Source organism: Styela clava, chromosome 7, assembly GCF_964204865.1.
Source record: "Styela clava chromosome 7, kaStyClav1.hap1.2, whole genome shotgun sequence".
NCBI lineage: Eukaryota > Metazoa > Chordata > Ascidiacea > Stolidobranchia > Styelidae > Styela > Styela clava.
Window position 1 is genome coordinate 23082958 of NC_135256.1, and position 52559 is coordinate 23135516.

Genomic DNA, 52559 nt, shown 5'->3' on the forward strand with positions numbered 1-52559 from the left:
AGAATTTTCAATTCAGGCACGTACAAGGTATTTTAATCTTTCCTTAGTTGTACGATAAATTGTGCCCTACGCTTACCTACCTTTAATTGTAAATTCTTAATGAAACGATTACTTTGATTATCAAATAAACGATACACAAACTAAAGCCAAATATCTCATCAAAGGGACTATTGTAAAAGATGTACCGTAATAAGACTAACTTTAAGATTATATGAATTGATCTTAGCCACCTTTCATTTACAAAAGACTCCCTGTCTGAGTTTTTAGGAACATTGATGTGAGATGTTAACGTTTTTCAATAAATGATTAAATTCTTTTGTGGATTTAATATCGATAGATACATGCAAATATTGTATTTTAAGATTTGAACCAACTTGATATTCTATGTCAGGTTCGTATTTTAAGATATGAAATTGCTCATGTTGTCAGAATTTAAACAGTTTAATAGTTTATGTAGCAAATATTATGAAAAAATCTCCTATATTCTAAAGTTAGATGTTTTTGGGTTAATATTACGTGCTAAAACCGATATGCTGGAGACCTGAGTCATTGTGTATTATTATACAGCCTTACAGATATCGATGTAATTTTAAATACTTCAATAAAAAGCTTCACTTGAATGAATATTAGACTAGAAAGTAGTAAAATACAACTATATATTTTAACTTTATTGACACAGACTTGTGTAAAGTTGCACTGATATGTAGGATCAGAAGTTGACTTTATCATAATGCAAACTACAAAATTTACACAGAACACACTCCAACAGTTTTATACTAAATTCTCAATGAACACAAAGCCAATTTAAATATGACCCATTGTTATTAAATACAATACTCAGTATTCATAACATGTTTTGTATCGACCAAACTACGTATATCTCCACACTTTTCAATCAAACATGAATATTCGGTTAATCACATGTTTCTTTTGCAGATGTTTTTCACAAACAAATTGCAGCTTCAGATGCAAATGCGTCGCCGCAAACAAGAATGTGATGCTTAAGTTGTACGCAGATGCCAGCAGCATGACATAGTATATATATTATACATGCCCCTGATTTTATGTGTGTTACGGTAACTATAAATAGCTTTGCTTGTGTTATAAACAAATGATAGTATGAAACTTCTTACTTCCAGTGTCATTAGTTGAATCTTGTCACAACCAGTTTTGTTCGAATGACCTTCAGATTTTTATGTGTGTAAATAAATTACCTAAAGATATTTCAAATAATTGGGAGTGGCTCTGATTTTGTAACTTTAAAATAGAAGTTTTGCGCTTGATTTCATATATGTACTCACTGTGGTCACATTCATTCAAGTACAATAATTCATATGAGCTTCTTTCATTACATTTTCTGTTTAAATCTTCATTCCTAGTGACAAAATTGATAGGGCTAATCCATGATATGGTGATCCCAATTGCTATCCAGATTTCAAAATATATTGAAAATTTTGTTTCATGTGACTGTTGATTTGTTTTTGCTTGGTTATTATTCAGCCATTTTGCTTTTGATAAAACATGATTGTGAGATGTATATTGCTCTCATTTTATTGCATATTATATTTTGGTACTAATGATATAGAAAAATGTGAAATGTTTGTGGTGTTATATGTACTGTTGTACCAAGGGTTTATTGTCCTACTACGCCAGTGCTTCTTTACCTGGGTTCGATGGAGCTGTTCCACGAGTTTGACAAAGGTTCTCTGAAAGAGTTGTATATATATCATGGAACCTTCCTATTACCCAGCAAAAATAACTACAGTTCATCGCAGATATTTACACATTGAAACAACTCACAATACTGTGTGTAGCTATCGAAGATGTAAGTTTTAGTGGACCTGTAAATCACTGTTACATCTTAGACTCCAGTTAAACTTCATCGAAAACTCATATCGATGCGCTTTGGTGCATTTTCTATTATACTGTATCTCTTCAAATATCTTGGGTTGTTATAATGTGGGGTTTTAAGCTAAATATTTGCGTTGCTGGTCCCCTATTCATAGTCTACTAATAAAATTGTAACTCAAGTTTACAGACAAGTCGAAGATAGGAAGTAAGTGTACATAAATATGAAAGTAATAAATTTGTGGCAAAGAATATTTTATTGCACAGCTTTGCTCAAAATTATAAACATTCGTTCTGGACAACCTCAATATGGGGTTGAGTCATCTCATTCCAAAGTAGCCATATCAGTTTTTCACCGTCAACATTGTGTAGAATAGCGCAGGGGTTCGGCAGGCTCACAAAGGTTAAGAACCAATGTACTACTCAAATAAATCAAGGCTAAAAATATATAAAACTCAAGTACAGTATCCAGCGCAAGAACTGGTGAACAATCTATCATACATTGTGTTGTATTCACTCACCTATTGGATATTGCCTAACACAAGTCCACAACCACTATTTTATTGATTTTTGTCAGTATTATATCATCCAATACCTGGACATGGAAGCTATGTCTTGGAATCAAAACACATAAGCGGTTTTAATGTGAGAGTATGATCAGTGTGAATCACAACCTTCATAGAATACCGTATATTAAAGTTGCAGTTTCACATAATCATCGATAGAGAAACAAATCTATACTGTAACCTCATTCACAAGCCTAATCGACATAGCACAATTTGTTTTGTTAGAATATTTATTATGGGAGAATTAAAAAAGTAAAAGATATTGTGGTTATAAATTGCCTACTGACCTAGCATTATAACATTGTAAATTAAACAATAGAGCTATCTGGAGCATTTTTGGAATCCCAAAGTATGATAATCAATTTAAAAATCTAATCAGGTGAATAATAATAGCAAACACCTCATTTCTTCAATATGAAGTTATTCTCTAAAGAATAATCATATATATGTAATAAAAATCATTGGTAGAAGGAAACATCCAATTTTTTGTTTTGCTAACTTTCAACCTTACAAACTGGACAATTTTCGATCGAAGAGATACGAGTAAACAAGTGCAGAATTTTGATCTGTAGCTTCTGGGTATGTTTGGTTCACAAATCATCCAGTTATATTCCAGGAGTATGGCCATTTGCAAAGATTCAAGTTTAATTACGTTCATGTACAATTTAAAATACATTTCGCCAGGCCATCAACTTCTAATTAACAAGTGCAACTAAAATTCTAACATTGTGTGATTTTGGTTTTCTTCTGGAAGAGGCTTTATTAACAAACACATTGGACATTGTGTGCCAGAAATGAATAGCAAATTTGAACCTCATTTGGATACATCATCAGAGAAGAATCACAGTTTTGAAAGACAAAATTATATGACGCAAAATTGATGCCAATAATTACTTATAACCAACTATTGATAATACAAATATTTGATGAAATGCTAAAATTACTGGAGTAAATTTTCTAAAATTCTGAATAGTTAGTGCTGATTAGCATCGCTCAAAAAGGCATGTATGCTGGTGGAAATTTCACTGGAACCCAGTTGATCAAATGCTGAGATATGTGACTCCAGTTCAATTCTTTGCAAATCTGAAAATACATATTCGGTGTTGTGAATTTCGATGAATATAGGAAAAATTATATATTTCCAAATTGTTTTATTGATTTTCACTATTCAATAATATATCACCTTGCATTCTATCAGCCAATATTTCAGCTCATTATTAGGTTTTATTTATGCGATTCTTAGAAAAAATGAGGTTGCAACTTGCATGTTTTACATCACAATAGCATTTAAAGGAGACTATTATGTGGATGACAAGTATTTCCAAACATCCAACATGAGTTATTGATGGTCGTTACTGTTGAGGATATGTTAGTGGTAAAAATAGTTGGAAAGAATTTGCAGCATTGAGAAGTGGATAGAGCACAGTTTCATAAAATTATATCAGGAACAAACCTCGCTGCAAGAAATCTCATTTTCTTTTGTTGGTTTTTCATCTTGAACTCTCAATGCAGCTTTCAAAGCAATACCATAACATTCTGTAGAAAGCCCGAGCTTGATCATGAAATTCAACATCTAAATTCGGAATAAACAACTCTAAGATTAATGAAATACACACATAAACAACACTTTGAGGCATAGAAATTTTTACTGACCTGCAAAGGAATCCCAACTTTGGTATCCCATGTGTCGACAAACATTTGTAGTTGTTGATAAGTTCCTTGCAAATTACTGATATCTGTCTTCATTGCGAAATCACTAAGTGGAGGAGATGGAACAGCAAGGGAATTAGCTGAATTGGTTTGATCTGAATAAAGAAGATCAGGCATAAGTGAAATTTAAATATTCTTGCATTGGCAACAATGATCCTGGTATTGCTCTTGCGCAACATTCAAATTTTGCGAATATCAATGTTAACTAACATATCAAACTCAAATTAGATTGTGCGGAAAAATCAATAAGTAAATGCAATCTTACTTGGTTGAACTTGCAAGTCGCCGCCTTCAGACTGGGGCCATGGTACCACATGTCTAGTAGTAGAATCAGTGGATTGCTCGGTGACAGCAGCAGTTGGGTTGGGACTAGGTTCACCACTAGGTGGTGGCAAAGATACATGACAATCCGATGAAGGAGGAGTGGTCTGTTGTTGCTGCTGTCGTTGTTGTTCTTCACGTTGTTGCTCCTGTCGGTGAAATAATTCTTTCTTCCTTTCTAATATTTTATCAGCAATTGCACTACCTTTTCTCAGTAATGCAGTGACCAACCATGACTTCTGTTTTTCTGTCTCCCTGTCAATTAAGTATTCAATGATATAAAAATGAGACAATTTTCAGAAAATATTCAAGTGCGTCAAGAAAGAACCATGATCTATTAACTTTGAAGCATGAAATAATCAGAGAATGACAAAGGCAATCTGTCACGTGTAAACAATGAGTGGAAGATACACTAATCCAACTTTATGGTTAATCTCTTTTGTAAAACCACATGAGGAATGAGCCTAATAGAAATGGCAATATCTCATTCAATAGCAATAGCAAGGTTTGAGTTCATCCAGGTTTGCACATATTGCTTGGCAGGTGGAAGGGAAATCTCCATTCCTGATACATTGCACTAATTGTCAAGAAAAGGCCAGATTTATATAAACTCACGCTTGTATTGTTGCTGCTTCTGGTCTAGGATCAAACTTCAAACCAAGGTTAGCCGTTAAAGATTTGACATTAATTTTTGATATCACATCGTCACATGCTGATATTATTTCATCCAGTTTGGTCAATCGATCCTGAAAAAATGAAAAAAGAATTGTTTTCGTTTTTTCGCGGAATGAAATCAGACTATATTTTAATTAATCATTAATTTAAACTTAATGAAAAAAATATTTATTTTACCTTTGCACAATCTAATGTTTGGAGTTTAGCAATATACAAAGGAACATGATCACTCCATTGTTCGACTAATTCATCAAAAATTTGCAGGTGTTCATGCCTGGAAAAAAGAATCGTGTTTCAATATAAAAAAAAATAAAAACCTATAAGCTGTAATATCATAAGTAAGCAATTCATGAAACTGAGGTGATTGGCATTGCCAGTGAAATACGAAAAATATTCATCAAATGCCTGTTGATTCTTAACCAAACATTAATAAAGGGATTAAACAACGATAAAGTCTACAATACAATGATCTGTTTTGGTTATTATCAGTCATAAACAATGTGCAATAGGGGCTCAAAACAATCCCATGCCAATTAGTGAGCCACAAATATCGAACAATGAAACGGGAAGTCGTATAGCAGCCAAATACTGTAATGCAGCGGTTTCCATAAGGTTGACTTATTTTTTTCAGCATTTCAAAGCAAAATCAGGCAGAGGAAGAATGAGTTGACATTGCCTTTATTCTTTGGGCCTACATGTTTTTAAACTTTAAAAGTCATAAAGTACACATTAACGATCACAAAATTGAGTTTTATTCGAAGACAGCAATTCTTTTTTTGTGAGCAAGTGCGCCTGATAATTCGGCGGCACACTAACAAAAAGTTTGGGAACCCTAGCTATATTGCCTAGTTTTATCACTAACTTTGTTATCCATAATATCTTCATGTCCCGTTCTTCTTCTTTTATTTTTTCTTCCTTTGTCTTTTCTTGAGTGCCATTTGCACCCACAACAGCTTTTTTAACAGCCTTTTGCTTATTGGGTGAATCTCCCAGGATATATTTCACTTTGAAACTTTCCTGTAAAATAAAATATAACAAAATGAATCCTGATACAGTCAGATTATGCTTGATGAATCACGGCAAAAAAAGAACACCTCACCCCTTTCTTTGCAAGATCGGATTTTGCAAAATTCATAGTGCCAACTAGGAAATGTCCTGGTCCAAGATGTTTTGGTAATCTAAAAAATAAATAAATTATCTGACCAAAAGTTCTTTAATCATCAAATATCTACAGACAATAGATCAAATGTATTGCTAAAAACCAAAAAATCGCCGCATAACAAAACTTTGGTTTATTGAAATCATAATTGACATTCATTGAAAACTCGTACAAATGTCAACTTTTCGCAATCTCCAAAATGGAGAGAATTTCAAGTGAAGTACACTGATGGAAATCAAACATAAAATATCAATTAATAGAAGAAAAAAAATTGTTCTTTATGTTATACATTTTGTAAATTTATTAAAGAATTTACTTGTCATCTAAAATAGGGGCAAGATAATAAGCTCTTGTTTCTTCTGGGTAAAATAAACTGCAAGCTGTTTTTGCTCCTCCAATGAGAGCCTCCTTGTGTCTGGTATGAACATCTACACTGATAGGTGATGCCAGTTTTTGTTTAAAACAGAACGGAACATCCTTCAATTTTTCAAGAACTTCTTTTGATTCGTGAGATATTTGAAATCGCAAAACATATGAACCTTTTTCTAGTTTGGTCGTGTACTGAAAAAGAGATCAAAAATCCTTTTCATTAGACTTCCAAATAAATTCACCTCAAAGAAACCACCCAATTTGTGAATATATAAAATAAATTTTTCCCAAAGCAAAATTATGACTCATATCAAATATCTAGGTAAAATTTGCCACCTGAGCAAATATTAATCTGTCTTTTGAGGCAAGTTTGTATATGATTCAATATTGTCAAATTTTTAGCTGTATAAACTCTTAGTGAATTAATTCACTGATAGCACATTATCCCGTTCAATCAAAATATTTTCAAACCTTGTTTTTCTGCATTGTGTGAACATTTATAACGACAATTTAGTGAAAGGTTTATTATAAAGAATCATCACTTACCTGATTGGGATAAGCATCACCAGATCCCATATATTGTTTAGTACTGCTGAACAACATCCACAGCTGGCCACAGTACTCACTCTCATATAACACATCAGACAGAAGTGGACAATATGGAGTCACATCAGCAGCCTTGTACTGTAAAAATGTATGGTTGAAGAAAAACCTATAGATCTCATCAGAATATTATGAATTGGACACAGTATAACGATCACTTTCAAATTAAAGTACTACCCCATTGATACCTTTGTTATAAATGAAAATGCTTCGAAACGAGGCTTACCACAACGTAATTGTATGTGTTAATCATCTCATACATAGGTCGATCTCCGGGAAACACATCACGACTACCGAGTGGCCTGATTTGGTGGTTACTCGGTCGAACAGACTGGACAGAGTGTTTTAAAGACACAGACGGAAGAATTTCAACCCTTTTCATAGTACGGGCTTCTATTCTTTGAATACCATCGAATGCTTGCTGAAAACAGAAAAAATACAATAAAACTCACACAATCTAAAAATATAATCAGAAACGTTCCAAGAACCTTCAAAAGCAAATATTTACCCCAATTTAGGATGTGGGACAAAGTTGTGTGCATTGAAAAAGTTATACTACTTTGGAAAAGATTGAAATTGATATTTTACAAGTATGTTAAAAATGGAATGATACAACTTTAAGAAAACAAGAATTGGAAGTGAGAAATAAAACAAATGCAGATATATTTACCATAGAAATTTCATTTGAAGGTGATAGCTGTATTCCATGAAACTCAATTTCATACGACACATTTACTTTTCCTAAACTTGACCACCATCTAGCAAGGCATAACTCAGCAGTTGTTCCTGGCTGGAAAAGAAAATTGGAAGTCAATTATCAATTAAATATACAATGCAGGTAATGCGTTGTGTGAAATTCAAAAAATAGTATTACTGGTCGAATCTGGATCTGCAATTGAATTTTGTGAAGATAGAATGTTCCAGATGTTCAGTAGTTGTTGGAGAATTCAAAATAATTTTACCCAAGTAGAATGAATATGCATAAATTATACCTTTGTTGTTTGTAATAGAGAAATTAAAAAAGCACTTACGTGAACTGGAAAAGACAACTGTGTGCTGCCACATTCGTAAATTGTAAAGAACTTCTCAAACTCGTAGGCACGAAAAGATAACTGAGGTAAGAATTGCACGCAGTGGAAAATGAACCTGCAGTTTTGATCCGATGTGTGACTCCGAATAGTTATTTCTGATAACAAACAATTCAGTATTGCCAATTAGGCTATGGAAGTAATATAGTTGGGAGAGTGAGTAACATTCTCTCGGGTGAGATTTTTGACAACATGAGGCATTACTCAAGATAAAAATATATGTTTCATATGAAAAGAAAAACTTCAGGTTAACCACTTATTTTGAAAATAAATATTAATTTTATCTGACCCTTGGCAATATGTACAATATTCATAAAAGTTCACAACAATGGTAACTTGAGATATGAAGTGGGAGGAGTTTTGTAAAAATATAACTCCCAGCCAGACATATTCGGTGTGCCAACGGTCCTCAACTTAGATATCGATATATTTATAAGGGTTCATCATACATCCAAAATTACTAGATATAACTAAATCAAATTATGATTTTTGTAGCAAACAGCGAATTCTGATATAACTTATATTTTCAAGCCACACCTGCTCTGTTTGCATTCTCTGGAACATGAACAAATCTTCTGTAAATTTGACCAGGACTGAATTCACATGGTGACACTATGACTTTATAGTCATTTTCTTTCGGAATCCTGGTTCCGCAATATAAACAAAGAAAAAATTATGGCCAATGTTAAATTGGTACAGTAAAAAGAATCTCTGTCAATGCCTCAAGTCTATTTTCTATAAATATAAACCAGGGGTCGGCAACCTACGGCCCGTGGAGTACTATAATCTGGCCCGTGACGCTTCACTGAATTATAGTAACAAAACAGCTGTTTTGACGATTATATTCTTTAGGTAACAGAATTTATTGTGAGATGCGTGTAGACTAAATTATATTATATTCTAACAAGTAGAAAATTCACAAGTACTCATTTATTGAGCCTATAATTTCATTATAATTAGACCAATGGCAACAAAACGCAGAAATGTTGATGCTAAGTGCAAAGGGTTCAATGACGCCGAAAATATTCAAATGGAACTTTTTGAGATGCAAGCAATGAGGAAATAAATCTATATTCTATTCGAGAGATGTATCACTGCTTGATTTTTATTATAAAACGTATCATCCGTTCGGTTTTCAACTTTCTAATAATATGTACGGCCCGTCAATGACTTGCAACCTTTATTTTAGCCTACAAGCGACAAAAGGTTGCCGACCCCTGATATAAACCAATTGAATTTAGAAAACAAACTGTAAAATATGTTAACAATTTCCTTTTTGACGATGCATAGCATAACAACTCTGAATCTAATTATTTAAGTGCTAGCAATGATCTGGAGTCTCAAGTAATCAATGCCTAATGCTCATATATATACAAATTACAAAGTAATGAAATGGCAGAATAACTCACATTTCAGGTACCATGACAGTCACAGGAAATCTAAATAAAGGACCTCGTTGTGGTGATTTGATATCAAAACCCTGAATCTCTGCATAGTGGACACCAGGAGGCAAACCCCTAGGATCGACCTGTGAATATCAATAAATAAGTTGATTGGTGTAAGTCATTGAGACATCTAGTTTAATTATTAACATTCAGACCTATCAAATATGATTGTCTGAATTTGTCGGGAAGTTAATTTTTCCTATATAGAGGTAGTACATGAAAGGAAGATATGGATATAAAAGTTTCCAAAACAACTTTATGCCTTCAAAACTCAATATCACAAAAGCCAACGATTGCACTTCTTTTATTTTCCCAGTGAATATGACATGATTAAAACAGAAAAACATTTACCTTTACAGTGAAAGATCTTGCCATATTCATACATTCAAAATGAGATGGAGCTGAAACCCATGACATTGTGCTACATACAGCCATATGACAGCTGTAGTTAATTTTTTCATCAGTGTCTGTTAATTGAAATCATTTTTATTTGAAAAAATCAGTTTAGGAAATAATAGAAAAAAGTTAGCAAGACAGGAAATCATAATATAAATTTCAATATTCAAATCGATAAAATGATAATTTTATTCTGATTTTCCTCATTTTAGTTCTATTACAAGTTCGGATACTGTTTGTGTCAGCCAAGTGAATATATCCCTCTGCCCACAGGTTTCAGTCCTTTTACACAACTTGATGTAAAGTAGGCGAACAAAATAGTTACCTCCATATTGGCACACACTTCTGGAGCACCAAACATATTATATTAAGCACAGCTTAATGAGTTGCTGAGAAAATGAATGGATTTCCTTAACCGAGCAAGTACAGAAGTCATAATTTGAAATAAACATAGCTAAATTGTGTTGAAAATTAAAGAACTTTTATAAAACAAAAATCACCTGCACTTTGGTCAAACTTTGGTTCAACAGTGACAGTGAATGAATGAGGATGAGATACTTGTTTCATACCTCGAATGTAATAACCTGAATGAAAAGAATCTTAAACCTTTTAGAAATTGGTATTAAGCATGACCCTGTGATAAATATAGCTCAGAGATACTGGTTTATATATTGACAACGTAAAAAAATATCAAAGATGAATTTGAGATGAGTAATACACAAATAAAATGACAACGAGAACAAACGATATAACCTGTGGCCTATAATCATGCTAAAACCAAAATTATACCTTTTTTTGCGTTGAATGATGAAACAGTAAAATTGATTTTATTGTCTGAATAATCGGTGTGTGTTGTTAGATGATGGAATGCTTCATTAGCCTGAATAATACCACATAAAAGATAATTATGATCATTATGATAGCAACATATCAAACCTGCTACTGGTTAGCAATAAAGAATACATTGCTATAGAATAATTTATACATTGCTATAGTATATACTTTATACATCATTTTGAAAAGTTACCAAACAATTTAAATCTCTGTACTTGTATTAATCCATGTCCTTGAGCAAATATTTCAATGTTATCTTGTTTCAGTGCTGTATTTTCAAGTGCTCGCCTAATACTCCAAGGAGTATATTTGATTTCTTGTGCTTTCAAACCTGCGTAAACAGATTAAATTGGATTCATTAAAGCTTCACAATTGGACAATTTGAAAAGTTCTGTTGAAGTCAACAGACTATAGTTACAATGTAAGTGTATGAAGCTTAAAATACACTGCACTATATCATTATACGGTTATTTATTGAGGAACGAATCTGAGATAAATGAACCAACATCAATAATACCAGGTGATGTTGGTGATGTTCCAAGTTCACAGTCATGCAATCAGTTTGACTGATATTAAAAATGGATTCTCCTTTGCTTCATCTGTGCTAGTGGTTTTCAACTGGCAGCCCATGGAGGTATACAAAAATAATTTGGGTTCCACGGAGCTTTACATGCATAAGGCAAAGACAAATAACAACTAATGTTACCTGCCATTGTAATATAGCTTGCAAAAACTAGGGGTCAATCAGGCTGAAGGTAACACAAAATCTTATTCATATGAACAATTAATAAACTTTTATTAAAGAATTATTTACTCAATTTCAAAAGTACTTTTGACAATATATGTCTTGGATAGCCCAACCACAGAAGAAATTTTATAGTATCTTCCGCAAGCAAGGTGGTTTCTGTATGCAGTTTCGATCGTTTTTGGTATAGATAACACTTACTAGAGCTCATTTTTATACAAAGGGATCCACAAGTTATGGGGAATCATGAAAAAGGACCATAGCATCAGAAAGTTTGGGAACCACTGATTGGTATATTAAATTGGAAATACCTGATAACAGCAATGCGATTGTTCCACATGAATTAGGTGAAGACATAGATGTACCATTCATATGTTGAGTACCATGTAATGTCCAGTTTGGAACAGCAGTGATTGCCCCACCAGGTGCTGATATGCAGACTCCGAGTGACCCATTAACACTATGGAGAGAAATAGAAAAATGCTTGATAGACGAAACCTAGATTACATACAATAAATCTATAGTGAAAAAAGTACTACTAAAGCAAATTTTCCATCAACTTATCTCACCATTCCAAATGATATGTTAGCTCAATTCCTAAGAAGTTTTTGTGAAAATCTAGTCCCATATTTATCAGTGAAATCGATGCATCAGAAACTAATAATAATTCAATTCCAATGAAAATAAATAACTGGCTGGTGTAAATAAATCACCACTTATATATTTATAGGATGAAGAAAAAGATTCAAAATGTTTTTCAAACCTACGTTTATTATGTTAAAACAGGCCGAGCTTAAAATGATGAGATTTTATGAATCATGTTAAATTAATTATAAGAATCACGAAACAACTGCAGTATAATTCTGAAACAAGAATATTCAATTGTGAGATGTAAAGAATTTCAGACCATAATAGTATTTTTACATGGGCATCTAAATGCATTTGGCATATTTTAAAATAAAAACGGCTTGGTCCTACCATGGTCCTCTTGATGACCAGGTATATTGATTGGCAGGCAATTTCTCTGACATAGAATATTCAGCAACCATCATTTCAGGAGATACCCAGGCACCAACACCTGCAAAAATGATTTATTAGAACAAACTTTTATTTAAACAAAATTAACATAAATACTATTTCACAATATTGAATATATAAATTTATTCAAACGAAACTCTTAGGATATGCCATATTGATTGATTGATTGCTCCAGTTCAGCTATTATATTCTAGTTATTTTTCTTTTTTTGAAATTGTGAGAAAGGCATAGGAAAAGATGAATTGGCATACATCAGACTCGAGTCATCAGACTCGAAAAAACTCAAACTCAGGAAGAGACATGCGTGAAAACACAATTTATAAAGTTTCAATTTTAACACTATCTCTTCAATTTCATTTCTCTCACAAAATATGAATTTTACATCTCACCAATAACACTCTCCGTTGTTCCGCCTGGACTTCCGACAGTCGATATACAAGGACCATTGTTACCAGCACTCGATACAAATATTAAACCATGCTTATTAACAGCTTCATCAATTGCAGAAACTATTTTCCTAAAAATGAAATTCAGTAAGTGGAAAAAGATTGGGCGATAATTTAAGTTTGTCAGAGTAGTAAAATCATGAATAAATTTCAATGTAATTCGCTTTCTGAGGTTTGTACTTTACCAGCATATCAAATATGAATCAAAAAATGATGTATGCAACAGCCATTTTCTATACACTGTTCATTTTTTCTTGAACATATGGCACACTGAAACTCACATTTGCACAAGAAAATGAAAAAAAAAAAAAACTGTAAGCTTGCCACAATTTTAACTGAATTGTAATAATTCCATCATTACTGATGAATAAACCCTCACCTGGGTAAACCAGGTATAAAATATTGAGGTAAGGAATAAAGAAAACTCACCCTGAGTTAGGCCAATGGCTTGCTTCCCCATAACTCAAATTGGCCAAATCACATTTGTGCTTAATAACCTCTGACATCTAAGATTATACAATAACCCATTATTAAATTTTAAAGATAAACACTGGCTTTTTCTTAGTTCAAGGATCACTTATTTAATAGCTGTATTGAAAATTAAAACAAAGGCTCAAGGACTGGATTAGCCACTTTATAAATTTATGTATCAAACAACAAAATTTATAACAGGACACATGATACTAATACTAATTTTTTTATTTTCATTATAGTTATTCTGAATATGTTAGTGCCTAATTTATCAAGAGATACCTACTGCTCTTATAAGACCTGTCCCTGTTTCCATTGTTGCAAGTCTGGAATCACCTATTTTAATTGCTACAATTTGTGCACCGGGGGCAACACCATTTCTTTCGGGTTCTTCGGGAAAATATCCTGCTGCAATTGCTGCAACATGAGTGCCATGTGAACCTGCGTGAACAAGTACAATGATTATAAATTCTTCATATTATTTATACAAAATAAGAGCCATTAGTTGTTAAAAGAAAGGTAATATGTGTGTAAATTAAATACTATTGGCATTCATAAACTTGTAAAATTGTAACCAGTGTATATTACAATACTCACACTCAAACAAAGGTTACCGGTAGCAATGAACATACCAGCGTTTGCAACAATACTGAGCATCGTTCCGTTCTCATAAATATTGATGGAATAGTTGAACATAGCGCTTCGACTGACTGTAGCATATTTCTGATTTTCTCTGTAACTCGTAAGCAGTGTACACGATTCAAGATTCCCACACAAACTTGTGTCCACACAGGCTCTGGATAAAACAAATCGAAGAATCAGAATCATGATATAATTTGCCTATCGCTCAGACAAAAACAAAATGCAATAAATTTTACCTCCAGGTAGCTCCATCATGGAATACAACACAATCAACAGTCGGTCCTGCATCAGACCAATTTTTATCAAACTTATTCAGTAATTCAACTTGAGTAGTTAAATCATCACGCTCCAATCTTTCAGTCTGAAAAAACGAATTACAAGCATTAAATATAATACTAAACATTGAAAATTACTATATTATTTATTAGATAAAACATATTGGTCCTTCACATATATCTATTATTAACAAATTTTGTAATTTCTAAAATGTCTAATAACCTACTAGAATAAATTAAATAAAGATTCAGTCCATCACATCTCTCAGCAATATTATTCCAGTGCATGAAACAACACTATGAAAATTGTAGTTTTGAAACTTTATAGGCCGAGAATCATCAATGACGAAAGTCACAAAAACACACTGGGATGGCACTGCATGAACTATCATATCTTTACTGGATAGAATTTACATAGCCTATTTATGCAGGGGGAGAGGAAAGCCAATATAACAACTGAATCATATGACAAACCACGGCCCCCCGTCCGTTTACCATGTCAGGTATGGGATTAGTTAGCCAGTTGTTTGTTTTCGGAAGCATGGACTTGATGATGGAGGAAGTCGTAACCGACCAGCGGATACGTGATCCACCCTACGACGAGAAGTCCAGCAATCCTTTCGCACATAACTATCCCCACATGGGATTCAAACCTGCGAACCCATGCAGAGTAATCAGAGGTGCGGTGGCGAGCGTATTCCTAACGATGAGCCACACAGCCGCGCCAAATATAGCTTAAGATTTTATTAATACAAATGATAGCTGAATATATGGTATTACAATGTGATGAATAGTTTTTCCTGAGCAAGAGACACAAAAGAGTTGAATGAGGAAATTGCAATTGCAAACTGCATCAGTCAGAAAAACATATATTTATAAATAGACATACAGATGATAAAGTACTTGAAGAATGAGAACTGTTGAACGCCTCTAATTTTCCTACAGCTAGAGCAGTTTTAATTTTATGATGACAATCCCATGTTGCCTCCTTTGTTTCTTTCTAAAACAAAAATAACAATCATATCAGTGGTTCCAAATCATAAAAATCATCCATACACACTCTTCCAATAAAAAAATTTAATTTTCTCTGCAGAAAATAGTATACACAATAGTTGGCAATAGAACTGCAGAGTTTCCCAGAAAAATACCTCAGTTTGTAATTTGTAATATGCAACATATATATTTTAAATATAATCATATAAAACTTACTGCAAGACGGTCTCTTAGTGCTTTAGGGAAAAGAATGTTGAAATTCTTCATACCAATCTGAAACTTTCCTGTTGGATTTTTCCAAGCTGAAGGAATCTGTAAAAATACAATCTTCAGTTTTGACAATCGTCAGGTTTGATCTAAAAATTTGATTCAAGCTGATGGATGAGTTGACAAACAAATGACTGTGACTTGAGCACAATCCAGTATTTTAGTCAGTTGTAGATCAGTAGATAGTAATAAAGCACCTTCAATTTTCTCCCAGTTAATCCAGTAATAAAGCCATTTGCATCGGGTACAGCAACATGACTTGTTTCAACATCCCCACTACCAGTTGTGTCAATGATGTCGATTATTTTAGGGAGACCATGAGACGTTTTCTATAAAACAAAAATGTAAGCAAATTTTGAAATAAAAAAAAGTTCTTCCAGAAAAACCTTTTGATAGTGAGAGAAATGACAGACTGTGAGTGATGAATGAGAAGGTCGTGTATATTTTCTCAATGCTAAAATTGGTGCTCCCAAAGTATGTGAACCAAGATGGCGGACACCGGAACGTAGTATGTGTAGGTTAGGCAATAATTTCAGGTACAAATACTACGGGAGTCACTATACTACCGGCTAGTCCCCGAAATCGTAATAGAACTATAACATGGAAAAATGAAATAAAATTATGGCCTAACCAGGTACACTAACTACATTCCAGTGTCCGCCATCTTGGTTCACATACTTCGGGAGTACCCTAAAATTTGAGACACAACATTGAGCTAACGATATTCTGCATGTATATGCAAATTGTTCATAGGACTAAATTTTATTATTTCATAGCAAGGCGAAGAAGATATTCAAATAAATCGTTTATTGAATTGAAAGACTGGACAATGAGAGCAAGAGGTCGCACTGCTAAAGAATATTATAAACCAAAAATAAACCTGTAATCCAGGAGCGCCTGGATCAACACCAGAATCCAGAATAGCAATTGTCACTCCTCTTCCATCATAGCAAGGGTGTTTATTCAAGAAGGACAAAGCTCCTGTCTCCCTCTTAGGCACAAGTCCATGTATAGGAAATTCTAGATCCATTGATTCCATTTTATGATCTTACATTAATTCTCTGGTGCCAATGGTATATAATCTATTAGTAAAAAGTTCAAATATGTAGCGTAATTTAAAAGTTTAATATAATTCAATTAAATTATTCAGTATATATTTTCACACATTAGGGAGGAGAAAGATTTACATATTCATCCGGGAGAGAGGAAAACCAATACCGGTAATGCGGGTCAATCATGTGGCGGACCACGGCGGGATAAATTAGAATAGGATTTACATATTCATCCCGTACCGGTACGGTACGTTACCGGGTAATGTCCGATTCCGTTTAAATGAGTGTGGCAGGTATTTAAGCTACTTCCTTAATTTACCGTTAAGCGGCCAGCTTTATTTTCTTTTGCGATTCATTTTAAAACTCAAAATAACGTACCGATACCGGTAGGCAATAATTCACTCAAAGGAGAAGGCATTAAAGAAGCGAGTTTTTAACCAGACGAACAAACTGACAACGTTTTATCTCACAGTTTTTAGCAACGAAGTGGCTTGCCGTGCGGTGCAGGACGTACTCCCTCTACCCACAAATCTACTATCGGTACCGGTATCGGACTACCGGTACCGTATCGTGGGGCGAATTGAAAGTAGTTAGCACTTTTTAGGGACTTCGGAAAACAGGGAAATGAGTGTAATAATTTTTAAAAAGATTTCAGATACAGTAGTTACAGATTTTATTTTGATCCATTCGCGAAAAATAGCACAATACACAAAAAATAGAAATGAAAAAAATCTGGAAAGTGAGCAATACCTAAAAATACGTTTATAACGTATTATAAGTATAAGTATAAGTTTATTTCGACTCCATAATCAGCAAAACAATAAAATGAATGGTAAAAATAAATAAATAAAAACTGATTATGAAATCAGGAGAGCGAACAAAACCTTAGATAAGGTTTAAAACGTACAGAATGTATATAAGATGGAAGGTTTTGCCAAGAAGATGTGGTACGTGTTCACTCACCTAAAATAATTGAAATATTTCACACACGCTCACACGCACCCACACACACAACCATATAGAGGTTATTAAGTAAAGGGAACATGAAAAATTACATACTGGTAGTTAATAAAAAATAAATAAATAAAAATTACTTGCCACACCATATTAATAAATTTATCATGATTGCCACTGCCAAATTGATCAATGTTATAAATGGGAGTGAACAGTAAAGATAAACTTTTATAAAAAAATATATTGTCAAGCTGATTATAGATGGAGTCAAATGCCAAAATGCCCAACCAATGTTGCCAGAATTGGGTGCATGAAGAGGTGGGCTAGACCATAGGTTCTCAAAGTGCTCCGTACGGAGCCCCAGGGCTCCGCGAGAGAAACCCAGGGGCTCCGCGAGCTATTCGATTACTTTTCAAAATACTGACTTGGCTAATTTAAAACTGTTCCTAGAAGCAATAACAGCTTTGATAAAGTTTGACAACAATATAGCCTCGAAATATGGCAAAGTGGCGGAATTAAAAAAAGACATTATTTATAAGCAGGAGCGCAGCCAGGATACTTAAGAGGGAGGAGGTTCAAAATTGGAATCGGAAATTTACGCGCAACATTCTTGGCGATTCAAAAAAACGGATAACGAGATTTCTGTTGCGTAAAATATTCAATTCATGACCGATGCAAACATTTAAAGTGTCTTGTCGTAATAATTTATTTGTGCTCATCGGTACTCACGTTCGATTCGAGAATAATTTTAGTATTACTAAAAATGAAAAAATACCACTCTAAAATAACATAAACTGCCAACTATAAATAAATTGGAGTCGTATTTTTGCGATATTGGGATTTGTTGAACTTGATTAGTTCTTTCGCACTCGAGATTATTTTTAAGCAAGATATCACCGTTTGAAAAATCACAAGGTCTTGGCAAAATACGAACGATTGAAATTTATTTTAAGTGCATGCGGCACTGTCGGTAGTTTCAGAATGGAAAAATGGTACATCGCGCGCATAATTAATTGACCGTGTTTCAATTTTGCAGTTACTGCGATGAATAACCGAAGAAAACCTAACATAACACCAAATTTTGTGATTTACAATGTCTCTAAAAGTGTTTTTATTCTGACGTGAGTCTGCTGAAACAAAACTTATAGTGTTATCTCCCATTTTAAGTTTTAGTTCTAATATTTTAGAATGCCGCTTTTTAATCAAGAGATTTGAATTGGGAATTTACCTCTTTATTAACTATTATTTTGAGCATTTCGTCGCCGATGATTATAATATGGTAACATGTTTTTCACATTGAACTCATAATTCCCCACGAGAACGAAAAAGCTATTATTGTCGTCATTGTGGAACAATACATGTATATGCCGAAAGAAATTTTTGATGTAGGGAGAATAAACACCGGTGTAAAGATGTTTTAGGTTTGAAAACACACTATGCTGACGAAAACAATCGGCGATTGTAACAAAATGCAATCGCGCACGTTATTAGCGGCCTTTTTCTCCCAAAAATGTCAAGAGGGGAAAAGATTCGACCCCTAATTTATTAATATGTTTGTCATCTGTCAAGTTTACAGCTTTAGTATATACAATTTATCTTTGAAATTTAAATTTATTTATGACTTGTATTAACCCTATTAAAAAGGTTTGGTATTTAAATTGAGTAAAGTAAGTTTAACTTACTCAGGAATATTAATCGGAAAGTAACAATTTTAACTTTTATTTTGGGGCTCCGTGAATAATAATCAACCTTTTCAAGGGCTCCGCAACACCAAAAGTTTGAGAACCCCTGGGCTAGACCACTTCATTGCCCAAACTAGAGCCTATTATTGCCAAATGATAGTCCAGATTGCAATAAGTATTTGAATCTATCAGTAACTTTATAAGTATGAGTAATTATAATTAATTATGGTAGAAAGACAGGGTATAGGAATATGTTGGTTGCTAAGGTTATAAGGGTTTTTTTTCATTCTTAGATAGTGACTTCTGCAAGGATAAAGGAATTAGGAATAAAGGAATTAGTATTGTTATTTCACAGGATCATATCTTCATTTAATTATTGTGGCGTAATAGATGTCAATTCAAGTTTATCGTGGATGAGACATCAGCCTGCGAATTTTGTTGTTGTAGACACCATTTATATTCAATAAACTAGCCATTGTATTAATCATCACAGAACGACCTGAAAAACAGAAAATAAATCTGCGAGTAGGATATTCAAGGGTTACATATTTGGAAACAGCACTACCCTACACTTTTGTTTAGAATTAATTATTATTTCGAGTAGATATTGATTATTAGTTATCTATCTATAAAACGCTAGTTCAAAGACCAGAGTTGAAATATGGTTGGGACACAGGGTGAATTCCTCGCAAACCATGCAGAAACTCTCAAACCACACTGACCATTCGTATGTTGGCCTTCACATTAACTTCACAGCAGAACCTCAACCTAGGATAAAATTTTGTATACACACAAAACAAATCATAGAATACCACAACAAATTAAAATGAAGGGGAGAATCCAATATATCTCCACTGGTCGCCTAATTACAATAATAGGTACAGGAGCTAAACTATACGGTCTACAACCCTCATAAGGTATCACACCACCCATATAGAAACAAAGACCATGCATGTGTAATGTCAAAAATCCAACGTTAAGCAAAAAGGGAACATGCACATGCAGATGTCAGAGTGTAAACAGCCATTTGAAAAAATAAATAAATAAAATAATTTGCTGTGCATGCTACAGAACCCGACACACCAACATTAGATGTAGAACAGGTGGAGAGAGATTAACTGCCGGCTCAACAACAATCAGCAGCTGCAGGGGCAATAGCAATATTGTAGCTGTTTAATATTTTCATGAAAATAAGTATGTGCAAGTGAAGAGTGTCCCAACTTTCTATCATGGTCATTCATGAAGGTTCAATATTTTTTGTGTCCGAGCTATCAAAACGTTGTAGCTAATTACATACGAAAGAGTATATATATCAGTGTGGTTATGGAAAAATACCTTTTAATATTTGGATACCAAGTACGACTTAACTTGTTTCTGGAATGATTATTTGGATTTTAATGACTTCAAATTCAAGGGGAGAGAGTTCCATAGCTTAGGTCCATTATAGCATAGGGCATGCTGGCTCACAGATTTACTCATAAACGGTATAAATAAATTGGAATTACTTCTTCGATTGGAGGTGGTTTTGGTTAGAATGTCGTCAAAGCAGTTTGACAATGAGTTGTCATGAAAATCATAAACTAATGATAATACTTCAAATTTCATTATGTCTTCAACCTTGAGTATATTTAGCGATTTATAGAAATGATTTACGCTTTCACGTTTACTTTTCCTAAAGACAATTCTTAAAAAATTATTACAAATGCTTTGCAATTTCGAGACAAGTGTTTTATTACCATGGAGCCAGACTGAGCTACAATATCGGATATGACTTAGTAGTAGAGATTGAAACATTGCTAGTAAAGCTGATTGATTAACGCACTGGGATACTTTGGCAGCAACTGCCAAGTTCCTTTTTGTTTTACCAATAACATGCGACATTTGTGATTTCCATGACAGATTTTCATCAAAGATAACTCCTAGAAATTTTATTTCTTTCACTCTTTCAATTTCATTGTCATTGAGCAGTAGTGGTTTTGAACAACTCACACTTTTATGCTTGCTTGGGTGGAATAATACAAATTTAGTTTTGTTAGCATTAAGAGATAATTTGTTAAACAACATCCAGCTATGAATGTTGGTTAGTTCTTGGTTTGCAACTGTGAGTAGATCTTCAAGGTTTTTCCCATGAAGAATCAAGTCAGTGTCATCAGCAAACATGATCGACTCAGAGGATTTCAGACACCTGGACATGTCATTAATGTAAGCTAGAAAAAATAATGGGCCAAGTAAAGATCCTTGTGGAACTCCGTGCTTCATGACACAAATATTTGTAGAGAATGAGTTGTCATATTGCACAATTTGTTTCCTGTCTTGCAGGTAGCTCCTGATCCAATTGAATGGAACGCCTCTAATTCCATAGTGATAGAGCTTACTTAAAAGGATGGAATGGTCAATGGTGTCGAAAGCTTTTGAAATATCAAGAAATATTCCAATTGCATGTTGTTTGCTTTCAAAGGCCTTGGTCAGTTTGTGTACCAAAACATTAGCAGCCATAGCAGTGGAGTGATGCTTGCGGAAACCAAATTGATGAGAGTGGAAAACATTGTTAGTTTCAAAGAAGTTTGACATTCTACTATACATTATTTTCTCAAGAATCTTAGAAAATGATGGTAAAAGACTAATAGGTCTATAATTTCCAAGATCTGAAACACTACCCTTTTTAAATAGAGGAAGAACTTTAGATGTCTTGAAGCTTTCAATGAATAATCCACTAGATAGTGAAAGATTAAATATACATGTCAGGATGTCAATGATATGTTCTGGAACGTGTTTCAATACTTTGAATGGAATACCATCAATACCAAAACTTGACTTGGGCTTCATTTCGCGTATAATATTTTTTATTTCTAATGATGTAGTTGGCCTTAAAAACATGGATGAGGATTCTTGCTTCCCAAGATATGAAATGTAATTTTTGTCACAGCCAGCTGGTTGTGGCATACAGTCGAGCAGGGTTTGTGCCACTTGGGAAAAGTGTTCATTAAATTTATTTGCAATTTGTGTATTACTGCAATCGAGTCCAATCAAAGGACAAGAACCTGTTTTATTTTTACCAATAAGTTCATTAATTGTTTTCCACACTGCCTTGATGTTACCTTTGTGAGAGGCAAATTTAGATTTGTAATAATTTGATTTCTTTTTGTAGAGCAATCGAGTATAAAGGTTCCTGCATTCATTGAACTGTAATTTGTGCTTGTCATTTATGTTTTTATTGTTTATTAATTTCTTATAAAGTTTTTGTTTGACTTTGTTTAGTTTACGTAACTCAGTATCATACCAAGGTTTGTTTGAACTGTTTGTTTGTTTTTTGTAAGGAAAAGATTGAGAGTAAGCAGTAGAGAATTTTTCAAAAAAATTTTCAAAGCAAGTGTTGGGATCCTGGATGCTGCTGAAGTCATCAATATCAATAGAATTCAGTTCGTTCATAAAAGTATTCAAGTTGGACGAAGTAAACTGGCGGTAAAGCGTTTCAATTCTGTTCTGAATTTGCTTTTCTAGAAGAGAGCATTGTACAATTGGCAGATGATCAGAAACACATTCTGCTAAAACAGCACTATTAACTTTTTTATCATATACGTTTGTCCAAATGTGGTCTATACAGGTAGCAGAACTTGAAGTTATCCTGGTGGGGCAGTTTATCAGAGAATAATAGGCCATGTTGTGCATAATATCAACAAATAGGCTGGTATTCATACTGGACTCATCAATAAGATTATAGTTGAAGTCACCCATTACATAATTATAATTCAACTTGTTCATCTTTGAGAGAACTTGGGACAAGAGATTCCGAAAGTTAGCATTGTTCAATTCATCAGTTAGTGGTGATCTATAAATAGTACCGCAGGTTATTGTTTTATTTTCCAATAATATGTCAATAAATATAGATTCGAAAACCTTTTCACACATTATAGTAATATCCTTGCGGACAATGTATTTCAAATCATTTCGAATGTAGAGACCAACACCACCACCTCGGTGATGAGATCTACTGTTAGTGATAAGAACATAGCCATCCAATATATTGAAATGGCCATTTGTACCAGATACAATCCATGTTTCATTTACAGCAATTACATGAGGCTTACAATTCAGTGAATTCACTAGTGCTTCGAATTTTGTGTAGTTTTTGAAAGAGGCTAAAGATCTGATATTGAGTGAAAGAGTCATGAAACCACTTAGTTTAAAACTATCATTGAATTTGAGGTCATTGACATCACTAGAGCAAATATACTGATTTGAGCTGTTGTACATGAAAACACTGTTTATGTTGTTGAATTCATCATTGTCAGTATTGGCTGACTCCAGAAACATTTGGTTTAGGTATTCAGGATCAAGTATTTTAGTAAGTGCCTGGGCTTCAGCTTTTTCTGAATGAAGGGAAGTACATGATTCTAATAATTCAGAATCAGAGAGAGAAGAGAATGGTATGCAATCTTTTTCACAAAAGAAACAGCACCAAGGCATATCATCAGCTTCAGATTGCAGGTTTTCATACTGCTGGTTAGAGATATTGGTGCATTTTAAATGTATCCAATGTGAGCAAATGTTGCAAAAAATAGCTTTCTGATTAGTTCGGACTGATTTGTGGCAATTTCTATAGGGATATTTTAAATTATGTTTCATGGTGGTGGCAAAGTAATGAAATAAAAAAGTATAGTGAAGTAAGACAAAATCTAAAATACAAAGCTTGAATACAAAGTTTCCAGGTGCAGAACTTATGGTTAAATAAGTACTAGCCTAATTAGCATAAGGAAAATAAGGGTGAAAATAAATTGAGTTAAATTATATTATCAACCCTGTGCTAAAGGCCACCACTATACCAATGAGACCAAGTTGCAAACAGTGTGCCTATTTGCTAGGTCCCATTGGGCGAGCAGCAGCCCTGGAGTACAGGGGACGAGAGAGAGCGTTCACCCACCGAAGGAGTAATTAGTTAAATATAGTCAAATTTAATGTTGAACATGCAATGAGTGAACCCAAGGCAATAATGTAGTGAGGTTTGAAACGTGGTACAGTATTAAATGGAGTCGCACGTGCTTCATCACCACATATGCTTGACACTTCGAAAAAAGAAGAAATGAGAATTATCACCAATAAAATGTGATAAAAAATATACAGGTACTAATTACCCTAAGACCAGGTGAATATCCAATGATTTCACTTCAGTCTAATAGTTTTATTTGAGAATAACAAATTGGTACTGGTAGTCACTCTGGGAAATATGGAAAGCATAGACATGCATATATATCACATATTTTGGTTTCTATAACAAAAATATGTTAATTAAAACTAAAGGAAGAAATATAGAATCAAATTCATACACTTTTTCCGACACCATTTTGCTCTTTTTTTGAACACTCTACTGAAAAACCGGGTGTGTCCTGGTTTGCTGTCAATAATCCGTTCGAACCAAGGCGATAGATGAAAATGCGCGCTTATATGCCTTGGATAACTTCGACAGCGAAGTAGTCTACGTTTGTAAAGCGATTCCTTAAGATATTGTCAGATATCAGTGGCTACTTTTATATGGCCTTATTTGGAGCAAAAGGCACAAGTGAGCGTCGTATTATGTCATTATACAAAAAAAATTGCCCCGCCGGCAATTTTGGACTGACTACGCTTTTGGGCAATTGCGAAATGCAAGGCATTGATTGTCTGCCCATTCACTTTGTGAGTTTTAACCTGTTGATGCATAAACCAAACTTGGTTAGGGGTCGTACGCCCATTTAAGCCCTGAACGGCCCTCACGACGACGAACATCATAACGGAAGAGTTCGAGAGCCCGTATTAGGCTACTTACCTTCTTAAATTTTGAATTGATTGAAAAGCTCGCACGTTCCGTAAGTTGACAGTATAATTTATCTATCGTCGTTATCTCTCATCAAGACCAAACAGAGAAATCGTGTGGAAGTCAACGATCTACCTCGCCTTGCAGAAACTTCATTAAGACCGCCTTTAAAACATGTCAATAGATATCAAAACACAGCGGCAAATTTCTCAATAATTTGTCAAAGTTGCATGAATTACATGTCTTCTTTTGAATTGGATACACTTGTCGGAATTACCTTTGTTCAAGTATGTTTTGTGTTTTTTTTTACTTTCTGGGTTGATTTTGAAGGTTCGTCGGTCCGCAAAATTAGTTTTGAAATCTTAACCGTCCGCAAACTAAAAAGATGGAAAACCACTTCAACTGCATTGTTAGTTGAATTTAAAAAAGTGTTGTCCCGAACTACAAGATGAAATATAGTAAAACGTTAAAGAAAAACTGATGATGGTTAACAATGTTAAATCCGTAATGAACATACATAAACTGAAATTGTGCTAATGTCCATTCGAAGGTATCTCAACAGAGGGTGTAAAAAGGGCGCGGCTTTCCTCTCCCCCGGGATAAATATGTATATCCTATCCTAATGTAAGGGCTTTCCTGCGAATAACACCCCTCGTTGTCCGTCCGTCGTTTGGATGATTAATATATTTTTTAAATGGAATAATGGCCATTGATTGGTCTTTGCATGTAACATTGGTGATTTTTGCGATATCATCCAGGATCTTCATGGCGAACGTACCTTCATGGTCATGTAAGGAGTTAGTTTCAAATAAACCGAACTAAACTAGGCCACTGTACGAGTATGGCCTAATTCTCGGCGTGTGATCATTTCTAATTTTCTTGCAACAACCTCGTAAATTCACATCTAAGTATGAATATTTGCTCTCATTGATGCTTGAATATCAGCGTACAGTTTTAATGCATCGAGGCTCTCACTTAAACTAACGTTCGCATCCACACCAAAGCCGCATGGGCAAACATTGATATCGTAGTTCAAGTTTATGAGGATATACCTGGTTGTCACCCTACACACACATACTTGTAAATACAATCAACTCAGAAATCCAAAGTGCGAATTGACCGTTGCTGCGGGTGAAGTCTTTATCAAGCATTGTGGCCAGACCCCGTGCTATATTTAACCTTCACACTGATCTAGGACAATTATTGCCATTATCACTTTTGGTGTATAATATTCAAATGTCTGAATAACAGTAAGAGGTAAAGCTACGGAGTCCAATTTGATTGTTAGAAAATTTTTTTTTCTAAATTCTTTTTTTAAGACACTTCTCTATATTCATTTGATATCAATCAATGCTTCCAGCATCCAATACTATTAGTGTAGTTTTCTTCAGGTTATCTTGATTTTCATATTTTACACAGCCATTGATGTAATAATGGATTTAATGGAACCACAAAAAGACATAACAAATTCGTAAGTTTTTTCTAAAAAAAGGAAAAGCAGGCAGTGACAATAATAAAATGGTTGTGAAGCAAATGCAAAAATATTACAATCTCTGAGGCACTTGGAAATAGTAAATATACTGACATGCAGAACAGCAACAGACACTTATTTTAATAACTACTCATACTATTTTATAATCAAGGAATAATTCCATCCTAAGCGGATCAAAAGGCACAAATATACTAAAAATAAAAGATAGACTATTGGGATTTATATTGCACAGCATCATTAATGCTTTGCAGCTCAGAAATAAAATATAAATTTGCGAGTGATGATTTTTATCATAAAAATTGATAGTTTATACACATCATGGGTTTTCAACTGCATTTAATTCAAAAAACATATTTGTACCGTATGTTTTGTGAGAAAGAAAAAGGCTGTGATGCATGAAAAATGATTAGTAAATAGTACGCAGCATTTACAAATTTGTGAAGCAACTTACCTGGAACAAGCTGGGAAAGACAGAAAACAACCCATGTATGGAAAATAATTTGAACAATACTTCGGATATGAACTAACTCAGCGGTTCCCAACCTTTCTACCCTGTCGGACCGGTAAAATTAGATTAAATGTACTCGCGGACCGGAAAAAATTGAAATGGCCGGGACAGAAAAAAATAACATATATTTGCGTAATATAATGCAATGTCGGGCACTCAATATGCTACTGGACAAAAAAGCACATTTAAAAACATTTCACACGGAGAAAAATTATCAAATAATGTGCCGACCAAAAATTAAAAATGGGTGAAACATAAAATAATATCATATATTTGCGTAATGACATGCAGTGCTGGGCACATATGAGAATTTTGCTGCCGTTTCGTTTCTAATACAAGATAGCAATCGAGGCCTCAAAGTTTTTGCAACACGTAGCTCTGCAGCCGATTTCTTTGCTTCGTTTTAATTGAATCTAGCGATGAAAATGTTTTTTCGCATAACGCAGTAACTGGCTGAAAGACGGACAACAGTTTGACTGCTCGATTGCCTGGCGATGGGTATTCGTTATCAAGAGATAACTAAAATTGTGATAAGTAATTCTTATTTAATCTGAACGGTAAAGTAGAATCACCATTTTAATCGAGCCCCTTCTTTTTCATTGGGTTCATCCTATTAATCCCTCTGCAGTTGATCGTCGCCTCAAACTAAATGAATTTGCATTACAATGACAAAGTCGTCGATAACTTGGCAACAGGCTCAAAATCCTACTGTGTCTGGAAAAGATCTCTGCGGCCCATGCCTTTTTGCGCGTCTCGCAACAAGTTCATATCTTACTGGAATATTATACTGTTCTTGACTGTTTTCTGGTTTAAACAAGGAGATATGCATTACGTTTTATATATATAGTCATATTAATCAGAAAAAGCACGCAGAACAGAAAAAGCACGCGTGCCGATTTTTAGGCTTTAAATTTTGCGAGATTTGATGGAGCGCATTCACGATGAATCGGAGCCGAAAAAGCGAAAAGTGTGAATGATCGGCGCCAAGATGTCGCAATATGACGGCGGAAGAGAATTGCGTAATGATGTCGCAACTTTGTCTACGGTAAAGCGATCGAGACGGCATAAAAACAACAAAATTTCTCGCGGACCGGCAAAAAAGCTTCGCGGACCGGCGGTTGGGAACTACTGATCTAACTAAACGAACATATTTGATGATCTGCATTTAACTCATTGTTCTTTGGATATGCATAGAACAATTTTATATAAATAGGCACCACAAATGAAGAATATAATTTACAACAGAAAAAATGGAATAAAAATAGATTGATAATTTATATGCAAAAATATATCAGCTCTTAAACTACTTCAGATATTTGAGTTATATGATCTTCAATACTAGAACTACTATTATTAAACTGAGGATGATTTTCTGTATCTTGTGTTTTAAATAAAGTTGCATTGTTTGATGATACTTGCTTTAATCTTGTCCATTGATTTTTGCTTCGTTTCACGGCAGTGTTGTGCTCTTGCATTTGTTTTTCCAATGCAATAATTTCACACCTGTTAAAAATATGTTTCTGAGCTATGAAAAAGACGAAGTTCGAGAGAACATTAGTAAACAAGTACAAAATATTCAGATCTATATGTGACCGAAGTCTTCATATTGCCAAGCTTGGTCATGGATTCTGCAATTACTGCACTTTGCTTTTTTCCCAAAAGGAATTATATACTGTACATTACATATAGGAATTGTCAATTTTGTAACCGAGAGCAGGAATGAGCCTGACTTAGCCTTGCACTCTTTTCAAATTAGCATATTTAAGAGATTCATACAGACACCAGTCCTTCAATAATTATTTTGTAACAGTTGGCCTGCATGTATTCATTTCCATAGAATTCAATTTATGACCACTCAAAATTTCAAAGGAACTGGTCCAGTAGTTATTGAAATACACAATTTTTTTTATAATAACAAGAATGCAAAATTATAAAACCATTCATTGCTCCACTTCATGTCTAACTAGTCTGTTTCAGTTTGTTTGACTGCGAAAGCTATTTATTAACTTTTCCATCACACACCTGTAACACCCGAATCACTATGTTTCTAAGGTTATGTGACCAGAGTAAACGATAGATGTTCAATTTGAGCTATTATGGGGTCATTAAGTAAATGATTTGCCCGTCCTCACTGAATTGACTTTGGCCTATTACATGCAACCATACGAGAATAACCAACTATAGGTTGTAATGTTATAGCATGCAAAAATACTTACTGTAAATCCTTCAAAGATTCCTCAATTTCCACAACAGATGCTGGCAGATTTCCAACAGATAATCTTGTGCTTGGGGTTTTGGATTTTGCTAAAATCAAATATAAAAGTGTCAGCTTTTGTGTGTCTCAGAGTTGATATACAATATGACAATGGCATATGCGTCAGAGGGACGAATGTTTCAAATACACACTTTTGGAGTTTGGTTAAACTTCACTGTGTTTAAGTGATAATTAAAATTTTACCAATTAATTCTCAACACGAAAACTTTAAGACATTTTAAAATTGCAAATTCAATTTATTGCATAATATTAACAATAATTTAATTTGTTTATCAAGATATTATTTATACTCGTATTTGAACCAAAATTTGGTGTTTTCACAAAGAACCGCAGTCATATACCATGCAAGACTTGTAGGTAATAATTTTTTCAAAGCAAACAATGTGCGACCACTTACTGCCAGAATCACCGTCTCCACCAGGTGAAACTACATCAGCGATAAATGTTTCTGAACTCGCACTATCATTGAAACTCCCATCAAATGAAATTCCCTAATAAGTGAGAAAGGTTATTTTCAGACAACCAAAAAACAATCTTTGCATGCAAACAGACTGTTTACAAATGTGACACAGACATATTTTTCATATTGAACTTATAAATATTGCAAATTTTTCTCATTTGCTTTGGCAAGTTTGACTGAAATTTATCATCAGGATATGATTTCTGACGTAAAGTTTACATCATATATACCCATCCAGCAATCACTTTGCGGTTACAGCCAGCGAACTGAATTAACGATTACATCTGCTACACTATTAATACAAACAATGAGAACTTAATAATCTCAACACATGTACAACACTGATAAATGTTTGTATTTAGATATTCAATTAGTATCTGTGAAGAGAAATGGCTCGTTCACTCACAAACTTTTTACACAGTAAGTCTTCAGGAAGACTTTTTAAATACATGTGGTTATATGGACAGATTAAATAGGCATTTCATTACCGAAAGGTCGCAACCGTTCTCAGAAACAACGGATTTATCTTGTGTTCCTGTTATCCACGATAATGATCTCAAACTCGTTTGCAACCTCCTTGATCTCATTTGATATCTATTCTTCTCCTTGAGTGCAATGTCACTTAATCTGGTTTTTTCAGTAAGTTTGACCTGGGCAATGGAATTAACCTAGATAACTTGGAAACTGTGGAAGAATATTATACCAGGGGTGTACAAACTTTTTCTACGAAAACGACTGCATTAAGTCTTTTGTAGAAATACTGCCGCCGGTGAGAATGAGGTCTATTATGAGGTATAGTCATATTTAGTAAAGAATTGGTATTTATGGATTTATCTCATTGGCTTGTGCCTAAGACTTTTATGAATTGTTAAAATTTAGAATAATTCACTGAACAAAAATTCTGGGGCAGTCGAATAATTCCAGCGAATTGTATATATTCAAATTGTTTTAATTTTCATTCGGAAGAGAGGCCAGGACACTGAGGGTCGATATCCCTTGCTATGGATTACCATAACAGCCATGCTGCAACTTCTCAAACATAAATTCTCCCATTAATATAATACTTCTTCTGAGATATTGCAAAAGAATGGCGATGTCACAAAAAATGATGATCTCAAGCAAGTACGTTTTATGCTCATTTTGCGGATAAAACACAAACCATCACGGCCGCACAACTCATCTTCTACGGCCACAGGTTGTGCACCTCTGAACATAGAAAACTACCCATGAATTTTAGCCCTTACCTGTAACATTTCCACTGAAATTCTGAGTTGTTCATTAACATCAGTTAAACCCTGTAATCTTTCATTTAAATTTGAAACTTTCGATTGCAAGATTTTTCTTTCTGCCAGTGTTTTACGCCTAGTTTCTTCTGCTTGTAAAGCTGACAATTTCTTGACTTCATAGATTTCATTCTGTATGAAGAAATTCTCAAATTATATAAAAACCTGCCTCAAAGATGAACCTTGGAAAAACCATGCGTGTAAGTTATGGACGAATAAAAATATACCAAATTAACTTGCTATATATTAGACTCATTGCATTTATGACTCAGAAATTGGTGAAAAAATCAATTCAGCCAAAATTTTCATGTCCTTGAGTAACATGTAACTTGAGGTGTACTAAATACTGTGACAACATAGCAATTAAAGCAGTCATTCCTACACGGAAAAATACTTTTTGCATTTCAATTAAATGTGCAACATCGTTTAGATGTATTTTTTAGAATACAGAAATAAGGCAAAAGAGATACAAACCTGAAGTCTGTTTATTTCCTTTAGAGATTTTCCATCTTCCACTGGTGAATGTTCTTCTACATTGGCAGCAGAGGATGAATCAAAACCATCTTTTTCCAAGGCAATAGCAGTTGTAGGCCTGATCATCTTTAGCTCAACAAGTAAGTCACTTATCCTGTCTTCAGCACTTTTGAGTTTCCTTTTTAAAATGTAAACAGTTTTCTTATAGGCTCTAAGTTTTCGACTTTCCATAGTCCGCAGAATCGCCATAGGTGAAGGTGGCTTAGCAATCATGTCGTAATCTGTATTAATCCTGTTAACAGCTCCGCAAATATCACACACAACATTTTTATCTGAATTTTCTTTCAACACTTCCGAGATTTTTACAATTTCTGGATCATTACCGATTTCCTCACATTTTTCATTTTTCCCTTTTTCACCTGTGTCCCAAAGAAACAAGTTTGATCTTGCTCCAACCGGCTCATTGTCATGTTCGGTTTGTGAAAAGGCATCAACAGTAGAGGATGATTTATTTTGCAGAGTAATTGTTTCAAAAGCATGCATTGTTTGCATACCTTTGCTTTGTGCTGCTTTATCACCAGTAATGTTTTGAAGTCCTTTAAAAAAATAAAATAAAAATATACAAACTAAAATATATAGTATCACATGCAAAACTACTAAATTTTAAGTATAAGATACATTTATTTCAATAATATAAATTACGAGAATTTCAATTCAAAATTATATTAATAAAATGAGTTTTATACCTAAAATATTTAAAACCAACATATGATAATTTATGAATAATAAACATTGATACATACTGCTTATTTTCTTCAAAAGTTTGTCGTTATCATCCAAAGCATCATTTAATTTTTGTGAGAGAATTTCGGACTCTCTTCTTGAATACTCCAATTCAACTTTGATCTGATTGGCACTCTAAGAATCAAATTGAATCCTTGAAAACCACTAACTAACGAAAGATTATTAAATACCTAGTATAGTACAGTAAAAGTATTCATTACAAACACATTTATACTAGCGTGAATGTTTCATCCTAGTAACCAAATTGCTCCGCAATGCCAGAGTTCAAATTTTGCAGGTAATATTTGAAATCAATTCTATTGCGTTTAAAAAAATTCACAAAGATTAAACTACATGGGTTTTCTCACTAATCAACTCATGGTAAAAGCAATCGATAAACTGAAACATTTATCATAAATGAAATTGGCGTAAATGAATGCCATTTGCATATTATTTAATGTTGGCAATGTCAATGGAAGTCAATATTTCAAGATGATCTGTATTAACTGAATAACTTACATGATGACTATATGCTGGATCTTCATTATGATCAGTTTGTGTCAATGAATCTTCTAGCAAAGATGAATGAATTTCTTGTGGTGACGAAGCCAAGCTTCCATCGTCATGGCTAGTTTGTGTCCCTGAATCTTCTAACAATTTTGTTTGTGATAACTTGAGGTCTGAAATAAACATCATTTTTTCAAAGGTTTTTACTGAAGTGAAAAATTAGAAACAGGTCTAGTGACAAACTGCCGAGATAACAAGAGCTACAATTTATTGATTTGAAGAAATGATTAGTAAAATCCATTCGAAGCAAAATAGGAAAACAGCAATTGCACAAAGGAACTCATAACAATTTAGAATGGGAAGAATACGAGGAGAGTGCGAGACAATTGGACAAACTTATTTATGATGCATTGACTTCTATGTTTTGTATCAGATTCCCATCAACAATAACAATAATCAACAACAATAAAATATACTGAAAATTATTACCATCAATTGTTGATTTTGCATGCACCAGTTCTTCCAAAAGTTGGCGGTTTGTAAGCTCAAGTTCCTGCAGACGAATCGCTACTGTTTGTCTATCTGACAACAAAGTTACATTGTCATGATCTGTTTGTGTTGAGTCAGTTTGATGTAATAGAGATTGATTTGCAATTGGAGCAGAATCATGGTCTGTTTGCACAGAAGACGATAATGAATCGTGTTTGAAACTTTGTTCTGAAAAAAATAAATGTAATTTATTTATGAATGACAAAACTCATATAGGAGAAATTTTATGTTATCAATAGGGCTAATTTGACAAATATTATCATCACAAGTGATTCAAAGAGTCCTGTTGCACACTAACACAATTATATTTCTGTAACATTTCGTCTGACCGAGGTCAGACTTCCTCGACCTCAGACACACATATTTTGATACCTTGCAAAAGCAATATATGCATACGATTTCACAGGCACAAAAGTAAGAAAAAGGATAAGTACCGGTAGTTAATTATTCATAAGGAATTTTCAAGTAGAAAATCAGTTGCCCACATGTTTAAGCATCGTGTCGTCAGGGGCGGACACTTTCCATAATTTTGGGGGGGCGAACTTGGATCGCCTACCGAAAAACACCGCGCCGTGTATCGTCACGTAACAATAACCTGTCGATGTCATTCTCTAAGTATTAGCATGTCATTTTGTTACTCATATATCGATTACCTAGGCTGCTTTGCTCGGACACGGAACTTGCGCGTCACTGAACCAATTTTTTGAATTCCGCGAGAATTAGCCCACGGCTCTTGCTAACAAACAGAAAATAACAAATTTGAGGAGTCGTATTAGGTTATTGTTTCAATTCCTAGTTCTGCATAAAGCGCACTAACGCCGTTTCGTAAAATTAGAAATGCAAAACAAGGTAACAAGCTATTGTGCGAATTTTTTTCCTAAATTTTACCAAGGAATTATCATTTGACTAGTAGAATTGCCATCATTGCCGATTTATTAAATCATCATTTGAACTCGACATAACATTCAGGATTCACGCAATGACTTTGCAGGGTTTTTATTTATAATTTAATACGAAAATAAACAGGCACAAGTTACGCCATTGTTAAAAGAGCCGACTTTATCAACGAAAACTGATTTTTCACTTGTGCAAAGTAATCAATCGAAGACCGACACGGGCATATTCAAAATGTCTTGATTTATTAATTTAATTGTCTTCAATTTAAACTGCGGTTGAGTCGACAAAACAAGAGCCACTCTAAAACACGACGGCAATCCGCGGACATAAAAATGTGTGGTAAACTGCCCGTTTATATATTGTTTTGATCCGTATTTTTGCTATTTTGCGCATTCGATAAATTTGAGATGTACTTGTCACACTGGCCCCGCTCAATCGCAATGTTGTCACTCCGATTATTTTCAAAGATGGAACCTTTCGAAAAATCCGTAAATTTTCTGTCAGTTCTCACGTAGTAAAAGTTATTTCAGTACAATAAAAATACATAAATAAATACAAAAAGTGATCGAATATACTTTAATTATCTTATATATCACCACAAACCGGGGAAAAGTCGCGTTCTCAGCTTTGTTTAATGTTAACACGAAAATTTTCGACGTCAATTTAAAAGTAATGGATAAAAAGGCAAATCCCGCTCACAATTGACCGTGTTTCGATTTTAGTGACGAAATGTTTTTAAAGGTCAAGCAAACATAACTTGTGCCGTAGGCACACGAAATTTTGCGATTTTCGATGCCTAGAAAAGCGTTTTTAGACTGTTGCGGGCCTCAACAAATCTTATATTGTTTACAGTTTTATTTTTAGTATTTTATATTTCCGCTTTTCAACTTTTCGACATAGTAAATGCTTTGATCTTTGCCCGCAAATTATGCTGGGCCTTGCACGAAATCCATAACGTGAAAAGATACGTCCAGCGGTGAAGATTGTTTATAACAACTTTAGATCTAGTTAATTTTTTAGCGATAATAATTAATTGTTATAATGAAACACAGTTTGCCTCTTTCACTTCTCTCGCAAGTGCCGACAATAACACTATTGAAAGATTTTGACAATGAGAAAATCATGTTAAATTGTACAAAAATGAATTAGTTGTGCAAAACCGTGGCGCGTGATCGGTGGTGCGTTTGAAGACGGAGTATTACCCGTGCGGGCGCGCATGTTTCACAAAATTGTGAGGTGCTCCGAAGGCGATCTGGTCCAAATTATTGTAAAAAAAACATTTATAATATCGGTAACTATTAACCGTTTAATTGCGCTTGACTATCGCACTTTTCGGAAATGATAATTTTGTAAGGCGGAAACAACATGTATTAAATTTTTTTTTGCGAAATTATTGGGGGGGGGGGCGACCGCCCCCCCTCGCCCCCCCGGGTGTCCGCCCCTGCGTGTCGTGTCAATTGAGACTAGTGTTATGCATAACTCAAACTACCCACTATGTTTAAAGTTGAAAGCGATCATCGGAAGTCCAAAAGTTACTATATATATTGTGTGGGTAGATAAATTGATCATTTTAAACAATACCTGATAACAACATCTCTGATTGAGACAATTTTTCTTGAAGTAAAATTTTTTCCTTCTGTAATGCATTTAATTTTTCATCATAAAATGACTTCAGTTTCGACATCATGTTTTCCATTTCATAGTTTATATTCTGAACACAAGAAAAGCAATTTTTTAGCTTGCTCTAAGAAATACAATACTATCATTGTTTATAGTTTGTGTTTCTTTCATATCAACACAGTAGAATATAGCATAGAAATCTTCATAGATAATATAAACAGAAATTAGATTTGTACGAAACAGTGAAACTCCAATAACAAATACATTCAATTAAATACGATATATGGTTTTTATCATTACCGAAGTTGATTTTGAATAATCAAGGGAGTATTTCATTTGTGACTATGTTTTGAGAAAATATTCATAACATGAAAATAAATTCTTCGCTGCTGTAAATATGATTTTTTATATGTAGGACTGGGCAAAATATTTGACTGAGAATATCGGTCAGAGACCGGAAACTTATCGATCGAAAGTTAGGGGATCCCCAAAACAGCGCTCTTACTCCATAGTGACACCTTGTGTCCCATCACTAATTAATTAATAACTCGCTAATTATACGACATAATTCGCCCAAAAGGAATAGGCTTCTGGTCCGAGATAAGATGAATGCACATGCAAAATCTGGAGCAGATTCAATCTCGCTTTCGCGAGATATCGCGTGCATCTAACAGACAAACAGACATACATACAGACAGACAAATACCTATCAACATACTTACCGATAAAAATCGATAAGTAATAATTATAATATATAATAACAAAAGACCTGTGCTCAGTGTGCTACAATAGGATTACTTGCCACTCACCAAAGTGACCACCCAAGAATTTCTTGAAAATATTGGAATTATTTGATTTAATAAAAATATAAGATATTGCCTACCTTTACTCATATGACAACCATATAAACCAGGGGTTCCCAAGCTTTTAGAGACAACTTTCAAGTGTTCAGTGCGACCCCAGGTCAATATATATATTTTCATGAAACTTTAGAGCTTCTTTCACTGGACTTTTGTAATTGGTCATGTGGTGGCATTAAGTAAAATAAGCTAAAACCAAACAGTGATGTCACAATAATCACCTACATTTTCTATAGCATAAGCATAGAGCGATGCTTATGGGCCTGTTTTACAGTAAGCCATGGTACAAACTGCTAAATTTAACATGTTTTGTCAAATCTTAGATGTTTTGTACATCCATCCTCTACCATACCTCGGCGACCCCATGACCTGTTTGCGAGTGATTGTGACCCCTGGTTTGGGAACCCCTGAAATAAACAATCAACATGCTGATACAGCTTGAAAACCACTATTTAAGAAAGAACAAACCTGTCCCACGGGTTCACTGTCATGCTCAGTTTGAGTGGATGAATCTTCCAATAAACCCAAAGGAGGAAAATGAGATATTACGTCATTATCACGGGACGTCTGTGTACCAATATCTTGCAATATTGAACTGTCTAGTTCTGTCCAATCTATAATCAAAATATCAGGATGAGAGTTGATTACATTTTTAACACTCTGCAGCTGAGCAATTACTTGATCATGCAATTGTACAATTATCTTTAAAGTTTTGAAACATGATTTTTTTTTGAACAATACCTAACTATGTAGCTTGTAAATATAACAGCAGGTTTTCCTCAAACATGAGCGCAGATGAAAAATCACTGGAACATTTCACAAATCATGACCATTCAATGTGTACTTCAGCTATAATTAAAACTCACTCGTGATTCTACTCTGGAGTTCGGCAATAGTTTCAGCTTGCTGTGTATTCTCTTCTAATAAACGAAGTTTCTCTTCTTCCAAATATGTTATTTCAATATTCTCTGTCTGATATTGTTCCTGTGATATATCATGCACATTTTAATTCTAGCAACTTATAATTAATGCATTTTACATTAAGTCCAATCCAATATGATACTATTACATATACAAGTGACAGACAACATTTGAATGAAACAAAAATGTAATATGATCTGTTAATAAAACACTACCGTGCAATATCCAACGCTTTCATTATCATGTTCAGTCTGTGATGAAATATCAGTTTTGTTAGCTTCAATCTTTTGTTGCCATGCACAACTTTCGCACACCACACAAGAAGTTTTGTTGTGATCAGTTTGTGTGAACATCTCAACACAAATTTTGACATCTTGTCTAGTTTTGATTTCTAGAAAGAAGTCGACTTTCAATATCAAAGACTTAGATATACTTGCGTTAATTAGGCTTGTTCTTTTGTCATTTCTTCAAACACTGATATTAAAAATCACAGCAGATATCTTGTATTATGAAAGTTATATAGAATACCTAAAAATACTGGCCTAATTTTGATTTGAAGATTTTCACACTTTTGTAAATTTCTGCAATATATGAATAGAAGAATCAAATTCAAACATAACTCTACCCAACGCTATTCGGGAAACGTACAAGTTGCCAGAAATACAAGTAAAATTTTAATTACCTTGTTGTTGTTGATCCATCATTTGTAAAGGTGTTTGTACAGAATAATGGTCTGTTTGCATTGATGAATCAATATAAGAATGGGAATGAAGACCTTAATACAAAACTTCTTCTAAAATTATGATTTTATGATGTTGCTTATCATCATGTAGACAAACAGAATCCAACAATATGTGTATATTAAACCTTGTGCCTCACAGTTCGAAACAAAAATACAGTTCATGCTGATTTTGCAATTCAATATTCCAAAAGAGCCTTCTTATTTCAAAAGTTTTTCACATAGTTATGACAACATGAAAGCCTACCAAGAAATAAATCACTTGAACTTAAGCGACATATCATCGCAATGTTAGGAATTGTAAACTACAAGATTGCAAAAACTTGCATATACACCAAAGAAACGTAAAAAAAATGATCACTCACCCGACTGCAAAAGTTCATTTCTTATTCGACTTTTTTCATCTTTTACTGAATGTTTAATTCGTAAAATTTCCATTCGCATTTTCTCTGCAGCATCTTGAGCCCATTTTTCATAATGTTTTTGTAACGATACTGCATATTGTTGTTGTCTCATCACAGTGTTTCTCAACAAATCAATCTCTTTCAGTAAATGGGCTTTTTCCTCTGAAATATGAAATCAGTGAATCAGCATTGTGACATTTCCAAACTGTTGCTTACATAAATTGAGTGGCGGAAAAAATCAAACCGAATGCAGGTTATTATATTGGATAATATCTAGAACAAAAATACATCATGCCAGTTCTAAAATTTCGGAATTAATGACAAGTGAATATTCTTCAGACTGCAGAAAGCAAAACTGACAATTGGGAAAAGTAATTGACTCATGAAACGTTGGAAAACTGCAACAACATTTAGGAATTCAAACAGAAATTATTGCACCTGCTAATTGACTGATACTTTCAGTTTTTTCATTATTATAAATTGCATTAGTAAGTTGCAATGTTACACTTGATAGCTCTTGCTTCAAAATATTCATTTTTTCCTTTGCAATGTTGTACTGGGATGTCTTGTCTTCAAGTTCCTTATAAGCAAATTACAAAAATTAGTAATAAAATATAATATACTAATAAAATGCGCGACCTTGTATGTGAAACAAGATGGCAGATACCAGAACGTAGTATGTGTACCAGGTTAGGGTTAGGACGTAGTTTTATTCCAATTTTCCTTATTTTAGTTCTATTAAGAGTTCGGGGACTAGCCAAGTAACTCCCTTAATATTTGTACCTGAAATTATGGCCTAACCCTAACCTGGTACACATACTACAGTCCGGTGTCCGCCATCTTGGTTCACACACATACTACATGAGTACCGAACAAAACACAAAAAGATATTTACTTCATGACTAGTTGAAAATAGTCGATGAGAGGACGGGTGTAATCACTGTTATTCAATCATATGAAAAATCACAATAAAAAATTTTAATGTTTTGAAATTGACATAAGAACCTTATTTTTGATTTCTAAATCTTCACTTATTTTCCCATCCTGTATTTCTAAAGAACCAAGTTGTTGTGACAATACATTGTTGTGATCTTTAATAACTAGCAACTCTTCTTCAAGTTGATGTCTTGATTTTTCATTTTCTTTAAGTCTCTACATCAACGAATAAAATTCATCATACTTATTTCAGGACTATTGATGTACAAAGGCTCAGTTAAATAACAAAATCTGCACCAAGATAAATTTATGAAATTTTACTCAAGATAACCCACATACCATTAAATTCAACAACTTTAAGCTCTTTTAAAGCTTTAAGCTAACTTACTTTGCCTCATTAAATACAAATAAAGATAAAAAAAAATTCATACATTCTGACAGTTTTCCAAACGATTATTCATACATATATTAATATAACAGGCTAGAAATCTGTCACATGCTCTGATCAGTTTCCTTATCGTCCCAATAAAGAGGAGTCTTTGTAGAGAAAAACTCGTAATTAAAAAATATATTCAATAACCTTTTCCATTACTGATATTTCATCTACTAATTTCTTTTCATTCTCTTTTCCTTTTATTCTCAAATCATCTTCCGATTTCTTCGCATTTTGTTTTTCAATTTCTAATGATTTGAGAAGTTCATTAATCTTAGAATCAGCTTTCAAATTCAGTGATGTTAAATTATTGTTATCCTGTATTAATTGTTCCTTTTCATGAGATAATTCTCTCCTGGCCGACTGTAATTCAGACAAAAGTTGTAACTGATGAAGAGAGTGTGATTCTTGTTCTGCATTATCATCAGAGGATTTCAGTGAATATTCGTGATTGACCGATTTCATTTCTTCTTCTTTCGAAACAATATCTTTTTGCAATGAATCAATCTGAATATAATCAATTAAACATCGAAATATAAGGAAATAGAAAGTTGTAATTTAAACTACTTTTCAGCAATACATCATAGATATCAACATAGTAGAGAGATCATAAAAGTGACTAAACCCCAGAATTTCAGCATTCTAAAATAAAGTTGGGTAAGAGTCTTTCTTATGTTTTCTCATATCAGTAATTCATCACAATTACAAAGAATTTGAAAATACCAATTGCAAAAAAAAATTAGACATGTACTAGTTAATAATATATTCGAGTTGAACCTGGTTATCCAAATGATTAATTTTTGATTCCAGTCGCATTCTTTCTTCGCTATGCTGAACCTCATTCCTTCTCATGTTTTTCTCTTCATTATCAAGTTTTTGTTTGTATTTCTCTATGATTGTTATCATTGAATTTTTATCAAGTTCAAGTTGCCTTGCAGATTCTTCCATTTCCTTTAATTTCTTGTTCAATTCAGAAATTGTTCTCTACAAGAAAAATAAACAAAGATTTTAAGTAACGTAGAAAGTAAAAAACAACAATTCTGATTCTAGCTGATAGTTCCCTATTGTACATATGACAATGCTTCTTGTGCCTAATGCTGTGATGAAATAATAGTGAATACATATTTTAATCCCTCTGATGAAGGAAAGCCACAATTTCTAGTTGTTGCTGCTCACAGGTAACAATCATGTCCTGACCTCACTGTTTTCCAATGATAAACCCAGCTTTACATAATTGTGTTTTTCCAAATTCAACATCTGTGATAAATTGTCATTCTCTTTTGATTTCATTCCAATCAGATCATCTTTTTCTCGAATTATTCTGTAGCATATTAAAACATCTACATTAAAAGTCAAGCCTATCATAGTGGTTGCAATTTTTACAATATGAGCCAGAAAAGATTTCCCAGATACATGATTTTAATAACACAAACATACAGTAAAACGAACAATTTATATAGTTAGAAATATATTTTTTTATTAACTTAAGCTTTATTTTGAAGAGAAGAATGGAAACAACATTAAATAATTACTATTTTATAAATTCAACGACATCTTTAGTCATTTTAATAATTGTATATTCAACTTTTAGTTTTTTGAAGATACAGAGTGTGATGTTTTTGACAAAAATTTGTGGAAGGGTTACAACTTACAAGTAATTTTCAACCATCTATTTTAATTTATATGAAAATAATGCATTTGGTTTCAGTATAAGATAAATGTGTCATGTTTTTTATCAAACAAGTTATAATTTCATATACAATTCAAATTTATGAATGAGCATTGAGCAATATTGAAAAGTCATAAAGCAAGATGGGTTCAAATACCTTTTAAAAAAAATAATTGCTTCATGCTATCAATTTCAATAATGGCGTTAGGCTTGCACGTAATTGACAAAAATCAATTCCGTAATTACGGCAAAATCAATTACGTAATGACCCCGTAATTGCGATATTTTTCCACGCATTTAAACCTATCATAACAACCAATTGAATCCACTTCTTTTCCGAATGGGACATTGAAGTTGGGTTTTCATATTCTTGGCAGTACTACACGCCGGCGGCAGATGTTAAAGACAAATATCAAGGAGTGAATTCAAATTAATTTTATTCTGATTTTTATCTTTTGTGTTAGCTTTGGTTTTCCTTTATCACCTTCGCAAATTAACCGTCCCATTTTTATGCGATCAATTTTATTTTATCATTACCGACTCTGGTATACGGATATTTATGGAAACGATAGTTTTTTAAAACCACCTTAGTACTGAATAAAAATTACGGGTTTCTAATTTATTAACCAACGACGAGCGTATTCTCTCGTTTGATTATACTTGCGATTTCCTCGCGACGAAGACTTGTTTTTGCAGCGTCTTCTGCATTATCCGACATTACTGCCTTGTTAGCATTTTATAATAATAATTATTGATGTCGACTTATTGATGATATTCCGATTACTATGCTTCATTTTACATTTAATCATTTTGCGGACTGAATGTTTATAACATTATTTGCGATAAATTTAGATCAAATATTATTTATTTGCGTATAATTTAAATACCGAACTTATATGATATGCCTTCTCCGAAAATACAAAGTTATATCGCAAAACAATGCATTTTGTGACATTTATTTTACACTCACGACATTTATTTGCTCAAGTCGGCGATCCTATCGGCCAAGATTGACACAAGTTTGGCCGAGTGCCGGTGGTATTCAAGTCGACGATAAATCAAAATAAGTTGCCGCATTTGGTAAGACTGTTAATCATATATGGCTGAAATATTGAGAGGAATTGTGAAAAACATCATGAGCAAGGCCAAGTCTGGACTGATATATAACGATAAAACCGTTAACAGAACATCAAGATTTTGTAATAGAAAATGGATCTCGCACAGAATAAACACACTGGCTCATATTTGATTATATATGATAGCAGTTACATTTTTAGCGGTCCGCGAGGAATCCGTCGTTTTGTTGGTTCTCTGCGTCTCGATCGCTTTACCGATGCCGAGAAGACGAAGTTGCGTTGGTTCATTACGCAATCTCTCTTTTGTCGTCATATTGCTATTTAATAAGCGCGACATTAATTATCACGGCGAGGTATTGGCGCGAGTGATCAATCGCTCTTTTCGCTTATTTGGTTCCAATTCGTCGCGAAAGCTCTTCGTTAAATTTCACAAGATCGTCGTGTTGAAAGGTTATGGATATTTTCCGGTTTATACCCCAAGTCTGAAATAAAACAGCCAAAAACAGTATGATATTCCATGTTCATATATCAAGTGTTGATATTAACAATAAAGAATGGTTAAGCATTGCTAATCCACACTTGGTGGGGAATTCCCACTATTTAAACGCGTGACTATAAAATAGAAACGGAACATATATACCATAAGTAACGGGAAACTGGAACAAGTAAATAATAAATAAAAGTAAAATGGATACAAATGTTTGATAGACCATGTTTGATAGATTGATCTCCTGCGTTCATTAGTCATTTCACCCGAAGAAGTTGAAACCGGGCGTGTTAGCGTCCATCGGTCTTAACACAATTCTTCCCCCTATCTACGGTTATTATGTACATTGGCCATGGCCATGCTAGATAAGATGCGAGAGAAGTTGAAACCAGGTGTGTTGGCGTCAAACGGCCCTACTCAGTTCTTCCCCCTTAACTACGTTGATAATTTACATTGGCCATGCCAGATAAGTTGATAATAGGTTAGTAAATGGCAACGCGTCATGCCTTCCTTCCGACGTAACAAGAGAGAGAACAGAGAGAAAAACGGCTGCGAATACCGGAACTCTAACTTCTTCTACTTGTTGAGCTTCCATTTTTCGCAATCGACGAAATTGACAGCTTTGAAGAAAGCTCGTTTCAATGCAATAATTACGACTTTACGTAATTCGTAACTTCCCTTCCGTAACTCCAAATAATTCCGTAATTCCGTAAATTACGTGCAAGCCTAAATGGCGTAAAAAATGTGAACAAAACGCAACTATTAAATTTCATGGTGCGGTTGTTTCAAAGTTTGAACATGAATATATTAATACATGTGATCTATTGATTTAAGTTCTTTTTTTATGAAATGCCACCGTTACGCTAACTATAATGAATAAAAATGCTAGATAGAAATTATTATACCAGTATCGAAGATAACTAATATTTATTTATATTGCATGTTTTCATATCTTTCGAGAGTTTCCCATTTTTCTGATACTTGGCCACAGCCACAGATGCCATTATACTGATGTTAATATGAGACCGTATAATTGCATATGATAATATAGGGTGACCCAAAAAAACAGTACCCAGGTTACTCGGAACATAATCTATGGGTTCCGTTTTTTGGGGCCACGCTGTACGTGTGAATGTAATTGTGTATATTCAATCTGATCGTTTGTTTTTTGCACTGTTTTGATGTTTCGTGATTTTTTTGTTTTAGTCTGTGCCAAGACATTGCAAACACAGGTTAATATTTTCTGTTCCATCAATTTCAATATTTTGTTGCCGTTCTGCGAAGTCATTTCATTTATGTTACCAATCTGCCGAAGTAGAAACTTAGAAAGGTTGGATACCACTGTTCAAGATACACTACAATCATTTGAGTCTACAACTAACAATTATCCTTACTTTGCACTTGCCGCTTCTGCTTCAATCGCATCAACCCATGATTTTTGATTCGCATCAATATGTTCTTTTAACTTCTCAATCTCAGTTTCAAGTTTTGTTTTATCAATTGCAGAAGTCCGTGAGTTGGTCAACAACTGCTCAATCTGATCAGAAATTTTTATTAGTATGAATTATACTTTTTATTACTTAGGATTGGTACATAAACTTCAATCCATCAAAAGCAAGGCGAGGCGAAACCAAATTTAAATTGAATATACTGCCTAAATATTTGAGCAGAAAAGTGTATCAAATAACATGAAACAAACAGAGTAAATCAGGCATTGCCTTGGTAAATGGAAGACTTGTTTTAGAGTAGAACTGTAACTAGATTTAGACGATTTGTATGATAAACTGCAGGGAAAGAATAACAAATCAATAATTTCAGTATTGAAATCGGATCATTTATATGTATATACTTACTTGCACATTTTTGTCTCTTATCCTTATTTCTGCATTAACATTGCCTAACTTTTCATTTTCAATTGCAAGATATTTCACTTTTTCTTCCAACTCTTGTCTCTTCAATGCATGCTCTTCTGCTAATTTTGACTAAACACAAGCAATTTTTCTAATGTGCATAATATTCACGAATACACTTTTTAAGTTTGATTTAAGTTAAAGGAATATGTAGAAAATAACAAAAAAGTTTTATCTAAACAGCTATAAAGGCATATCGAAATCATCTTGACATAGGCCATCTAAAGACTCACTTTTTATTTAATGTCAAAGATTGTGTATTCAAGGCCCAACCTACAGTACATATTTCCCGCTTTTGAACTTACAATACAAACAATGAAAAATGTATTTCGACTTCAAATTGTGATTGTAGACTTTTTAAAATATGTTTTAAGAATATTCATTCAATAGAGATTATCCATTAACCAACCTTGTCGAGCATTTGTTGCTTTAGCCTTGAAAAACTTGACTCCACTTTGGACAGGTCACAACGTAATCTTGTTACAGCAGAATTCAACTCTGATTTTTCCTTTGTTGCAGAGTTCAAGCGAGTGCTCAATGCTACATTATTTGCATCTATTTCACGAAATCTAGACTCGTGTTTTGTTGCTTTTTCTACAAGTTCTTGATTGATATGTTGAAGATCTGCCATTCTGCAAATGTAACACAAATAAAGTAAAGACAAAGAGATTGGATAAAAATAATACTCTATCTTGTTTCTGCAGTAGCTGCGTTATCCTGGTTATGTTGACAGAAAACAAGACACAGACACTGCAAATTTTTAATATTATGGAGGTGATTACGGTCTCAGATAAAGACATTCATGTGATCAACCATTATTAATAAAGCATGTGTGGTCAACCTAGCAAACTACAATCTGTATGTTGTGCCACCAATTTCTAGACAAAACAATTCTTCAAACAATGATATGCTTCATGAATTGACAATCGGCTATTTCCTAGTTAATATGACAAAAATCCAATTACACTCCAATCCAACCTCATGGCACTAAATTTCATACATTTACTATTCAAACCGAATTATCAAGATATATATTGGACACAGCAAAGCCACAGTCATAGAAAATCATTTAAATAAAATGCTAGCAAGTTGATATAGACAAAGCTGTTGCGAAGAAGGACATAACTTCAAAGCTCTCATCAATCCCATGGGAACAATAGATTATATATCAGTGACTATATAGTAACTGTTTGCTGGTTAGACCGTGCATGAGGTTTGGATAAATCAATTACTTGACTACTGTTTGGTTGTCCAATAACACTTATTTCGATACTCCCGTAGTGTGTGTACCAGGTTAGGGTTAGGCCATAATTTTATTCCAATTTTCCTTATTTTATTTATATTACGAGTTCGGGACTGTCTGTGTTAGTCAAGTGAATATACCCCCTGCGCATAGGTTTCAGTCCCTTCACACAACTTGATGTAAAGTATGTGAACAAAATTAGTTATCTCCATATTGGTACACACACATCTGGAGCGTCCTTATTTCTACCCCAAGAGGACAATTTTAAGAGCACACAGCACAAAAATTGTTGGGATTTCAGCATGTACATTGATGTAAAGCAACAAACATTCATAGAACATAATGTTGGTTGTTTTGACATCATAACAACATGTTTCTGAAACCAAGCCTCAGACCCATTTTCACTCCTTCCCCTGGCTTACGTATAATTGCTATGACCGTGATATGTAAATGAGAATGGATTGCTGGTAATGGACTCATCAAGATTGATATCTAGCAGACTATCATACAATAGCAATAAAAATCGATTCGACAGAAATATGAGAAACTCACTTTGTTTCATTTGTTTTGTTTTTGACTTTCAAAACCATATTTTCTTGTTCCGATTCAAAGACTTTTTTACTAAGTTCATTATTTTCTCCTTTCAAATGTTTAAGGTATTCATCAGCACCTTCTCCTTTTACACTTGCTTCCTGCAGTAATTGTTCTATAGAGACATTCTTTCTTGCGAGTTCTTTCAGCTGAAAAACCAAATAGGATGATAATGGTTGTAGGCTTGCACGTAATCGATCAAAATCAATTCCGTAATTACGGCAAAATCGCTTACGTAATGACTCCGTATTTGTGATAGTTTAACTTACATTGGCACTTGCCAATTTCTCTAGTCATAACAGTATGGAATCATGATGACGCATGTTGCAAGCATCGTGGTACATTTAAATTGCTTGAAGGAGTTGATACTTGTGAACAAAATGAAACGGACAAATAATTTACTAATCAGAAACAACCAAATGATTCAAAATGAAACCGATAAATTGTCAAGGGAATAAGCAAAATTTGCGTTGGAATAAACAGCTATTTATTGCAAAAACCGATTAAAATGAACATTGTTTTTCGTTTAATAATTAACCTCGAACAAATCCGCTTGTTTTTCATCCTTTCGGAACACCAACACAGCTAATTTTGCCGATTGTTTTCATCAGCTTGACATCGTTACTGTGTCGGGGGGATATTTGGAATCGGAAATTTTCATGCAACAGCTTCTTAAAAGCTTCTCTTCATTAGCGACTTTTTCATTCTTCCAAAAATTTCGTACGTCAGACATTTAGCATTTCACTAAGGCACATGAATCTCCATCTTAGAAAATTGTCATTTCAACTTCAACGTTTCGAGTTCGTGCAGCACGAAACAGACGGGAGTAAACGCTTTGCGAGATGTTTTCTAGTGCGGTTTGTAAATAATTACGACTTTACGTAATTCTAAATTTGCGACATAACTGAAAATAAATTCCTTACCGTAATTCCCTGCAAGCACAATTGCTTGGAAAGAGACAATGGATGTGTCCACAATACAATGTGTGAAATAAGAATATTTCCATTTAAAATACTATATTATATCATTCAATGTCTATATTTTGGCATCACAAAGGATGACTGGCAATGGTAAAACAGCAGTCTTTATTTCAAGCCCAACAATATATTTAAGATAAAAACATGAAATATCAACACATTTAAATAAGGTTATCTACATACAATGTTATTTCTCACACGGGAACATTACCTCATGTTCATATCGATCCATTTTTATTTTGTATTTTTCTAGATTCTCATTCAAAACTTCGATGTTGAGATTTTTTGAGACTTTTTCTGCATTGGCAACATTCATAGAGTTTTGTGCTATTTTCAATTCTGCTTCTAACTTCTTGTATTGCTCAAGGGACACTTTCAGTTCTGATTCATAATCTTCCTGCAATGTTTAGGAAATTGTATTAACAATGCACTACATTTAATAAAGAACTGAAGAGCAGAAGGCTCAGCTCCAGTTCATCATTGTACATCCAAACCATAAATATTGATCTTGATGAAAGTAGGTAAAATGAAGAAGAATAAATATATTTTCGCTTGTTATTTTGAATCAATTCCGGAGAGTAAATGAATGAAGCTCATCTTGAAAAGCTAGATTTCAATTTCTCAATGGACAAAATTTCAATTATTTCTTAAATCAAGAAGTAAATGAATCAAGTATAGGTAAGTATGAATGGCTGCAGTTGATATTCATAAGTTTCACTTACAATAAGAGGGAGTCCAGCACAATAAACTTCAGCAGTATATTAATGACAAAAATAATCCACACACGGTTTAATAATGTCAGATCTAGAAAACTTATGGCCATATATTACTGAGTATAGCATTGAATATATAAAATTGACCAGTTTGATGTGTTCACAAGTCTTGAAAACATTTGCTAGCTCCCCGTAATAACTGATCTAGATGAACTTTATCAGTGAAACAAACCTGATTTTTATGTAATGAATCCTTCAATTGTTTAATAGTGGTTTCGTAATCTTCATTTTTTTGTTTTGCTTCGAATAGGTTCCGAGATAAAATTTTGACTTTTTCCTCTTGATTATGATATTCCAATTGTAACTGATGTTTTGATGAAACAAGGATTGCAATATCGGCATCTGCCAGCTGTTTGTATAAAGAACCCCTAGAATCAGTGACATTACACAAAAGATATTTGAAAAAAGGTAATTACTTCGTGATACATGTATATAATTTTGGTGGTAAAAACTAGAACATGTTTTAATGTTTATTAGTGGCTAATCTAAAGTAAAATATAAACGATGTTAATTAATATAAAATAAGTAAATGTGTTAACAAGGCCGCCAACCACGAACAAAGATATATCTAAACTTATCTAACTTTCAAAGCTTGTTGTAGACGTTCACATTCAGCTTCAAGTATGGAAGACTTGTTATCTGTTTCAACATCATGATCGGAAATTAATGATGCAATATCAGTCTGAATGAATATAAAAAAATATGTAAAAAATTAAAATGATAAATTTTCTCGAAAAAGCAATAAGCTACTCACATTCGACTGTTTGGCGCTTTGAGTACCACTCAAAGAATTGCAAGAGCTGATTGATGTTGTGCTTGCATTCCTGCTGTGAAACGCTTCCTTGTTGACGTTTGGTTTTACAGATGGGTCATGGTTGGTTTTATTATGTGAAGGCATCGAAGTGATGGGTAACATAAGAGAGGGAGAGATTTCAATTACCCTTTCACGTTTAGAAGCAGAGGAATATCTACCTAACGTAGTATCCTCAACAGCATTCACGATGTTCTTCATTTTGGGTACCTTTTTGTGAGAATTTGAAGCAATATCTGTTTTTGATGCATCACCTGCTTTGAATGACTCCTTTACCACATTATTTCCAAGATTTTGTGTTGTATTCAGCACAGAAGAAAGAGAGCCAAGATCAGAAATATCTGTTACATCAGATTCAGACATGTCATTGATATCATCCAGTGTAACCATACTGCTGGAAAGTGACTCATCACAACTCACAGATCGCCACAAATCAGGAGTAGATTGGGCATCATCATAAGGCGGTAACAAACTTGTGCGCCCATAATTTGTTGCCCTCTTCCTTCCAGAATAAATTTTTGACACAGATGAAGGAGTGAGGAGTAGAGGATTGATATTTATTACTCTATGTTTCCCAGTTCCACACACTCCAATTTCTTGGTGAGTATCCGAAGCTTGAGTTTTGGGAGATTTAGTCTTTCTTTCTTGCTCCATATCTTTATATTTTCCTAATAAGGATCAACCATTATTTGATACTGAATGGTCCTATCCTATTACTGTTTCGCTTTCACAGTATTATATCTGCATACAGATATATATAGTTTAATTTATGAATTTATAAAAATATATAAAAGATTTAAAAAAAAAGAAAAAGTCCTACCATGATTTGATTATTAAAGGCTTTCCTACTCACTATCCATGTCAATATAGTTCACGATAAACGGAAACTTAAAAATCACATTAAGGCTATTTATTACACCTATGATATTCCATGAATTTAGTATCAGGATTAGGTTTTTTTAAAGCAAATGAATACTTCGCACTATTGAAAAAAATTCTGAAATTACACGACATTATTATATTCTTATCTAACAATAATCTTAGTACTATCATTTCCTTGGGAAGAATATTATTATCAAAAACATTGGTGCAATATATTTCAGTATTTAATATATTTTCATAATTGCCATCATTCAAATAGTCGTCCCAATAAAAGACAACAATTACTGAATTATAACAGTGAGTGCAAACCCCTCCTTCACGAGACAGCCAGGGCCTCCATATCTGCACTGAACAATACATTGAAACAGCAGTTCCCAAACTTTTTGTTTGTGTTGTGCCAAATTATCAGGGAAAAAACAAGCGCAGTTACACAAAAAAATTGCTGCCTGTAAATAAAACTCATTTTCGTGATTGTTAATGTGTATTTTAGTATTTGACATTGCCTTTATTCTTCAAGCATACATGTTTGTGTAGGCCTAAAGAATAAAGGCAATGTCAACACAACAACATAACGCAATAATATTTATCTTATCGTGCTAAGCGTTACAGCGTTAGGTATACGCTCGCCACCTCTGATTACTCTGCGTGGGTTCGCAGGTTCAAATCCCACGCGGGGATAGTTATGTGCGAGAGGATTGCTGGACTCCTCGCCACCGTAGAGTGCTTCACGTAACTGCTGGTCGGTTACGGCTTTCTCCACCATCAAGACCATGCTTTCTGGCTTTCGAAAACAAATATTTAATAAATCCCATACCCGACATCAGGACATGGAATGGTAACTGGACGAGAGGCCGTGGTTTGCCATATGGTTAAGCCGTCTTATTGGCATTCCTCTCCCCCGGGATATATATGTAAATCCTATCAAAAGAGAGGCCAAGATTAAACTTTCTAAATTTGAACTAATTTTTGGTTTCACAAGTAGCAACTGCCTAAATTCGTCTTCATGCTTATTTATGTTTCCTTTTTAGCTTTGTTTCAGAAAAATAGCAGCTAATCACTCTGATCATCGATTCCCAAACTTTTTGTTCGTGCTGTGCCAAATTATCAGGAAAAAAACTTACCACGCTCTTACGAAAAAAAACTTGCTGCCTGCAAATAAAACTCAATTTTATGATCGTTGATGTGTATTTTATTCCTTTTAAAGTTTGTAAACATGCAGGCCTGAAGAATATAGTTAAAATGTCAACCCTTTTCCTCATCTATGCATGATTTTCCTTTGAAATACTGAAAAAATCACTCATTTTCGCTTAACCTTTTTCACAGCTAAATTTTCGGGGCGCACTGAGCAAATCACCGCGGCGCACTACACTCCCCATTTGGGAACCGCTGACTCGGATGATATTATTGGGATTCGCATTTCGGCACAGGCACCGTCCTCAACTTCGCTCACCGATATTATTTACAACTTTGCAAGCAAGCTTCACCTGTGAATTTTATTTTGTCGTGTTCATGTAGGTTGTTCATGAATTTAAGTCTTCCGAAAACAAATAACTAACTTATCCCATACCGTACCCGACATGGAATGGTAACCGGACGAGAGGCCGTGGTTCGCCATATGGTTAAGCCCTC

The 52559-nt window shown here is 33.9% G+C and overlaps 3 protein-coding genes across 4 annotated transcripts in view; 1 reads left to right on the plus strand and 2 right to left on the minus strand.

Annotated features, from left to right (window-relative positions):
• LOC120328065 (F-box only protein 36-like) overlaps positions 1 to 1599 on the plus strand; it is a 3996-nt gene extending 2397 nt beyond the window's left edge. The window contains exon 5 of the mRNA XM_039394460.2: positions 937 to 1599. Coding sequence (XP_039250394.1) covers positions 937 to 1005 — 69 coding nt within the window. The 3' untranslated portion in view covers positions 1006 to 1599. The remainder of the gene's footprint in view (positions 1 to 936) is intronic.
• Positions 1600 to 2626: 1027 nt separating this feature from the next.
• Positions 2627 to 16971, minus strand: LOC120328246 (tripeptidyl-peptidase 2-like). Its single transcript, XM_039394683.2, has 30 exons — positions 16772 to 16971; positions 16089 to 16220; positions 15841 to 15936; positions 15521 to 15631; positions 14593 to 14717; positions 14347 to 14510; positions 14001 to 14155; positions 13673 to 13749; positions 13187 to 13314; positions 12738 to 12837; positions 12071 to 12219; positions 11230 to 11345; positions 10970 to 11060; positions 10681 to 10764; positions 10136 to 10251; positions 9749 to 9867; positions 8877 to 8983; positions 8283 to 8437; positions 7922 to 8041; positions 7478 to 7672; positions 7195 to 7332; positions 6596 to 6840; positions 6220 to 6298; positions 5983 to 6137; positions 5298 to 5394; positions 5061 to 5191; positions 4390 to 4700; positions 4068 to 4219; positions 3868 to 3987; positions 2627 to 3497 (listed from the first exon to the last, which is right to left on the minus strand). Exons 1-30 carry the CDS (start codon positions 16928 to 16930, stop codon positions 3408 to 3410), a joined length of 4017 nt encoding a protein of 1338 aa, XP_039250617.2. The 5' UTR covers positions 16931 to 16971; the 3' UTR covers positions 2627 to 3407.
• A 9821-nt stretch (positions 16972 to 26792) lies between these two features.
• Positions 26793 to 51938, minus strand: LOC120328117 (uncharacterized). 2 transcript variants are annotated; one of them, XM_078114213.1, is made up of 29 exons: positions 50869 to 51938; positions 49992 to 50789; positions 49821 to 49919; positions 49410 to 49586; positions 48676 to 48861; positions 47449 to 47636; positions 46063 to 46285; positions 45597 to 45725; positions 45138 to 45280; positions 41709 to 41832; positions 41289 to 41495; positions 40659 to 41018; positions 40148 to 40294; positions 39581 to 39722; positions 39104 to 39304; positions 38682 to 38774; positions 38215 to 38390; positions 37945 to 38062; positions 37547 to 37692; positions 36180 to 36309; positions 33642 to 33869; positions 33165 to 33325; positions 32666 to 32780; positions 31863 to 32458; positions 31350 to 31520; positions 30594 to 30755; positions 30043 to 30136; positions 29587 to 29674; positions 26793 to 28873 (listed from the first exon to the last, which is right to left on the minus strand). In XM_078114213.1, the coding sequence occupies exons 2-29, from the start codon at positions 50700 to 50702 to the stop codon at positions 28669 to 28671; spliced, it is 5520 nt and encodes a 1839-aa protein (XP_077970339.1). In that variant the 5' UTR covers positions 50703 to 50789; positions 50869 to 51938; the 3' UTR covers positions 26793 to 28668. The 2 variants fall into 2 exon arrangements, with proteins under 2 accessions (XP_077970339.1, XP_039250454.2); XM_039394520.2 differs by lacking the exon at positions 50869 to 51938 and having other exon boundaries at positions 49992 to 50798.
• Positions 51939 to 52559: the final 621 nt, after the last annotated feature.

Coding starts and splice junctions, on each gene's coding strand:
- LOC120328246 (XM_039394683.2), bottom strand. CDS start 16,930: ATGGAATCAATGGATCTAGAATTTCCTATACATGGACTTGTGCCTAAG. Junction 12,220..12,737: donor TGGTCATCAAGAGGACCATG/GTAGGACCAAGC, acceptor TTCTCTCCATAG/TGTTAATGGGTCACTCGGAG. Junction 10,252..10,680: donor AAAGTTTGACCAAAGTGCAG/GTGATTTTTGTT, acceptor TTCAATTAACAG/ACACTGATGAAAAAATTAAC.
- LOC120328117 (XM_078114213.1), bottom strand. CDS start 50,702: ATGGAGCAAGAAAGAAAGACTAAATCTCCCAAAACTCAAGCTTCGGAT. Junction 47,637..48,675: donor TGGATCGATATGAACATGAG/GTAATGTTCCCG, acceptor TTGGTTTTTCAG/CTGAAAGAACTCGCAAGAAA. Junction 30,756..31,349: donor TTTCAGTGGAAATGTTACAG/GTAAGGGCTAAA, acceptor TCCATTGCCCAG/GTCAAACTTACTGAAAAAAC.